General features: G+C 41.6%; 1 protein-coding gene across 1 annotated transcript; it reads left to right on the top strand.

Moving 5' to 3' along the window:
* The first annotated feature begins 12,550 nt into the window (after positions 1 to 12,550).
* pde6b (phosphodiesterase 6B, cGMP-specific, rod, beta) lies at positions 12,551 to 41,787 on the top strand. Its single transcript, XM_060935059.1, has 22 exons — positions 12,551 to 13,021; positions 13,611 to 13,763; positions 14,059 to 14,148; positions 14,528 to 14,668; positions 16,610 to 16,684; positions 16,765 to 16,829; positions 25,181 to 25,247; positions 25,360 to 25,407; positions 32,972 to 33,121; positions 33,235 to 33,378; positions 33,480 to 33,545; positions 33,930 to 34,076; positions 34,662 to 34,769; positions 34,860 to 34,969; positions 35,114 to 35,201; positions 35,296 to 35,396; positions 39,732 to 39,839; positions 39,973 to 40,036; positions 40,115 to 40,189; positions 40,879 to 40,962; positions 41,085 to 41,241; positions 41,735 to 41,787. The coding sequence occupies exons 1-22, from the start codon at positions 12,551 to 12,553 to the stop codon at positions 41,785 to 41,787; spliced, it is 2,565 nt and encodes an 854-aa protein (XP_060791042.1).
* The last annotated feature ends 30,302 nt before the right edge of the window (positions 41,788 to 72,089 follow it).

Below are 72,089 nucleotides of genomic sequence, written 5' to 3'. Positions count from 1 at the left end.
ATCGAGGTAGACAAAGACGTACAGGTTAATCATGTCCCTTAAGACGTCGTTGATTAGGGCCTGAAAAACAGCTGGTGCGTTGGTGAGTCCAAAGGGCATCACCTGGTATTCGTAGTGCCCAGACGGGGTGTTAAAGACAGTCTTCCACTCGTCTCCCTGTCGGATATGGATGAGGTGGTATGCGTTCCGTAGGTCCAACTTGGTGAAGACGGTGGCGCCTTGGAGCAGGTCGAAAGCAGTGGACATCAGCGGAAGGGGATATCGGTTGCGCACAGTGATCTTGTTCAGGCCCCTGTAGTCAATACATGGTCGAAGCCCCCCATCCTTCTTGCCGACAAAGAAGAAGCCGGCACCAGCAGGTGAGGTGGAGGGTCGAATGAACCCAGAGACCAGGGCGTCTTTGAGGTATTCCTCCATAGCCTTGCGTTCTGGCTGAGAGAGGGAAAACAGTCTGCCACGAGGAGGGGTAGTCCCAGGGAGCAAGTCGATGGCACAGTCGTAGGCCCGGTGCGGAGGAAGAACGGCGGCCCTGCTCTTGCTGAATACCTCCTTGAGATCCCAGTACTCTGTGGGAACTTGAGATAACTCGGTGAGATCAGGGGGCTCGGCAGCAGACACAGGAGAGCTAGAGAGCAGACAAGAGGCATGGCATGCAGGGCCCCATTCCACAACCTGGCTTGTTACCCAGTCTATGCGAGGGTTGTGGTGAGTAAGCCAAGGAAGGCCTAGAATAACTGGGAACTCAGGTGAAGGAATCAGGTGCAGGGATATTTCTTCCTTGTGACCTTGAGACTGGAGGAAGACTGGAGAAGTAACTTGAGTGACTCTTCCATCACCTAACGCTTGGCCATCGAGGGCAGACACAGACAGAGGGACTTCAAGAGGTGCAGTAGGTATATTGATGCTTTGGGCGAAGTGAATATCCATAAAGTTCCCAGCCGCCCCTGAGTCTATCAAAGCTTGACAAGAGTGGACAGACTCACCCCAGGAGATGGAGACCGGGATGTAGATTCCTTGGCCAGGGAGTCCGGGAGAGAGGGTAGGCCCCGTCACAACCCTCCCTCGGCTGGACGGGGCGGTCCTTTTCCCAAGAGTTCGGGACATGATGCTCGGAAGTGACCAGGCTTGCCACAGTAGATGCAGCACTTGTCCCTCCTTCTGCGCTCCCTCTCAGATGCGGAGAGGCAAGTACGACCCACTTGCATGGGTTCTGGACAGTCACTGAAGGAGGTAGATGGTCTCCAGGTAGAGGTAGGGAGGCTGGGGGGGCTCAAGGCTTGGTGGCGTTCTCTCATCCTGTTGTCCAGACGAATAGCATGTGAGATGAGGGTTTCGAGGTCACTTGGGCATCCAATAGAGGCCAGACCGTCCTTGATGGGGTCAGACAGACCATGGTGGAAGGCTGACACCAGGGCAGTCTCGTTCCATCCACTTACTGCTGCGAGTGTTCGGAACGAGATGGCGTAATCTGCGACGCTTCCTCCTTGCCGGATGGACATGAGCTTTCGGGCTGCGTCGGTACTGATGTCTGCCTGATCGAAGACCCGAAGCATCTCTTCAGAAAACAGCTGGAAATCAAAGCACTCAGGTCCCTGTCTTTGCCAGATAGCCCAGGCTCGCGCCTTACCAGCTAATAAGGTGATCACAAAGGCAATCTTGCAGCGATCCGTAGTGTAGGTGGTAGGCTGAAGCTCAAAGGTGAGTTGACACTGGGTAAGGAACTCTCGGCACTCACTGTGCTTGCCGTCATACCTCTGTGGTGCAGGAAGGCTGGGTTCGCGAGGTGAAGAAGGCAGCATGGCAGGAGGCACTGGAGCAGGAGTGGGAGCTGGATCAGGAGCAGGAACTGGATCAGGAGCAGGAGATGCAGGCAGAGATGTCAGCTGTGCCAGGGTTTTCCCAATTTGCTGAAGCAGTTCCTCGTGGCGAGCAAGGGCCTCACGTTGGCTGGTGAGCGTACATCCATGAGCGCCCATGGTCGCTCCAAAGCGTGTCAAAGCTGCCATAATTCCCTGAAGGTTGGCCGGGTAGACAGTTGAAGCAGCCTCTGCTGAGTCGGTCAGGACGGAGTCTTTCTGTTAGGGTTTTGCTGGGATTCGAACCTGGTTCATTGGTGTGATGATCCAGCAAACCCCCACTAGGCCACCAGGGGAATGACTCAAATGCAGAGGCGTGAGGCGGAAGTAGAAAAAGTAACAAAAGGTTTATTTATACTATGTACACTATATACAATCCAGGGCAAAACAAAAAAAAACAAAAACAAAGAGTATAATTCAAAAAGAAAAAGGCAAAAATGCAAAAGCTCAGAAGATCCACAAAACACAGTACAAAGGAAACTGGAGATAAACATAACAGCACAAAGACTCCGTGACAAGAGGACTGAACTCAGGGGTATAAATACACAAACTAATTAAGGACACAGGTGAAGATAATTAGGACTAACAGGCAATTAACAAAAAAAAACACAAAACACAGGAACAGTGGCGGCCTCTAGAGGCCAAAATAAATATGACACGAAAAGGAAATAACAGCGGCCTCTAGAGGCCAAAACAGTCCAAGTCCTAACAAAATGTATCATTTAAAGAGAACAATTAGGTGATTTTAAATTTCATGACAGCAACACATCTCAAAAAAGTTGGGACAGAGGCAATAAGAGGCTGGAAAAGTTAAAGGTACAAAAAAGGAACAGCTGGAGGACCAAATTGCAACTCATTAGGTCATTTGGCAATAGGTCATTAACATAACTGGGTATAAAAAGAGCATCTTGGAGTGGCAGCGGCTCTCAGAAGTAAAGATGGGAAGAGGATCACCAATCCCCCTAATTCTGCGCTGACAAATACTGGAGCAATATCAGAAAGGAGTTCGACAGTGTAAAATTGCAGAGTTTGAACATATCATCATCTACAGTGCATAATATCATCAAAAGATTCAGAGAATCTGGAAGAATCTCTGTGCGTAAGGGTCAAGGCCGGAAAACCATACTGGGTGCCCGTGATCTTCGGGCCCTTAGATGGCACTGCATCACATACAGGCATGCTTCTGTATTGGAAATCACAAGATGGGCTCAGGAATATTTCCAGAGAACATTATCTGTGAACACAATTCACCGTGCCATCCGCCGTTGCCAACTAAATCTCTATAGTTCAAAGAAGAAGCCGCATCTAAACATGATCCAGAAGCGCAGACGTCTTCTCTGGCCCAAGGCTCATTTAAAATGGACTGTGGCAAAGTGGAAAACTGTTCTGTGGTCAGACGAATCAAAATTTGAAGTTCTTTATGGAAATCAGGGACGCCGTGTCATTCGGACTAAAGAGGAGAAGGACGACCCAAGTTGTTATCAGCGCTCAGTTCAGAAGCCTGCATCTCTGATGGTATGGGGTTGCATTAGTGCATGTGGCATGGGCAGCTTACACATCTGGAAAGACACCATCAATGCTGAAAGGTATATTCAGGTTCTAGAGCAGGGGTGTCCAAACTGATCCATAAAGGGCCATGTGGCTGCAGGTTTTCATTCCAGCCATGCAGCAGCACACCTGATTTGGCTTATTCAATCAACTGACACACCCACCCTTTAATCAGGGGTGGGTGTGGCTGCAAGTATTTGACTGTGTGAAGACAGTTCAGTTGATTGAATGAGCCAAGTCAGGTGTGCTGCTGCATGGCTGGAATGAAAACCTGCAGCCACACGGCCCTTTATGGATCAGTTTGGACACCCCTGTTCTAGAGCAACATATGCTCCCATCCAGACGATGTCTCTTTCAGGGAAGACCTTGCATTTTCCAACATGACAATGCCAAACCACATACTGCATCAATTACAGCATCATGGCTGCGTAGAAGAAGGGTCCGGGTACTGAACTGGCCAGCCTGCAGTCCAGATCTTTCACCCATAGAAAACATTTGGTGCATCATAAAACGGAAGATACGACAAAAAAGACCTAAAACAGTTGAGCAACTAGAATCCTACATTAGACAAGAATGGGTTAACATTCCTATCCCTAAACTTGAGCAACTTGTCTCCTCAGTCCCCAGACGTTTACAGACTGTTGTAAAGAGAAAAGGGGATGTCTCACAGTGGTAAACATGGCCTTGTCCCAACTTTTTTAAGATGTGTTGTCATGAAATTTAAAATCACCTAATTTTTCTCTTTAAATGATACATTTTCTCAGTTTAAACATTTGATATGTAATCTATATTCTATTCTGAATAAAATATGGAATTTTGAAACTTCCACATCATTGCATTCCGTTTTTATTTACAATTTGTACTTTGTCCCAACTTTTTTGGAATCGGGGTTGTATTATTACATTCCGGCCATTACTCTACATTTATTCACAAGCTGTTTTTTGTAATTTATATGCTTTCATAATTTAGTGATATATAATACACATTATATACACTCTTTTTAAAATGAAAGTCATCATTTGAACTCATATGCATAGTAAACAGAAAAATAATACAAGCTTTCAAAAAAGAGAAAAAATGTCTATTTTAACATTTTATTATTTTAACATAAGAGAATTTTCTCCTTTTGTAAGAAGGCAGTATATGATTTATCTTCTCTTATATTAGAAGACAGTATTTTATTCCTCGAAATAATCCAGTAAGAATCTTGCCCAAACTTATCAATAGCAGCCACGCAAAACAAAAATGGATAACAAATATCGCTAATTCCAAACTGTTGTCGGGGAGAAACTGCATTCTTATAACCTGAACAGACGTGATGTACATTCTGCTGTATATCCAGTCTTATTGCTGTTAATAAAATAATAATAATAATAATAATAATAATAATTATTATTATTATTATTATTATTATTATTATTATTATTATTATTATTATACTGACTGCCTTTTTAAACATCATAAAGCCACAGCATTGTACTGAGTAGTAATACCTATTTTAAAGTTTTTTTTTTCTTGGCTTCATCAGTCAAAGATTATTTCCGTTTTTTTATGTTTGACACTATATTTATATTCAATTCTAGGCCATCTGTGCTGAAACTCTCAGCTGATTGCTCCCTGTACAATTATGTAATTTCCCACAATTAAATATTAAGTGGCCAAGATTCTGTCAACACACCTGAGCAGCATTATGATTCGATCCCTGATCAGTGTCCTTAAAGGAACAGATTAGCAAAAAATTGAAATTTACATACCCAAGACACATTTGGTGTCTGACGTTTGCATTTGTAGTTTTGCACTAGCATGCACTACGAACAGTTAGGCAGAATTATGGGAAGGGGCTTTTCTGTATATCCAGAATCTGTGTATTAGACGATGCTTTGTTTAAATCGGTTAGGCATAAGATCATTCAGGTCTCCATCTACACGGAGATCAACGATACTGTCTATTTTCAGACAAGCTTGTACAGGATTAGCACAGTCATTTTTAGAGTCCTACTTAGTTTAGTTTTAATCTGTTTGCTGTATTTAGACATGTAGGGAGAAATGTTGAGTGCAGAGACTCAGTTTAGTCAATGTTCATGTATTTGTTTTATACGCATGATACAATTGCGGGCGGCACGGTGGTGTAGTGGTTAGCGCTGTCGCCTCACAGCAAGAAGGTCCAGGTTCGAGCCCCGTGGCCAGCGAGGGCCTTTCTGTGCGGAGATTGCATGTTCTCCCCGTGTCCGCATGGGTTTCCTCCGGGTGCTCTGGTTTCGCCCACAGTCCAAAGACATGCAGGTTAGGTTAACTGGTGACTCTAAATTGACCGTAGGTGTGAGTGTGAATGGGTGTCTATGTGTCAGCCCTGTGATGACCTGGCGACTTGTCCAGGGTGTACCCTGCCTTTTGCCCGTAGTCAGCTGGGATAGGCTCCAGCTTGCCTGCGACCCTGTAGAACAGGATAAAGCAGCTAGAGATGATGAGATGAGATGAGATACAATTGTGAGAAAAAGACGTGTTTCTAAAATGGTTTCTAATTTCATAATTCTTGAGTAAGTCATTTAAATTTATACACCAAGATTATTGATGTATAAAAAGACTAAATAAAAATGACTAAGCAGTGAAAGAGAGGCTCCTAAGCACGATGTATGCTAAATGGCAGCTCAGCCATTCACCGCATATCAACTACCACAGACACACACCAGCGCTTCCTCCTTTTATTGGGTGCCAGTACTTTTCTCCCTTTTGAGGAGTCTTATTTTGTCACATTCTTTCAGTTCATTAATGACTGAGTTTCACAAAATGTCCATTTAATTTATGTAATTGAAATAAATAAGCCTTTTAAAGTTCATAGTGTAATCCATATATATAAAATCAATACTCGTATAATGCTGAACTACTTGCTTCTCTTACTTATAAGCAACATTAGCCTTGTAGCTTTGTAAAAGTAAAGAAGCAAACATCAAACACAAAATATTAATGGCATTGAATTACCGGTAAATATGTCTTGTCTAAATCAACTAGATTTAGCATTTAGAGAGTATTATACACATGTATATTTTCTGTTTCTAATCAGTATTTCAATTGGGGGTTCCTCATTATTTGTTTGATCCACTGTGTTTCCAGTAAGTGAGATTATACAGTGCCCTCCACATTTATTGGCACCCCTTGTAAAGGTGAGAAAAAAAATGTACCTTTTGGTGACTGATTTTTCCCATTTAAATTGTACATTTTTGAGTTGATTAGAATGTGTAGTAACTTCCAAACTGTAATCCATGACTTCCTGATTAACTGGGGTACAAATATGAGGTGACACTGAGGCCAAATTCCCTTAGTCATCTATCAACATAGATGATAAGAGAACACACAAACTAAATGAGGGAGCACCTTCATATTGACCTTCATAAGTCATGGTGACCTTCATAGTGATTAAAAAATAGCTACTCACCTGAAAATGTCCATTTCTACTGTTAGGGCAATAATTAAAAAAAAAAAGTGGACACCAACTGGAATGGTTATAAACTTGCCTGAAAGGGGACCCAAGTTTGTTTTGCCCCCATATACACTGAGGAGGAGGGTAAGAGAGGCAAAGGAAAAAATCCTCAAGGATCACTGTTGGTGATTTCCAAGAAAAAGTAAAATCATAGGGTTTCCAAGTCTCCAAAACCACCATCAGGCACCACCTCCATGCTAACAGATTATTTGGAAGGTATGCCAGAAAAAAAGCCTGTTCTCTCAGTTTACCACAAACGTAAGTGCCTGAAGTTTGCGAAACTACAACTTTGAATGGAACCATGCTCTGTGGTCTGATGTGACAAAAATGGAGCTTTTTTGGCAATAGTCAGTCAAGGTGGGCTTGGTGTCAAAAAAGAAGGATGGTTATAATGAAAAGAACCCGATCCCAACTGTAAAATATGGTGGGAGTTCTGTGATGTTTTGGGGCCGTTTTTCCTCCAAAGGCCCTGGAAACCTTGTTGGGTACATGGCATCATGGACTCCATGAAATACCAGGATGTTTTAAATCAAACTCTGACTGCCTCTGCTAGGAAATTAAAGCTGGGTCATCATTGGATCTTCCAGCAGGACAATGATTTGAAGTGTATGTCCAAATCAATACAAAAATGGTTAGCTGACCACAGAATCAAGCTTCTGCCGTGGCCATCTCAGTCCCCTGACCTGAACCCCACTGAAAACCTGTAGGGTGAGCTGAAGAGGAGAGAGCACAAGAGAGGGCTTTGGACAGTGGATGATCTGGAGAGATTGTGTAAAGAGGAATGGTCTCAGATGCCCTGCTCTGTATCTCCAATCTTATAAAGTGTTATAGGAGAAGATGCTGTTTTACTGGCAAAGGGAGGTTGTACAAAGGGATGCCAATAATTGTGGCATATGTGTCTTTGTTGAAAATAATTATTTCTTGATGAGGGATTTTTTTTCCTGAATAAATGTATTTCAATTAAAGGTTGGATTTTTCGCATTTTTTCACTGTGAGATGAAGCTACATCACCAAAAGGTGGATATTTTCTGACCCTTTTTTACTAATCTTTACAAGGGGTGCAAATAGTCATGGAAGGCACTGTGTAATCTTAATTCCCTCTTACATGCCTCCTATTAGTGTGCATCCACAACAGTCCTATTTGGTCTGTTTGGCCTCTTCTGTGCTGGCTAATCCCAATACACACTGGGCCATTTGATTGGGCCTGGACTTCAGACAGCTTGTCCCAACTCACATGATTCAGAGCTAAGCGCTTTGAGGCTACTGTTGAGCGAGCACACGTTCCCACGGGCAGGGGCAGTCCTCTAGGGCTGAGGCTTTCACAAAGTTTGCATGTCTGCATCCAAATGCTAAAAGCCATTTGCTCTGGGCCCCTAATGGGTTGAAAGACTCAGGATTTAAAATCAAACTGTTTCTCTTTTCAGTGGAATTCCAATAAGACACAGTGGGCCTCATTTATCAAACTGATAAAACAAATGTATTCAATGTCTTCATAAATCATTCACAGTAGCATTTAAACAAAAAAGTATAATATTTGTCGAAAAAACAGTTCATTGGGACACATGGTTGAGAGCTCCAGAGTTTGTATAAATGAATTTATAAGGAGATTCACTAATGTGAACCATGACTGATTGGCTTCAAACCATATAATTGGTGATGAGTTACTGTGATTTGTATATACAGACTGTGCTGTCAAGTTTAAAATGTCTAATTTAAGAAAGCAGTCCAAAGCATATCCATAAATTAAGATAAATGATACTAGCCATTCAATGAAGACAAGAGTATGGGTACCTGTCTGCAAAAAGGTAGAGAAACTCTGCTAGTATAATTAGAATGTGCAAAGAAAAAAAAAAATGTGTGTGTGTCCGTGTCTGGAGGGGGGTTGTTGGGGGAGTGGAGGCAAATAAAATTCCCTGGTTCTGAGATTCACAGGCGAATGATGTCTTAAAGTACTGACGTACAAAAATATTTCATTCATGACCAATAAGGTTTGCACATACACTTAGCTCAAAAAAATTTGTGCAATGAGGTGTGAGACGAATATGCTTTCCAGTACTGTCTTCTGATTCAAAACACAGCTGCCAGTGTTCACACTAGAACCAAAAGAAGGGAGCATGTTGCCCCATTCGTAAATCCCTACATTGGCTCCCACTGTGTTACACAAGTGTCTCCAAAATCAGCTGCTCCTTCTAGTCTATAAATCACACCTGCTCAAGGAATAGAGACCTGGCAGAACTCTTGAGCCATTAGGAAATAATGAGTTGTGCTGAAGAAGTGGCATGGAGAAGTGGCTTGAAGCATTTATGCTGCTCTAAAAGAAACCATCACTGAGCCAATCAGTGGAATCTCTGCAACCTGCATTCTGCTGCCTCCTCCTGGACATTTCACAAACTGCACTGTGTACAAATTTATTTTCATTACCCTGTTAGAAAGTTTGAAATATTATTTTTTTTTAAAAAAGTTTCAGGTATTTTTCAGTACATAGATTATGTCCATCCATACAGCAGTTCAACAGTACTTAACACATCACTAACATTTGTGCTCCAAATGTCCCAGTCCTGTGTTGGTTGTGAGCTCGCTGACTGACCAACTTCTGAAAGACCTACAAAATGATTGATAAATATATAGATAGATAAATTAATAAATTAATAAATAAATAAATTTATTTATGCATTAGTAAAAATACATGTCAGCAACTTACACCTGTAATAAATACCAATGCATATGGCTGCTTTCATTTTCTGTTAACAAGCTAGTGAACTAAGGTGGGCAAAGCAAACTGACTCCACTAACAGTTTCTAGCTTATCATTATCTACTTAGCAAACTGAAACAAACCTAAAATTGTGTTTTCATTATGTAACATTAATCATAATCTAAATGTATTCTTTATTAGGCTACCCAACTGGACTGGATGACCATTAAGAACAATCCAGGATGTGCAAAACATTGCATGAACTGCTGCACATACTTATACTCACACTTATAGTTTTATGGTATATTTTACAATGCTAATATAATTTTTTTCATTCTTTATTATTATTATTATTATTATTATTATTATTATTATTATTATTATTATTATTATAACCCCAATTCCAAAAAGTTGGGATGTTGTGTAAACTGTAAATAAAAAAAGAATGTGATAATTTGCAAATTATGGAAACCATATATTTCATTGAAAATAGTACAAAGACAACTTATCAAATGTTGAAACAGAAATTTTATTGTTTTTTGAAAAATATATGCTCATTTTAAATTTGATATCAACCACATTTCAAAATAGTTGGGACAGGGGCATGTTTACCACTGTGTTGCATCATCTCTACTTCTAAAAACACTGTAAACATTTGGGAACTGAGGAGACCAATTGCTGTAGTTTTGAAAGAGAAATGTTGTCCCATTCTTGCCTGATATACAATTTCAGTTGCTCAACAGTTTGGCATCTCCTTTGTCATATTTTGTGCTTCATAATGCACCAAATCTTTTAAATGGGAGACAGGTCTGGACTGTAGGCAGGCCACTTTAGCACCTGGACTCTTTTACTGCAGAGCCACACAGTTTTAATATGTGCAGAAAGCAGTTTGGCATTGTCTTGCTGAAAGAAGGAAGGCCTTCCCTGAAAAAGATTTTGTCTGAATGGCAGCATATTGCTCTGAAACGTGTATATATCATTCAGCATTAATGTTGCCTTCCCAGATGTACAAGTTACCCATGCTATGTGCACTAATGCACCCTCATACCATCACAGATGCTGGCTTTTGAACTGTGCACTGATGACAAGCTGGATAGTCCCCCTCCTCTTTAGCCTGGAGGATGTGGTGTCCATGATTTCTAAAAAGAATTTATACTTTTGATTTATCAGATCTCAGAACAATTGTCTACTTCACCTCAGTCCATCATAAAAGAGCTTGGGCCCAGAGAAGGTGGCGGTGTTTCTGGATATTGTTTATGTATGGTTTTAACTTGTATTTGTGGATGCAGTAATGAACTGTTTTTTCACAGACAATGGTTTTCTGAAGTGTTCCTGAACCCATACAGTGATTTCCACAGACAGGTGTCTGCTTTTATTGCAGTGTCACCTGAGGGCCTGAAGATCACAAGCATCCAATGTCAGTTTTCAACCTTGTTTCTTGCATGCAGAGATTTCTCCAGATTCTCTGAATCTTTTAATGATATTATGTACCATAGATGATGTGATCCCCAAATTCTTGGCAATTTTACATTGAGGAATGTTATTCTTAAATTGATGCACTGTTGCCCACGCAGTCTTTCACAGAGCAGTGAACCCCCTCCTCATCTTTACTTCTGAGAGACTCTGCCTCTATGGGATGCTCTTTTTATACCCAATCATGTCACTGACCTGTTGCCAATTAACCAAATTATTTTTTTTTAGCATTACACAACTTTTTCAGTCTTTTGTTGCCCCTGTCCCAACTTTTCTGAAACGTGTTGTTGACATCAAATTCAAAATGAGCAAATATTTTTCAAACAAAAATAAAATTTCTCAATTTCAACATTTGATATGTTGTCTTTATACTATTTTCAAAGAAATATATGGTTTCCATGACTTGCAAATCTTCACATTCTGTTTTTATGTTTCACACAGCGTCCCAACTTTTTTGGAGTTGGAAGAAGAAGAAGAAGAAGAAGAAGAAGAAGAAGAAGAAGAAGAAGAAGAAGCATATTTAAAAATGTGTTAAACCACTGTGTTGTGAAGAAGCACTTTGCGAGTGAAAAATTTTAATAAAGATTCACTTACTTGCTTTGTTTATTAACAGGCTTTGTACTCACTGCAGCTCAATATAGGGAGGTATGAAGTTATTAATGTGTTAATAATCCTCCTGACCTTTTGCTTAAGATGTTTACCAGCTCTCAAAAAGATAGCCTGTTGACTTCAGTTATGAATTTAGGGATTATTGATTATTGACAACTTTTATCTTATATGTACACTCCAGTTATATAACCTGGGACAAATATTGAGCATGAGTCACAAGTAAAACACTTGGTACCTCAAAAACTGAAGCATATTATTTATTTTTCGTGCACCTGGAGAAAAATGCTGTCCATTGTACATTGACAGTTGTGCGTTGACAATGGAGTACATATGGACAAAAATATGGATTTTTCTCATGTTTCTCTTTACTGCTCTCTTGGCGGCAGTTAGGAGAGGACCAGGGTGCTGAGATAATCAGCTAGTGGCTTGTCTGAATAGGGCTTAAGCATGAGGAGTGTGTCTTTAATAAGAACATAAAGAGCTTGCGGTGCAATGGCCTGGGAGAGAAGACGAAAGACAAACCAAACAATTTTAAAATATGGGAGGCTTTTGACACTGTTTTAATTGACAACATCTTCACAGTGATTATTTTTTGTTCACACAGAGAAGATAGACTAGAGAGGATAAAGATACTCTGTTGAGGCAGTGGACCCCAGCTTTGCTGCTGATCACCTGATCAGTTTTGCATGAGCAGATCTTTGTTCACCTTCAACACTATTAGGGAAACACCTTGCTGACGGTTGGTCCGGACACCCCTGCTGCAGGTATCACTGCCAGTCCCTCTTTTTCTCCACAGCTTCATAATTATGAATAGCAAAATATAGCTAATTTTTTTTTAAGTCAAGACCAGATTTGAACCTTGTTTGAACCTCTTGTGGTGCTTACAAAGTGAAGATGAGCATCAAAAAGGAAGATGTGGAGATGTTTCTAGATGGAAACCCAGAGTTTGCAAAGAGGTACTTTGCAAAAAAGCTCAAAACTGGAACTGTGGCATCCCTAATGGGAATTCCAGAGTCCAAAGTGGATTTGGACTCTTTTGAGCTGGTGTGTCAGGTGGAGGAAGGTGCATTATTCTTTGATTTGATCAAAGATATGCAGGAGAACGTCAACATGGAGAAGGTGATCTTCAAAATCCTGAAGCGACTCAGTGCTCTGATCCATGCTGACCGATGCAGTCTTTTCATGTACAGGCAGAGGAATGGCATAGCTGAATTGGCCACTCGGCTGTTTAACATCAATGCTTCATCAAAGATGGAAGACTGTGTGGTTCCACCCGACTCTGAGATTGTTTTCCCTCTTGATATTGGCATAGTTGGGCATGTTGCCCAATCCAAGAAAAATATTAATGTCAAGGATGTTCAAGAGGTAAGATGTATATCTTAAACTTTGATATGCTTTTTTTAAATTACTTTTACAAAGAAACACCATGATGTACTGTTTTGTTTTTATTACATTTTAAATAAAAAAAAAAAAACAGAAGCACCAATGGTCATCATGCTCTAAGGTACAGGTAGTAGATGCATAATTTCGACCTGCTAAATCCTCTTGACATAATCCATTTATTTCAATGATCCATTTGTGTCATGACCCTTTCTGGCTTGAGGATTATTTCATCTGTTGCATTGTATTTTGTGTGTCAGCAAAAGAAAAAAGTTAAATAGCTCAGGTCGATTTTTATATTTTGACCTGTTCAAGCTTAAAAAATATGAAATGCTTTAAAAAAAAAAAAAAGGTTAGTGTAAAAAGATTTCCTCCAGTTTATGTAGTTATTTACCACTATTTGTCATCAGTGTATGTGCATTGACACAGTATTACTACCACACTTTTCACAAAAGACCATATGTTAAACAGTAAACATTTTCCTTGAATTAAACACGCAAGATAAATACTTTCTTTAAGACTTTTAAAAAGTGTTTCATTGATTAAAACAAAAAAAATAATTTATTAATTCCAGAATAGCTACTTCAGTACCTTTGTTGATGAGCTGACAGAATACACCACCCGCAACATCTTGGCTACTCCCATCATGAATGGCAAAGATGTGGTGGCAGTCATCATGGCCGTCAATAAAAATAACGGACCCCATTTCACAGATGAGGATGAAGATGTGAGTGATTTACAGCACAGATAAGCCTAAACCTATATTTTTCTATCTATATAAATGACTTAAGTGTTAATTTGGTTACTTCCTGCCTAAACATGGATTGCTGAAAGTAGTTATCAAAGTAGATTAAGGTTCTACTTTGTGTTACTGAACAGAAGGTTCTGAATTTAAATTCAAGGACTGTCTAAGAACCACTGTTACGCCTTTAACAAGGCCTTTAATATTCAATTTTCGATTTGTATGCATTGATTGAATTCTGCCTCAATGTCAAAGTAAAGTCTTCATTTTTCACTCACAGCTTTTTTTAAAGTATCTAAAAGTTGGAACGTTGAACTTGAAGATTTATCACCTGAGCTATCTGCACAATTGCGAGACACGTAAAGGCCAGGTGAGTATGTCTTGTATGTTCTCAGACTCTCTCAGCTAGGTCTGGGCAATTTAACAACATAATATTGACATTTTCTGAGATATCATGGGCATCATAATATCTTTTATGGACATGTTTTGTGTATTTTATTAAATCACAATTACATATACTGGAAGCAGGAAGCATGTGTTTTGACAATGAAGTTTTATATTGTTTTAAATCTTTATAATTTTGTATTATAATTTTTAAACATTAAAACATTTTTAAAAATCACCTTTTATAGACATTAAAGGATGATTACCAAGAAAGCTTTTCACAGATTCACTGTTTCACACATCATGAATCATAGAAATGTCTTCACGTATTGTGATATGAGATTTTTGTGATGTTTTGTATACAGCTGCTTTTGTGGTCTGCTAACAAAGTGTTTGAAGAGCTCACGGATATTGAGCGTCAGTTCCACAAAGCTTTGTACACAGTGCGGGCATACCTCAACTGTGATCGCTACTCTGTCGGTCTGCTGGACATGACCAAGGAAAAGGTGCATCCAAATCAAAAGTGGTGTCTGACATAAACTATATGAGAAGGGAGCTATGAAATAACTGAAGTTCGGAAGAAAGACCACATCTAAAGTGCTACCTTCTTCCTTGTTAACTTCATATAAATTCCCTTCTCTCCTTTCCACCACTAGTAATGAATTATGTGTACCCACCAACCCACCTCCCTGCCTCATCCCTACTGTTGAAGAACTCCTACTCAAAAGTCTTTAATTGGAGGTCTAGCTATCTACAGAGAGCTCCAGACCATGTTCTCACAATTCTGCCTACTTTTTACATTTAGGCTACATCCACACGACAATGGCAACGAGATGTTATTTAAAAATATATCGCGTCCAAATGGGCAACGATCAGTAAAATATCAGCTCCATATGGCAACGCAACGCTTGCTGAAAACGATGCAATACACATGCCACACCTCTAGGGGCGCTGTAAGACAGTCCCTTCGGAGACACCAGAACAATAGAAGAAGTAAGGACGCATGCGCATAAACTATTATGCGCGAGACTTCATATTAGCCACAAAGTCAGGAAAATCTGTTCGTAAAATTACATTATAATGACCAAATACAATGAAAAGTATTTTTCCAGTCTCACCTGTGAAAGGTAATCCCATGTGATCTCGTTTGGACGGCAAACCTGTTGGTACAGTTAAACGCAGCTAATCTTTATTCTCTGCTTTGACCTATCCAATATGGCGGCGAGGATGACGTATGATTCTACGCGGAAGGCGGCGTCTTTAATGGTCCAGAATAAATTGAATACTACACGTTGATGGATTAATTTGTTGTTTCTCACCTGTGAAAGGTAACCCCATGTGATCTCGTTTGGACGGTAAACCTGTTGGTGCAGTTAAAGGCAGCACATGAATCTTTATTCTCCGCTTTGACCTATCCAATATGGCGGCGAGGATGACGTATGATTCTACGCGGAAGATGGCGTCTTTAATGGTCCGGAATAAATTTAATACTACACATTGATGGATTAATTTGCTCCTCTACGCCCTTTTTGAGGAATGTATTGTCGGACTTAAACTAACATCTGAAGAGGTGAGATCGCTCCTTTTTTTCCCTATTTTTGCTGGCGGGATTGACTCTGCCCTAAGGGCAGAGTCTCTCTCTCTCTCTCTCTCTCTCTCTCTCTCTCTCACTTTGCACCATTACACAATAAATATTCACAATGAAAATATTTTGTAAGCGCGTTTCATGAACCAAGTTATAGGATTTGTTGACAACTCGCATCGCATCGCAATGAGAAGATCATTGGCACTACTGGTGTTAAGAATCAGACCATTTCATAAATGAATATTTTGCTGTAGAGCTGCAGTGTTTGTACAATTGCATGTTTTTGCTTCACTATTACTGTCACTATTCTGCTTCTTGCATTACTACTGTGAACTAACACTGAACATAATAATAATAATAATAATAATAATAATAATAATAATAATAATAATAATATCCAAGCTCGTGTTTCACTCTCACTAGTGCTCTGTAAGGCTTTTTCCTGGTGATATCCTGGTGATATTCGTTACACTTCTACCCGGCGTGAAGCACTCACAGTCATGTGGTTGTGACGTCATCGTAAACAAATCCGTTCTACTCATCCAGACGACTTCACAATGGCAACGTTGCCAGATCTTTCCACTCTGGAACCCGTTCTCAAAAAGATTGCGTTTTGGGCACCCAAAACGCCGGTGCCGTGTGGACGCCAGGTCTAAACGATAAGCAATTGTATTGGAGTCACCTGAATCCGTTGCCATGTGGACAGGGCATTAGTTGAGGACATGATCTGCACTCACAAACTACTATTTCTCACATGTCAGACTGCCCTGTTACCAAAATTGAAGTTGACATACATTTATACATAATGGTTCAACATATGGCTTGGGTCTGAATCTTCTTTCTCACATGTGATCTTGGACAGGAATTCTTTGATGTCTGGCCTGTGTTGATGGGAGAACAACCACCATACACTGGTCCCGTTACTCCAGATGGGAGGGTAGGTGATTTAACGACTCTGATGTTTGACTTCTGGTTTTATTAATTAACATGGAGGCTCATGTGTTTATGCTCATGCAGGAAATCAACTTTTATAAAGTCATTGACTACATTTTACATGGAAAAGAGGAGATCAAAGTCATACCGTAAGTTCTGCCTTTATTTACTTGCATGTAAAAGGATGATTAAGATCACATTACATTACACCTTCACTGAAATAAGTAAGATATTGATTATTTTCCTATTCTTCATGTGCACATGACGTCACACTTATTTTCCAAAACGGAAGTCTGCCGTGTTGGATTATAACAACAACCAAGATAGCAGCACTTCACATGTGAGCTGCTGCAATGCTTCATGATTTTCTTTTGATTTCACTGCCTTTGAAGACAGACAATACCTACTTTGTGTGCGGTATATACAGTAATCTCATTATCTCTAGCCGCTTTATCCTTCTACAGGGTCGCAGGCAAGCTGGAGCCTATCCCAGCTGACTACGGGCGAAAGGCGGGGTACACCCTGGACAAGTCGCCAGGTCATCACAGGGCTGACACATAAACACAGACAACCATTCACACTCACATTCACACCTACGGTCAATTTAGAGTCACCAGTTAACCTAACCTGCATGTCTTTGGACTGTGGGGGAAACCGGAGCACCCGGAGGAAACCCACGCGGACACGGGGAGAACATGCAAACTCCACACAGAAAGGCCCTCGCCGGCCACGGGGCTCGAACCCAGGACCTTCTTGCTGTGAGGCGACAGCGCTAACCACTACACCACCGTGCCACCCATATACAGTAATTGCAGTAATAATGCTACTCGTGACAAAGAGAAACAGTTCTTCAGAATTCCCAAAATAATTAAAAACAGCAACAAAACAGATGAAGAACTGTCCAGAAAACGTCATGTGCTGTGGTTCAAAAACATAAATTGTAAGGACTTAACTGAGAAAAAAGTTAATTACATCCATGTGTGTGGTGACCACTTTATATCTGGTAAAAGTTCATTGCTAATTAAAGTTATGTTTTTTGCTGATTAAATTGAACTTTTGAGCGGTGTTTCTTGAGATCGTTGAGAATGGTTTACATGGGCATGAACAAGCACCCTGTCATCTTTTAACTGTTTGGTGAGAAGACTACCAACCCAACCAGACACAAAGAAATTGTAGGCATCTAGGCTCTTATAAGCCTTCATTTGTGCATTGGTTGTCTATGAGGTTTGTAGAACAAGATAGTTCACAATATCAAGGTATTCAATTGCTGATAAAGAGGCTAAATCCTCTGTGTGAGGATGTCTTTAAAATATATGGGTCAAAGTCACAAATTTAAACTTTTTCTCTGAATCTTGACTTGACAGAGGACTCCAGAGAATCATAATATTTCAAGAAAGTCAGAGATGCATCACAGTTACTGTTTGCATGAGACGGCATTTTGGATTTGTATATCACCTAACATGGCAGCAGATGCATACATCACACTATTTTGTCATGTTGTTACACATGAAGAATAGCAGTACATCCCAGAGTGGGTTATTCATCTCATACCACAGTGATTTGCAAATTATTAAAATATCATACTTTTTATACATTGATACTATGCATCTCAAACAATTAGAATATCATGAAAAAGTACTTTTTTCATGAATTAATTTGAAAAGGTAAACCTTCATATATTCTATATTCATTACATTACATTACATTACATTGCATTTAGCAGACACTCTTATCCAGAGTGATGAACAACAAGTGCAAAAGTCAGGTACACAAAGTGCTGAATTTCTAAACAAGAAAGTTCAAGTGCCAACTGAACAACTGACAATAATATTTAGTGTAATATTTTGTTGATGTACCAACACTCAGAAAACAGCCAAGGAACCAAACCAACCATATGAAGTACAACTAAATAGAGAACTCAAATGGCTAAGCCCAGGCTAGACAGTACACAGCCTGGGTTGGTCTAGACCAAAGCGCAGTTACACAATGGGCAGGGAAGCAGGGGAGAGGTGCAGCCTGAAGAAGTGAGTCTTCAGTCTGTGCTTGAAGGTGGTCAAAGAGTCAACAGTTTTGACTTCAATGGGAAGGTCATTCCACCAACGAGGAACCAGGACAGACAGCAATCTTGAGTGGACTGGGCAGGAGCACAGAGGAGGAGCGGCCAGGTGACCAATAGTAGCGGAGCATAGGGATCTGGGTGGCGTGTAGGGACAGATCAGACTCTGGAGGTATGCTGGCCTTAACCCCTTGACAGCCTGGTAAGCTAGCACCAATGTCTTAAATTTAACAAGGGCTGCAATAGGTAGTCAGTGCAGGCCAACAAGCAGAGGGGTGACATAGGAAGAATGAGGGAGGTTGTAAGCTAGGCACGTTGCAGCATTCTGAATGAACTGCAGGGGTCTGATGGCAGATGCTGGAAGGCCAGCAAGGAAAGAGTCACAGTAGTTCAAGCAGGAGAGGATCAGTGCTTGGACTAAGAGCTGAGTAGAGTAGGTGGTGAGAAAAGGGTGGATCCTTCAGATGTTGTAGAAAAGGAATCTACATGTCCGGGTCACTGCAGTGATGTTTGCTGAGGAGGAGAGTTTGTCATTGAACACTGCACCTAGGTTCTTTGCACTGAGTGAAGGTGACCTAGAGATGTCCCCAAGGGACATGACGATGTCCAGGGGTGGAGAGGATGGAATAGGAATGTAGATTACCTTTGTCTTGGCAGATGTGGTGAAGGAGTTGCAGATTGTCATGATCTTTTCCTCAAAAAAGACTGCAAAGTTCTCTGCAGCGATGGAGGACTGAGATGCAGCTGGTGGAGATTTGAGGAAAGAAGAGAAAATAGAAAACAGTTGATGAGGGTTGGAGATGGAGGTATGAATTTTGGGGTGATAAAACTCAATCTTGGCTAATTTGAGCAAAGCTGCAAACTCAGCAAGGAGGGACTGGTAGTGAGAGAGGTCAGCAGGGGCCCTGGATTTTCTCCACTTCATCTGCTGCACATAGACCAATTCTGTAGGAATGAAGTGTTTCAGATATCCAGGGACTGTGAGGGGAAGATCTTGCTGTCTTGGTGACAAGAGGAGAAAATGTGTCAAGTGATGAGGAGAGCAAAGAAGATGCATCAGATTCAGTGAGGAGATTGGATAAGGATTCAAGTGGGGGAGGGAAGCAGTGACAGAGGAGGCAAGAGAGGAGGGAGAGAGGGAGGAGAGTTAACGACGGACTGTAACAGTGAGGGTAGGGGGGCATGGGACAATGGGTGGAGAGGAAGAGGGAGGGAGAGTGAAATGAAGTGGTGGTCAGACAGATGGAGAGGGGTAACTGTGGGATCTGAGGCAGAGCAGTTTCTGAGGAAGACCAGGTTGAGAAGGTTGCAAGCTTTATGGGTTGGAGGAGAGTGCAGCAGGGAGAGATCAAAGGAGTGTAGTAGTGGAAGGAAGGCAACAGAGTGGGAGGCTTCTAAGTGGAGGTTGAAGTCTCCTAGGATCATCAGTGGGGTGCCATCTCCTGGGAAGGAGTTGAGTGGGATGTCCAGTTCATCAAAGAAACATCCCACAGGGCCAGGAGGGCAATAAACAACAATGACAAAAAGGTTAACAGGAGAAGAAACTGAAACTGAGTGAAATTCAAAGGAGGAGATGAAGAGGTAGGAGAGTGGAAGAGGTGAGAACTTCCAGGATTGAGAGATCAACAAACCAGTGCCACCACCACGATGACCAAACGGGCAAGGGGTGTGAGAGAAGGAGAAGGAGTTGGAGAGGGCTGCAGGTGTTGTGGTGTTGTCAGGTGAAATCCAGGTCTCAGTCAGTGCAAGGATGTGGAGGGACAGGAGGGAAGCATGGGCAGAAATAAAGTCAGTCTTCCGTGTGGCAGATTGGCAGTTCCATAGTCCAGCAGTGATCCAGAAGGTGTCAGTGGAGGTAGCTGAAGGGTAGATGAGGCTGGAGAGGTATTGTCCTCGCAGGGGGCCATGGCGACGGAAGCACCTTTTGTGGGTGAGACCACATAGAAATGGTGTTGAGACACATTATGAACAGGTTATGGGAGTGGTAGGAGAGGGGGAGAGATTTTGGGAAGAAGCTCGAAACAATACTCAAAGCCCAGCTAATTAGCAAATGAAAAAACAGCTGATGACTTGCACAATCAAAACTGATGGGTGAATCCTGTCTAGTAACAAAGATGTAAACACAAGGTAATGGAGTAGCAGCAGATAAACAGTGTATTCAACAGATACAAGCAGCAGAAAAGCACACAGTATTCCAATCAGGAAAACAACTGGCAAAACACAGAAAACTTAGCCTGCTCTAGAAGTAATCCATAGCTCCAGTAGCCAATGACAAATGCATGTAAAGTGAAATATTTCAAGCCTTTTTTGTTTTCATTTGGATAAGTATGGCTGATAGCTCATGAAAATCAGAAATCCAGTATCTCAAATTATTAGAATATTTCCTAAGATCAATCAAAAAGGATTTACAATCCAGAAATGTCCAACTTCTGAAAAGTATGTTCACTTATACACTCAATACTTGGTTGGGGCTCCTTTACCATGAATTACTGCATAGATGCGGTGTGACATGGAGGCGATCAGCCTGTGGTACTACTGAGGTGTTATTGAAGCCTTCAGCTCGTCTGTATTTTTGGGTCAGGTATTTCTCATCTTCCTCTTGACAATAACCCACAGGTTCTCTGTGGGGTTCAGGTCAGGCGACTTGGCTGGCCAATCAAGCACAGTAATATCATGGTCTGCAAAGCATTTGGTAGTAGTTTTGGCACTGTGGGCAGGTGCTAAGTCCTGCTTGAAAAGGAAATCAACATCTCCATAAAGCTTGTCAGCAGACAGAAGTATGAAGTGCTCTAAAATCTCCTGGGAGACAGCTGCATTGATTTTGGACTTGATAAAACACATTGGACTAACACCAGCAGATGACATGCATCCCAAATCATTATAGACTGTAGAAACTTCACACTGGACTTCAAACACCTTGGATTCTGTGCCTCTCCGCTATTCCTCCAGGCCCGAGGACCTTGATTTCCAAATGAAATGCAAAATTTACTTTCAACTGAAAGAGGACTTTGGACCACAGCTCAACAATCCAGTTCTCTCTCTCCTTAGCCCAGGTCAGACGCTTCTGATGTTGTCAAGGGTGGCCTGATATTAGGAATACAACAGTTGTAGCCACTTTCCTGAAGATGTCTGTGCATGGTATTTCTTGATGCACTGACATCAGCCTCAGTTTACTTTTTGTGAAGCTCTCCCAAGTTCTTGAATGAACTTTTCTTGACAATCCTCTCAAGCCTGCAGTCATCCCTGTTGCTCGTGTACCTTTTCCAGCCAGACTTTTCAGTAATGACCTTCTGTGGCTTACCCTCCTTGTGGAGGGTGTCGATTATTGTCTTCTGGACAACCGTCAAGTCAGCAGTCTTCCCCATGATTGTGGTTGCGTGCTCTGAACTGGACCAAGAGATACACAGTATTTATATTTGTTTTACTCAAAGCTGAAATTAAATATTAAAACATTTTGAGGTGGGGTTTTTTTGCACTGTAGACCATAATTATCAATAATTAAAATATAAAAAACACTTGAAACATTTTAATTTATGTGTAATGAGTCTAGAACATATTGAATTTTCATTTTCTTAAAGGTAGATTGCCTTTCAGATTTTTCAAGTTTAGGCCATAAAAAGAATTCTCCCTGACACCCAATTATTTTCGTTTAGTGGACTGAAAGCTACTGAATTCGAATCAAACGCTTCCAATTTTATTATTATTTTTTAAATAGAACAGTTAATGAATTTAGGGCCACGTGGCCCTAAATTCACCACTATTTTTTCTTGCTTCACCATGACCCAGTTCAAGATACTACATCATGCATCACGTGGTGGGCTTTCCCCATTCACGCAAGGCATTGTGGGATACAAATTTGAAACAGGAGAGGAAAATGGAAGATGTGAATGAAATGTAAAAAACTGACTACAGTAACACAAAGCAAGAAGAAAAGACATTATACTGCGAAGGAAAGGAAACGCAGGACCAAACTAATAAATGTCAGTGAGCACCTCGGTGTGACCAGCTGTTCGTTTAGCAACAGAATGATGTAAAAGTCAAGGTAAACCTGTAGATGGCAGTAATGCAACACTAGATGCCAGCTGCCGTAAAACCCAAAAGAAGAAAGAAAAGAAGAAGTAGCACATAAACCTGCACATGCGCACACCAGACTTCTTCTGTCTGCTTGACTGTGCGAAGCGAGCGATTTCATGCACATTATTTGCTCGGGAATCCCCTCAAATTAAATAACTTCCCAGCCACAGAATGGCTTTTTTTTTTTTTTGAGATATTGCAGAAATAAATATATATCACAATGACCAAATTTCAGAGGGAACTAAATTTCACTGATTTTGTGAAATTGAAAGGCCTTATAGAATTAAATAACTGATGGAAAATACTGAACTTTCATGATATTCTAATTGTTTGAGATGCACTAGTAGTTACCTTTAATGTTGTGAAATGTCCATGAGACATGTTAGTTCCTGTTATCACTTACATTATAGCAGCTATAAACAGTTGTTTCTGCACCAGCCTCTCTTTTTTTCTTTTTCTTAAAGCTAATAAGACAAAAAATAGCAATTTGTCATGCTGCAGACAAAGCACCTTTGTCCTGAAGACTTTCCTGTTCTTTTACATCTTTATGGTTACAAAGTGCTGACACTAGAGAGTTATTCCATAAATGCTAAATAATTAGCTCCTTACAGAAGACTTCACCATATCAACAATTACACGTTTTTTAATTGGTTTATGTAGAGTGTCTGCTATATATTAATATACAGTGGTTATAAAAAGTGTACACTCATAAAAATTATAGGTTTTTCTGATGTAAAAAAAATGAGACCACAATAAATCTTTGTAACCTTTTACAGGGTGGGAAAAGATAAAACTTTTCCCACCTTTAATGTGACCTATAACCTGTACAACTCAATTGAAAAACAAACAAATCTTTTTTGGGGGGGAACAAAATAAATAAACAAACAAATAAATAAACATATAATAAGCTGGTTGCATAAGTGTGCACACCCTTAAACTAATACTTTGTTGAAGCACCTTTTGATTTAATTACAGCATTCAGTCTTTTTGGGTCGGAGTTTATCAGCCTGCCACATCTAGACTTGGCAATATTTACACACTCTTCCTTGCAAAAGCACTCCAAATCTGTCAGATTGTGAAGGCATCTCTTGTGCACAGCACTCTTCAGGTCACCCCACAGATATTCAATTGGATTTAGGTCTGGGCTCTGGCTGGGCCATTCCAAAACTTTTTTGGGGGTCATTCTCATGCTGAAAGATGAAATTCCTCTTCATCTTCAGCTTTCTAGTAGACACCTGAAGGTTTTGGGCTAAAATTGACTGGTATTTAGAACTGTTCATAATTCCCTCCACCTTGACTAAAGTCTCTGTTCCAGCTGAAGAAAAACAACCCCAAAACATGATGCTGCCACCACCATGCTTCACTGTGGGTATGGTGTTCTTTTGGTGATGTGCAGTGTTGTTTTTGTGCCAAACATACCTTTTGGAATTGTGGCCAAAAAGTTCAACCTTGGTTTCATCAGACCATAACATTTTCCCATATGCTTTTGGGAGATTTTTTTTTTTACAAAATTTAGCCAGGCCTGGATGTTTTTTTTTAATAACCCTACCTTGTAGTCCAGACATATGGAGAATACGGGAGATTGTCACATGTAGTACACAACCAATACTTGCCAGAAATTCCTGCAGCTCCTTCAGTGTTGCTGTAGGCCTCTTGGCAGCCTCCCTGACCAGTTTTCATCTTGTCTTTTCATCAATTTTGGAGGGCCGTCCAGTTCTTTGTAATGTCACTGTTGTACTATATTTTCTCCATTTCTTGATGACTGTCTTCACTGTGCTCCATGGTATATCTAATGCCGTGGAAATTTTTTTGTACCCTTCTCCTGACTGATGCCTTTCAACAATGAGATCCCTTTGATGCTTTGTAAGCTCTATGTGAACCATGGCTTTTGCTGGAGGATGCAACTGAGTAAATGTCTGAAATTTATTTGGGGTTAGTCAGTCATTTTAATTGATGGCAGGTGTGTACCCAAAAAGACTGAATGCTGTAATTAAATCAAAAGGTGCTTCAACAAAGTATTAGTTTAAGGGTGTGCACACATATGCAACCAGCTTATTGTACATTTTTATTTTTTTAAATGTTTTCCCCCCTAACAGATTTGTTTGTTTGTTTTTTCAGTTGAATTGGACAGGTCATAGGTCACATTAAAGGTGGGGAAAGTTTTGAAATTATTTATCGTGGTCTCATTTTTTTTACATCAGAAAAACCTATCATTTTAACGGGCTGCATACACTTTTTATATCCACTGTAAATGTGTGATTTGTAGCTGTATTATGGTCAGAGCTGCTATTATAAAAATTTATGAACACCTTCTGAGTTGAGAATTCAATAGCACTGTTTTGTTTGATTAAAAACTGACTATTGTTATAGAAATCCACCTGCAGACCACTGGGCACTGGCTAGTGGCCTACCAACCTACGTTGCAGAAAGTGGCTTTGTATGTGTAACCCTTTTGAATTTTTTCGCAATAATATAAAATTAAAACAGTAAATATATAACACAAGAAAGCCACACTTTTACATCTTGTTTTATTTCCTTTACTGTTTTAGATCTGCAATATCATGAATGCACCAGCAGAGGACATGTTCAAATTTCAGGTAGACATCCATTTCGCTTTTAAAATCGTGAAATCAGGCTCTCAAGTGTGACAGATACCTTAAAAAAAAAAGCATAAATGGCTGCACTATGGGTGGGATGGATGGTCTTTCTGTTTCCTCTATAAATTGGAGCAATACTAACCAATTACAATTGACTTTTACCTTGTGGATATAGAATAAGGCACTTAGCAATTTCCTCTTCTGTTGTTGAAGCATGGGAAAACCCTCCACATGGTGAAATTTTGACATCTTCCCAAAAACTACAGGCTTTTCTGAATGTGTGTCTTTTTTAATTAATCTCAATATGATGTAAAGTTCTAGCATTATAAAATCCGGTTAAAAACTCAGTGAAAACTTAGAAAATAACATTCAAATATTTAATTTCATCTACAGTGCAGGAGCATTACAGGCATTTAGACAACTGGTATTTAATTAAACACTAATCGTAGCTATCTAACAACTTGATCATTTTGTGGGGAAACTAGACATAGCTAACAAGGTTTTAGGCAGACTTCTTTAGGCAGACTGACTTATCATAACACTTGTTAAACTGGCTACTCATCCTGCATTATCATTTCAGGAAGACATGTTAGAAAGTAAATGCAAACATTTTCAAGTCATTTACTGCTCTTTTGAGCTGTTGGGCTCCTAAGTGATACAACAGAAAATTCCTTCATCCCTTTATCAGGAGACTGAGATTGAATCCCACTGATTCTATGGCCATATATATAAATTTAAAAAAAAATTATATATATATATATATATATATATATATATATATATATATATATATATATGAACACAGTGGTGCTTGAAAGTTTATGAACCCTTTAGAATTTTCTATATTTCTGCAGCGGCGTATAAAGAGCTGGGCTGAGGGTATGGCGACCTTCTCCTCTTGGCTGGGGAACAGTGGTGGTTGGTAACCTAGTGAGCACTGGAACAGAGAGAGACCTGTGGCAGAGGAAGGGAGAGTGTTATGTGCATATTCGATCCAGGGTAGGTACCTGCTCCAAGAATTGGCATCCCTGAACGCCATGCACCTGAGTGCAACCTCCAAAGCCTGGTTAGCCCATTCTGCCTGACCGTTGGTCTGTGGGTGGAAGCCTGAGGAGAGACTACAGGTGGCCCCGATGAGTTTGCAGAAGGATCTCCAGAACTGTGCAGTGAACTGAGGACCCCGGTCAGAAACGATGTCAGTGGGCAGTTCCTGTAGATGGAAAACGTGGTGGACAAGTAGTTCTGTGGTCTATTTGGCTGAGGGGAGCTTGGGCAGAGAAATGAAATGGATGGTCTTAGAAAAATGGTCAATAACAGTGAGGATACATGTGTTGCCACCTGAGTTGGGGAGTCCTGTGATGAAGTCCAGGGCGATGTGAGACCAAGGTCAATGCAGAGTCTGGAGGGGTCTTAGCAAGCCGGCAGGGGGTCAATTGGCTGTCTTGTTCCGGGAGCATGTGTCGCAGGCTGCCACGAACTCCTGGACATCCTCCTTGATGGATGGCCACCAAAAGCGCTGCTGGAAGAGTGCCAGGGTTCAGGCAGCTCCCAGATGACAGGCCAGCTTGGAGCCATGACCCCACTGCAACACCTGGGTTCACACAGGATGGGGAACAAACAGATGGCTGGGAGGAGTGTTGTTGGGCTTACCTTCACCGGGGTCCTGCTCCAGGGCCTTCTGCATGAGCGTCTCAACCTCTAGAATGGCAGCCCCCACCAGGCAGCATGGAGGAAGGATGGTCTCGGGCAGCTTGGACTCCTCTTGGTAGGAAGAGAACATCCTGGACAGGGTGTCGGGTTTGCCGTTCTTGGAGCCTGGGCGGTAGGAGAGCGTGAAGTTGAACCAGGAGAAGAAGAGAGACTAATGGGCTTGACGGGAATTCAGGCGTTTGGTGGACTTGAGGTACTCCAGATTCTTATGGTCGGTCCAGACTAGGAAGGGGAGCTCCAACCCCTCGAGCCAGTGCCTCCACTCCTCCAAGGCTAGTTTAACAGCCAGTAGTTCTCGGTCGCTGATGTCGTAATTCCGTTCAGCTGGGGATAGCTGGCAGGAGAAGAAGGAGCATGGGTGGACCTTGTCGTCACTGGCCCTCTGGGATAGTATAGCTCTGACCCCTGACTAGGAAGCATCGACCTTGACAATAAACTGCTTGGTAGGATCGGATATGGTGAGAACGGGTGCTGTGGTAAACCTGTGCTTGAGTGTGGAAAAGGCTTTCTCTGCTTTCTCTGCTTCCTCCCCCCACTTGAATTTGGTCTTGGTCGAGGTCAGGGCTGAGAGAGGTCTGGCCACCGTGCTGAAGTTGTGAATGAAGTGCCTGTCGAAGTCGGCAAATCCTAGGAAGCGCTGGAGCTCTCATCTCAAAGATGGGGTGGGACAGTCAGTCAAAGACTGTCTCCAGCTTGAGGGGGTCCATTTGAATCTTCGCTGGATTGATGATGAAACCCAGGAACGAGACAGAGCTTTGGTGGAACTCGCTTTTCTCTGCCTTAACGAACAGTTTATTTTCTAGCAGGCGTTGGAGGACCTGCTGGATGTGACCCCAATGTTCCTCCAGGGAGCAAGAGAAAATCAAGATGTCATCCAGGTATACAAAGACAAAGGAGTTAATGAAGTTCCTTAAGACGTCATTAACTAGTGCCTGGAATACCACAGGCACGTTGGTCAGGCCGAAATGGACTACGAGGTAGTCATAGTGGCCTGTGGTGGTGTTGAAGGCCATCTTCCACTCGTCCCCTTCCCTGATCCTAACTAGGTGATAGGCATTGCGTAAGTCCAGTTTAGTGAACACCTTAGCTCCCTGGAGTAGTTCGAAGGCTGTGGTCATGAGCGGTAGTGGGTAGCGGTTCTTGACTATGATGGCGTTGAGATCTCGATAGTCAATGCAGGGACGGAGTGACTTGTCCTAATTTTTGATGAAGAAGAACCCTGCCCCTGCTGGAGAGGAGGAAGGGCAGATGATCCCAGCTGCCAGTGACTCCATGATGTACTTCTCCATGGCCTGTCGTTCAGCAGGTGAGAGAGAGTAGAGACGTCCCTTGGGTGATGCTGTCCTGGGCAGGAGGTAGATCCCGCAATCATAAGGCCTGTGAGGAGGGAGGGACACTGCTCAGGTTTTACTGAAAACTGGCTTGAGGTCCAGATATTCCGGAGGCACGTGAGAGAGGTCAGGAACCTCACTGGCTGAGGGCTGTGGTGGTTTGGCAGGAGGCAGAGTGGAGTTCAGGCAGGAGGCCAGGCAGGAAGGACTCCAGCCTAAGATGGTGTGATTAGTCCAGTTTAAGTGGGGGTTGTGCTGCATCAACCAGGGTGGTCCAAGAATAACGGGAACGTGAGGGTTGTTCATGACGTGAAGTTGTATAGTTTTGGAGTGATTGCCTGAAATCCTTAGGGTGAGTGGGGCGGTGAGGTGAGTGATGGTGGTCAAGCCAGTGCCATTGAGTATCAGGACAGTGAGAGGGAACTCGAGGGTGAGTAACGGGATTCCGAGATCCTTGGTGATGGCAGAGCAGATCAGGTTCCTGTCAGCCCCCGAGTTGATGAGTGCCTGAAGATGGTGATGCCGATCGTTGTGCATGATAATGGGGAGCAATGGTCGGTCAGCAGGGGACTGGTTCCGAGCATTGCCCACCAGGGCCCCTTGATTAACTGGTGGGCTCGTCCTTTTTTAGCAGGCAGGCTCGGCAGATGTGTCCTTGCTGACCGCAGTAGAAGCAGGCCCCCATGTTTCACCAGTGCAGTCGTTCCTCCGCTGACACCCATACCCGATCTACCTGCATGGGTTCGACGGATGAGGCGGGAGGTGGGGAGAAGTTGCAGCTGAGGCGGCTCTTCTCTCTCCTACGTTGTAGGACCTGAGCATCGATACGATTGGTGAGGTCCATGAGAGTGGCAAGGTCTGACGGCAGTTCCCGAGATACCATTTCGTCCTTGATGACGTTGGACAAGCCATGTACTGTAGGAACGCGTCGACCTGGTTATTCTCATTCCAGTCGCATGACGCCGCCAATGTCTGGAACTCGATGGCATAGTCTGAGGTAGATCAGGGCCCCTGCCGCAGCTCCATGAGCTCCCTAGCCGCTTCCCGACAGGACAGAGAATGATCGAATGTTTGCCTCATTTCCTCAAAGAAGTCCTTTAAGATGGAACAAAAGGATGCGTCGGCGTGCCAGACCACTGTTCCCCATTCCCTGGCCTTGCTGGTGAGGAGCCTGATGACATAAGCTACCCAGGAGCGTTCTGTGGGGAAAGACATGGGTTGTAGCTCCAAGATCAATGAACACTGAGACAGAAAAGATCTGCAGGTACCTGGTTCCCCACTGTAGGCTGAGGTGAAGGAAGTCTCGGTTTGTGGCAAGCGGCGGTTGCAGGAAGTGAAGAAAGAGGCAGCTGGGTGGGGTAGGCATGGCTTGGGAGTGCTGGAGTTGTGTGGCTAGAAGGTTGAGTGAGTTGGACAGGGTGGCCAGGTTCTGGTGATCTGCTTGAGTTCCTGTTGGTGGGTCTGGAGGAGGGCTCCTTGCTGCTGCATAGCCGTTCTCAGATGGTTCTGTTCTGCTGGATCCATGTTGTGGTGAGTAGGATCCAAGAGTAGAACACAGACCAGTAAATCCAATAATAAAATAGATTTCATACGAGTAAAAAATAAAACAAAAATAATCCAGAAAAAGCTAGGGACAAAAAAAATGAGGCAGACAAGGACAAAAAACGCTAGCATAAAAAAATTGCCCAGACAAAAAACTTGAGACAAAAACGTAGCACGACAAAACAAGAAAAAAGACAAAAATGTAGCGCAAAAAACTGCAGCAAGAAATTATCTGGATTATTATCCGGAAATTATAAGGATCCGGATTAGCGCTGAACTGGGAGATAATAAATCTCTGGAGTGGAAGTCCGGGGTGGAGCATGACAGTCCCACAGGGTCGCAGGCAAGCTGGAGCCTATCCCAGCTGACTATGGGCGAGAGGCGGGTTACACCCTGGACAAGTCGCCAGGTCATCGCAGGGTTGACACAAAGACAAACAACCATTCACACCTACGGTCAATTTCGAGCCACCAATTAACCTAACCTGCATGTCTTTGGACTGTGGGGGAAAACGGAGCACCTGGAGGAAACCCACACAGACACGGGGAAAACATGCAAACTCCACACAGAAAGGCCCCCGTTGGCCACTGGGCTCAAACCCAGGACCTTCTTGCTGTGAGGCAACAGCGCTAACTACTACACCACCATGCGCACGCACACACGCACGCACACACGGTTGCAAAAATAAGTATACAGTAAGGATTATTACAGTATTATAATAATGGTGCTAGGTTTCATTTAATACTAATGTTTTGTGCAAACATTTTGTTTTTCATTACTGTATACCCACTTTTGCAGCCCCGTGTGTGTGTGTTTGTGTATATATATATATATATATATATATATATATATATATATATATAATAAATATAATAAATATATATATATATATATATATATATATATATATATATATATATATATATACACACACTGAGTGCAGAATTATTAGGCAAGTTGTATTTTTGAGGATTAGTTTTATTATTGAACAACAACTATGTTCTCAATCAACCAAAAAGACTCATAAATATCAAAGCTGAATATGTATGGAAGTTAGAGTGGGGCGTTTTTAGTTTTGGCCATTTTAGGGGAATATGTATGTGTTCAGGTAACTTTCACTGTGCAGAATTATTAGGCAACTTAATAAAAAACAAATATGTAGCCATTTCACTTGTTTATTTTCACCAGGTACACTGATATGACAACTCCAGATTTGCAAATAAACATATCTGACATTCAAACACAAAACAAAAACAAATCAGTGACCAATATAGCCACCCTTCTTCATGAGGACACTCAAAAGCCTTCCATCCATAGATTCTGCCAATTTCTTTATCTGTTCACGACCAACATTGTGTGCAGCAGCAACCACGGCCTCCCAGATGCTGTTCAGAGAGGTGTACTGTTTTCCCTCTTTGTAGACCTCATGTTTTATAATGGACCACAGGTTCTCTATGGGGTTTAGGTCAGGTGAACAAGGGGGCCATGTCATTATTTTTTCACCTTTCAGACCTTTACTGGCTAGCCACGCAGTGGAGTATTTGGACGCATGAGATGGAGCATTATCCTGCATGAAAATCATGTTCTTCTTGAAAGATGCTGACTTTTTCCTATACCACTGTTTGAAGAAGGTTTCTTCCAGGAACTGGCAGTAGGTCTGGGAGTTGAGTTTGAGTCCATCCTCAACTCGAAAAGGTCCAACAAGCTCGTCTTTGATGATACCAGCCCATAGCAGTACTCCACCTCCACCTTGCTGGCATCTGAGTCGGAGTGGAGCTCTGTGCCCATTACTGATCCAGCCACAGGCCCATCCATCTGGCCCATCAAGAGTCACTCTCATCTCATCAGACCACAGCACCTTAGAAAAATCAGTCTTAAGATATTTCTTGGCCCAGTCTTGACGTTTTATCTTGTGTGCCTTACTCAGTGGTGGTCGTTTTTCAGCCTTCCTTACCTTGGCCATGTCCCTCAGTATTGCACACCTTGTACTCTTTGACACTCCAGGAATGTTGCAACTCTGGAATATGGCAGAACTGGATGCTAATGGCTGCTTGTTAGCTTCACGCTTGATTTTCCGCAGATCATGTGCAGTTATTTTGCGCCTTTTTTTTTCCACACGCTTCTTTCGACCCTGTTGACTATTTGCAATGAAACGCTTGATTGTTCAGTGATCACGTTTCAACATCTTCGCAATTTCAAGAGTGCTGCATCCATCTGCAAGACATCTCACAATTTTAGACTTTTCAAAGTCTGTCAGATCTCTCTTCTGACCCATTTTGCCAGAGGAAAAGAGGTTGCCTAATAATTATGCACACCTGATATAGGGTGTTGATGTCATTAGACCACACCCCCTCTCATTACACAGATGCACAGCACCTGATATACTTAATTGGTAGTAGGCTTTCAAGCCTAAACAGCTTGGAGTGGGACAACATGCATTAAAAGGATGTTGTGGTCAAAATACTCACTTGCCTAATAATTCTGCACTCAGTGTATATATATATATATATATATATATATATATATATATATATATATATATATAAAACACAATTAGGGCTTTTCCAAGTGTTCAGCTGCTCTGTGACATAACATGAGCAGCATTTTGACAATGCAGTGACTTCACATGTCTCAGAGGAAGCACATGCTAGCCTTAACTCTCTCAGTTAGTAGTTGTCATGTGATCAGGGAGAGCTAGATAGTTGGTGGGAATTGGCAAATTGACCAAATTGGTAGTGTCATGGCCTTGACACTGTCACTTGGTAGTGCCAGAATTCAGTGACATCTGACTGTTTTTTTCTAGACCTCCCAACACATACCTGAAATCCATATTAACTCTTACAGTCACAGATTGGTTGTTGCCATGCAGTTGGTGAGACTCAGCTAGTGGACAGGAATTAGAAAAGGCTAAACTGGAAGAAAAACTAGTTAATATATCAACTCTCCAACACCAAGCATGCACTTGTATCTCTGTGGCATAGAACAAAGCACTTGATGACAGTGGCTGGACTATTAAAAATGTGCTGTCTCTGCCGATCGTCAACAAAAAGGAAGAAATTGTGGGAGTGGCAACATTTTATAACAGGAAAGATGGCAAGCCATTCGATGAGCAAGATGAACAACTAATGGAGGTAGATTTTTTTTCTTTTTTAATCTGGGAAAACCAGCACAAAATTAGTAACTAACTGCTTGTTTGCTACATAATCATGAGTCTTGGATTTAGTGAACATTGTTGATTTTAAAGGCTTTGACCCAATTTCTGGGCTGGTCGGCGCTCAACACAGACACCTATGACAAGATGAATAAACTGGAGAACAGGAAAGACATCGCCCAGGACATGGTGCTGTACCACGTCAAGTGTCGAGATGATGAGATTCAGAATATCCTTGTAAGTCTTAGGTGCACAGTATTGACTAACAAATAATGACATAATCCAGGTAAATGGACTGTGATATTACAGTGAATTTTCTGTTGTTGTTTTCACAATAGAAAACCAGGGAGTATTTTGGGAAAGAACCAAAGGACTGTGAAGAGGACGAACTTTTGCAGATCCTGGTATATTGTCTAACTTAACAAACATTCTTAAAAATACAATATAATCTTGGTAAAAATATCTCCCCCAGCCCAACATACTGCATTTGCATAACAACACCTGAAAGGCTATTGAATTTTATGGTGCAATATGCCTGTCCTTTTAGATTCACCAGTCAGACTTTTACTCCAGTGATATATATATATATATATATATATATTTTTTTTTTTTTTTTTTTTTGAGACATCAACCAGTTGGCACACTCAAATTCCCTGAAAAGGATTTAATCCTTTTTTTTTTTTTTTAAAGTTTAACACTTTAGTCTGTCGTTTTTAGTAAAAATTAGATCTATTTATATCTATATAGACCTAACTGTTTTCTTATATATTTCATATCTCTTTATGTAGAAAAAAGAACTTCCAGGGAAAAATAAATTTGAAATATATGAATTCCGGTTTTCCGACTTTGACTGCACAGAACTGGAATTGGTGATGTGTGGTATCCAAATGTACTATGAAGTTGGTGTTGTGAAGAAGTTTCAGGTCCCTCAGGAGGTCAGTATTCATGGCAATTACCAGTGCAGTTAAATTTTTCTTTTGTTAATTAGCGAATATGAGGAAATTTATGATATTAAAGAGAAGATATTTTATTGCCAAAATTCCAACATTACAGTGTAATTAAAAATAACAGCTCTTCTATGTTTGAGACATTCACTGCTTTATGATGTGATATCTCAATTTAATTGTGGCAGCATACAGTCTGGCTTCATACAATTCTGCCTCCAGTGCTCCAGTGAAGGCTAATGACATCCTCATCACAAGAGTTTAGCCAAGCTTTATTTCATCTGTATTACTGATGATAATACATCTAATCTTGAGAGCAATGCTAGTTAGTTAGTTCATACTAAGAATGGTATGGTTACAATGTGTACATCGTGTGAACCATGTTTTAAATATCATCACAAAAAGGACTCTGGCCAGCACTTTTTCTGAAAAGAAAAAAAAATCCCCTCTAAGATACAACTTAATACATCGAACTTTAACGTTTACTTAAACAGTTTCTCTGTCCAGACAAAAAAAAATCAGTTAAAAATGTGATATCTCAGGATTCAAATTACATTACAACATTTTCTATATTAGGTACTAGTACGGTTCATGTATTCTGTGAGCAAGGGCTACAGAAAAATCACCTATCACAACTGGCGCCATGGCTTCAATGTTGGACAAACCATGTTCACATTACTAACGGTATGAAACTCTTTAAGCAACAATTTATTCTAAATTTGAGACTTGATACTCTGGGATCTATAATGAGGGTTTAATTATGTGTGGAGTCAGACAGGGCAGCTGAAGCGATACTACACAGATTTGGAGGTCATGGCCATGATCACTGCTGGATTCCTTCATGATATTGACCACAGAGGCACCAATAATCTCTATCAAGTGAAGTAAGTCGCTCTCATGAACCATGGCAGAATATGAGAATGAAGTACATGTATACAAATAACTCAAGCTTAAGTTATACATGGAATAAACCACATCTGTTACAATTTCACAGTGTTTCAGTTGTGTTGTTTTTAATATGTTTTTAGATCCCAAAATCCACTAGCAAAGCTTCATGGTTCATCCATTCTGGAGAGGCATCATTTAGAGTTTGGCAAATTTTTACTTGGAGATGAGGTAAAAAAAAAAAAAAGGCTCAACAAAAATAGTTACAAAATCTTTCAGACCACTGTACAAAATGACTGATTTGGACATTCCCCTTTGTTTGCAGTCTTTAAACATTTTCCAAAACTTGAACAGAAGACAGATTGAGCATGTTTTCCACCTAATTGACATCGCCATTATTGCAACTGACCTTGCCTTGTATTTCAAGTGAGTAACCATTTACTTCATCAGCAGGATTTTTTTTACACTCATTAAATTGTAATTACAGTGCCTTGCAAAAGTATTCATCCCCCTTGGTGTTTGTCCTGTTTTGTTGCATTACAAGCTGGAATTAAAATGGATTTTTGGGGGGTTAGCACCATTTGATTTACACAACATACCTACCACTTTAAAGGTGCACATTGTTTTTTTTATTGTGACACAAACTAATTAAGATGAAAAAAACAGAAATCTGGAGTGTGCATAAGTATCCCCCCATACTAAAGTCAATACTTTATAGAGCCACCTTTTGCTACAATTACAGCTGCAAGTCTCTTGGGGTATGTCTCTATTAGCTTAGCACATCTAGCCACTGGGATTTTTGCCCATTCCTCAAGGCAAAACTGCTCCAACTCCTTCAAGTTAGATGGGTTGTGTTGGTGTACAGCACTCTTCAAGTTATGCCACAGATTCTCAATTGGGTTGAGATCTGGGCTTTGACTAGGCTATTCCAAGAAATTTCAATGTTTCCCTTTAAACCACTCCAGTGTAGCTTTAGCAGTATGTTTAGGGTCATTGTTCTGCTAGACTGTGAACCTTCATCCCAGTCTCAAACCTCTGGCTGACTCAAACAGGTTTTCCTCTAGAATTGCCCTGTATTTAGTGCCATCCATCTTTCCTTCAGTCCTGACCAGCTTTCCTATCCCTGCAGATGAAAAACATCCCCACAACATGATGCTGCCACCACCATGCTTCATTGTAGGGATGGTGTTCTCAGGGTGTTGGGTTTGTGCCACACATGGCATTTCCCATGATGGCCAAAAAGTTCAATTTTTGTCTCATTTGACCAGAGACTCTTCTTCCATGTGTTTGGGGAGTCTGCCACATACTGTTGGGCAAACTCCAAAAGTGATTTTTTTAAGCAATGACTTTTTTTTCTGGCCACTCTTCCATAAAGCCCCACTCTGTGGAGTGTATGGCATAAAGTGGTCCTATAGACAGATACTCCCATCTCCACTGTGGATCTTTGCAGCTCCCTCAGCATTATTGTTGGTGTCTTTGTTGCATCTCTGATTAATGCCTTCCTTGCCCGGTCTGTGAGTTTTGGTGGGTGGCCTTCTATTGTCAGGTTTGTAGTAGTGCTATATTCTTTCCATTTTGCTATAATGGATTTAATGGTGCTCCCTGGGATATTCAAAGTTGGGGATATTTTTTCTGACCCAACCCTGATCTATACTTCTCCACAACTTTGTTTCTGACCTGTTTAGAGTGCTCCTTAGTTTTCATGTTGCTTGCTTAGTAGTGTTGCAGAGTCAGGGTCCTTCCAGAACAAGTTGATTTATACAGACATCATGTGACAGATCATGTGACACTTTGATTGCACACAGGTGGATCTTCTCATCTCATTATCTCTAGCCACTTTATCCTGTTCTACAGGGTCGCAGGCAAGCTGGAGCCTATCCCAGCTGACTACGGGTGAAAGGCGGGGTACACCCTGGACAAGTCGCCAGGTCATCACAGGGCTGACACATAGACACAGACAACCATTCACACTCATACCTACGGTCAATTTAGAGTCACCAGTTAACCTAACCTGCATGTCTTTGGACTGTGGGGGAAACCGGAGCACCCGGAGGAAACCCACGCGGACACGGGGAGAATATGCAAACTCCGCACAAAAAGGCCCTCACCGGCCACAGGGCTCGAACCCGGACCTTCTTGCTGTGAGGCGACAGCGCTAACCACTACACCACCGTGCCGCCCCAGGTGGATCTTAATCAACTAATTATGTGACTTATGAAGTGAATTGGTTGGACCAGCTCTTATTTACAGGTTCCATAGGAAAGGGGGTGAATACTTATGCACACTCCAGATTTCTGTTTTTTCATCTTAATTATTGTTTGTCACAATAAAAAAAACAATGTGCACCTTTAAAGTGGTAGGCATGTTGTGGAAAAGCATACTATTGTTCTTAAGTTTTTATTATTATTATTATTATTAATTTTCACCCGTTTTTTGGATCCACTACTCCTCCTAGGGCTTTCGAGATAGAGACACCATTCCAACACTGAAATGTCGGGCCCGATCTGGAATGGTGTGTTTGTTCAAATGGTTGCACTACCCCTTGTCGTTCGTTCGGTATTCCCGTTTTTCGGCAAAATTCCGTGCCATTCAAACGAATGGGTAGAACTTTGGAGTGATGATGTCATAAGGAGCTCCCCCACTCTAGAAGTTAGAGCGGGAGCAGCAGAAAAAAAATTAAAGCTGCGATTTTACAGCCAAAATCCATGTTTTAAACCCTGTAAAACCTCTGAATTAAATTGAGAAACATATAAAAGGGTGGAGAGGAGCAGTGAAATCTCCCTTCAAAATGATGTGAAAGAGTGTGACGGGCTGAGCCGCGACGCTGACAGAGCACGCAGGCAGCCATTTGCCGGCATTTTTAAATCACTGCTGCCCTGTTGCTACATTCTTCATCTGTATAATCTTTGTCTAGTCTCAAAAAGTAAAATAATTCACACTGGCTGTTAAAAACTTCATTTATTGCTTAAAACTTTTATTACAACTCTGGTAGCAATTCACTCACCAGGCATTCAAAATGTTCTTCCGTGTCTCGTTTGGGGAAACAGATGGACTGTTCCACTGGAGGGTAAAATAGAGGGGTTTTCCGGGTTCTTTGTGGGGCAGCCCATTGTGATGGGGGTGTTTTGGGGTAATGACTTAAAAGCCATTTGGAGGGTTCAATAAGGTATTTTTGTGCATGTCAGTTATTGTATGTATTTTTGTGTTATGTTTTCTTATTTGATTTATTATTTGGTAATAATTATGTTGTTTAGTTAATTGATTATTTTTGACAGTGAGGCTATCCAGTGGGTGGGGCTACAGTTAGCAATGCTCTGTATTAGGCCCAAGAGCCTCAGTAGGTGAGGGTTGGCGGTGAAGTGAACGTGTCTTGTTAATTGAAGTTGTTCTTGATAGTACTGTAGTTCAGGGTCTGAGGACTTAGCCTGGCTATTTATGCTTGTTTATTTTCGTTTTGTACAGTTTTTGTATATTTTTTCATGCATGCTTGACACTGTAAATATTTGCACATTTGGTAAAAAAAGAGAAAAAGAAAAAAATAAACGAAGCCTTTTCGTTGAAAACTATTTGGTCTTCTCCGTCTTCTCCGCTGCTGGGGCTATCCTGCCACAAAGAGACTTTGAGCCAGAGAAGGAGTGAGAGCTGTTGACCAAAGCCATTTAAAACAAGGATTTCAGAGCGTGAAAACACATTCTCATATCTTAACCCTTTACTGTTGCTGGCAACATTTGAGCAAGCACACTCCAGCAGTTTCTGCAGAGGAAATGCAGTCTGGTTCCAGCTTGTAATGCAATAAAACAGGACAAACACCAAGGGGGATGAATACTTTTACAAAGCACTGTATGGTGTATATAAGGAATGAAAAGTCTCCATGTCGTGGTTTTACAAGAAAATAATCAACGACAGGTGTACTGAAATGGAGTTTTTGCTCCAACCCAAAAGTGGATTACTTTCCTATAACAGCATGTCATGAAGTGTTTTATATATAGGAGCAATTTGCCATCCATCCATCATCTATACCGCTTATCTGTCAGGGTCACGGGGGAAGCTGGAGCCAATCTCAGCTGACTTTGGGTGAGAGGTGGGGTTCACCCTGGGCAGGTCACCAATCTATCGCAAGGCTAACACAGAGGCAAACAACCATTCACACTCACCTTCACACCATGGGCAATTTAGAATAGCCAGTTTGTCTGATCCTCATGTCTTTGGACTGTGGGAGGAAACCACAGCACCAGGAGGAAACCCACACAAGCATGGGGAGAACATGCAGACTCCACATAGAAAGGCAATTTGAAGAATAACATTATTTTAAAAATTAATTTATAGTTACATTTAATGTTGTGGAACACCACAGCAAGTTAGGTCTGTAAAAATGGATCTTATCATATTACTGAGAAACTGCAAAGCAAAAAGTCCTCTGTCCTGAAAACTTTCCCATGTTGGAAAACATAAAGAAATGCTGATGTATTCAAACCACATTAATATAAACCTATGATTTGCAGATACGCTACTGTCAGAGCTGCTATTTAAAAAAAAAATCAAACAAAAGAGCTTTTTAGCTCCAGCAGTTATGGAAATGTTCCAATGATGAAATGGTAATGTTTAGTTTTCATGTTCCTCCTAATTATGTCTTGAAGGGATGCTCATGTGCACCTTTTAGGTTGGAAATGTGTATTTATAATATTTCCGATTTCTACACATGAAGGCATATGATTCATTAAAAACCTGGCTCTTCCAAAATTAGCTTTCTATTGTTAACAGGAAGAGGACAATGTTCCAGAAAATTGTGGATCTTTCTGAGACATATGAGGACGAGAAGAAATGGGTCGATTTCTTGTCTCTGGAAACGACAAGGAAGGAAATTGTAATGTGAGCACAAACAATGCAATAGATAAAAAACAAACAAACACATATATATGAATTACTTTATGCTTTACGTACTGCTTCAGTCAGGACATTTTGTTCATTTTTGGATATGGTCTTGCTTACATGGAACCAACAGGGCCATGATGATGACTGCTTGTGATCTGTCAGCCATCACCAAACCATGGGAGGTTCAGAGCAAGGTGAGTCTGTCTGGATGGAGTGATCTCATCAAAACAAAGTTCTGGAGTTCTGATGGATAACTTTTTGTGCCTACCCAGGTGGCACTCTCTGTAGCAGCTGAATTCTGGGAGCAGGGTGACTTAGAGAGGACTGTACTTGAGCAACAACCCATTGTGAGTCTCAGAGGTTTGGCACATAGTCCGAGTAGCATTCCTTAGATGATCCTATTTCCTAGGCCCCAAATCATAATGATGAGTAATGTTTGGGTATCAAAATTATTATTTAAAATGAATTAAGATTTGAGGGCTTTAGTAGTCACTTCCTTCAATTTGCACTGTTTTATTAGGCAGTATTTAATTGAAAAGGAACATTGGTATGAACCATAGGGTGCTTGAATGTATTTTCTCCCATGGTGCAGTTAAGGTAAGAACACAAATATTGCACTTAGATAGACACCAGAACAACTGCGCCATCTGAGTGAGGTGGTCTTGGTCTGGTTCCAAGTGAACTCTAGTTTGGTAAAGTGAACCAAACGTGTTTGAGTTGCGGGTGACATTTTTAAGTAGATATGAGCTGCTAAACTGATCTGTGAGGCACAAAGCCAAAGCACCAAGGTGTAGTGCTACAGAAATCCCATGTGTTCTAGAGATTTGGACTGACAAACACAAAGAGAAAATAAACACTGGATGTTGTCATATTTCTAACCAGTGAATAAAGGAGTTTTATATATATGTTATCAGTCCTACGTGCTATTTTTTTTTGGGGGGGGAGGGTTAGTATAATGATGTGCATTATGTTAAATGCTCAAGTGAAAAATGTCAATACTTGGCATATAAATGACACTTATCCTTTCTATTTTCAGCCCATGATGGACAGGAACAAAGCTGCAGAACTGCCCAAGCTTCAGTGCGGTTTTATAGACTTTGTCTGCACTTTCGTTTACAAGGTATTAATTAGGAGACATCTGTAATTAAATCTCAACTGCTAAAGTTGAATTATATTCTAGTTTAAAATACCAAAAAGGCAAATGAGGCAAACAAATGTATTACATTAACATATTCTCTGCAGGAGTTCTCACGGTTCCACAAAGCCATCCAACCCATGTATGATGGCATCCAGAACAACCGGAAAGAGTGGAAGGCTTTACAGGAGGCATATGAGGCGAAGCTGAAGGCAGCTGAAGAAGCAGCCAAGGCGAAAGCAGAAGCAGAAGCAGCCAAAAAAGGTTTGGCAAAGATATTACATAAGCAGTAGGCTCACAAAATGTTTGCTTCATTTGTTCTTGAAAGTGAAGATGAGGTGGCAAACTAGGCTACACAGTTGTCATGTAGTATTTAAGAGAAGCAGTAAAAAGATTTGTTTAGGTGATAAGTAAAAAAAATAACCTTTCTGGGTGAAGCTTCCTTGTGGTGTCAGTTGAGAGAAAGAGAGTGTGTGCAAAGTTTCATTAGCAATGTTGTGAACATTTTACAATATAATAGTTTTGGTTTGTTGAACACTTCTTGGTCACTGCATCATGTCAACTATGTTATTTCATAGTGTTAATGTCTTCATTATTATTCTAAAATAGGACAAAATAGTACAAAAAGAAGATCTTCTATGAGCAGGGATGTACAAACTTTTGACTGGTATTACATATAAAATATACTATGTGACAGGGCACGTAGAAGAGATTATACGTGGTGCTGCTTTTGTAAATGTTTCATTTGCTTCAACAGCTGCCGCTAATAACCCATCATCATCGGGGTCCAAGACCTGCTCAATCTGCTAGAACTGAATGTCTGTTTGAGAAGGCAAGATACTTTAGGGATTCAACACAGCCACTGAAATGGATGGCACATGGTGAGAGTGGCCTCACCCCAGAACAGAGGGACGCTGGGAAACACTGAGAGGGACAACGCATCACATGCTTCCAGTATGCCACTAGACCAACTGGGGCCTGACAACAATTTTCTGTAGACACAAACCAAGGTGACCAAGTTCACTTCTGGTTTGTACCATCGCTGCGCTGTAGATTTTGGTTAAATCCATTCTTCTTGTGTTTGTCACATGATCACTGAGTCTTGTATGTTCCTGAGGCAAATCCAGAAGTGGAGTGTGTCTATTGTGAAGATTAGGTATCAAATATGATAGCAATGAAGTAATACTTGTTGTTTTTTAAAGTACATATACCAATTCTTACTAGTGCTTGTGGAAACAAGTCTGTAACATGACCTGTGTTCCAGTCTTACGAGTCACATGCTTTAAAGATTCCTGTGTCATTGGGTATCATTTTAACTGAAAGGCAACCTTGGCAGGCATCAAGTTTGGGTTGCATCAAACATCATTACTGAAAGCATATGAGGATGGATCCCAAAATAGCTGTAGCTGCTGCTGAATGATGTATGTAAAATACAACATAAAGTATGTTGGTAATGTGTTGGGCCACCTAGAACAGCTTTAATTCCTCTTGGCACAGATTGTACAAGTCTCTGGAACTGTACTGGAGTGATGAATGCTGTTCTTCTAAACGATATACCCAAAAGATTTTTGGTATTTTGATGATGGTAGTGAAAAGTGCTGTATTAAAGTCAGCTTTACACTGTTACGATTTTGGGCCTGATTTTGCTGTCACAGATAAAAGTCACACATCATAAAAGACTTTATTTGGTCATGAGTTGAGACTGTTGGTCTTAGAATGCATAATGTAACATGCTCATTGACAGCTGATTTAGTGCCACTGGAACAAAAGTCAGCTGATGACAAAATTCTGGTAGTGTGAGAAATGTTTTATTAAATGATCCTGGGAGAGACCATGCCCTTCAGAAAATGCTTTATTATACAATAAAGGGGATGAGTCAGAAGAACTTTCAATTGATTTGCAGCAGCATTTCCATTTAAGTGAACTAGTGGACTCAAACCATGCCTGCACTTTTTCCCTTTAATTTGTTACCCGTATGTAAGTTTCTGGTCCAAAACACAACTAAGCTAATCTTAAAGGGAAGTGTTTTATTAGATGATCCTGGGAGAGATCAAGCCCTTCAGAAAATGTTTTATTGTACGATAAAGGGGATGAGCCAAAATAACTTTCAGTTGATTTGCAGTGGTACTTCCATTTAAGTGGACTAGTGGACTCAAATCAAATCTTTTTCCCTTTAATTTGTTACCTGTCTGCAAGTTTCTGGTCCTAAACACAACTAGGCTAGTCTTTGTTTAATAACATAGCTAATTAGCAAACCTAATAACCACCAATTAAGACATTTGAACACAAAAATAAATGTTAGTTACAAATTATGCAATTCACTTATATATCCAAACTGTATTCCTCATCAGAGTGACAGTTTGGTATTTGTTGCACTATTTTATGGTGCTCTGGTCTGACAAACAGAATTATGGGATTACCTACACCAAGAAGGAGATACAAATGTAGTTATTTCCTTAAACTTTTACCAGCACAAAGAACTCAGAAAGGAGCAATTAAATGCTGCTAAAATTGTTGCCTGCCTAGGTAGCTGCCTTCCAGTGGAACACAATCGTCTCAAGACCCACAGAGTTCAGAAAAATATAGATGAAATGTATATTTAATGACCAAAAATTGGATCTAAGTGGGTAGTGACGAACAAATGCACTCGTAGTGTGTGCTTGTTGATCAGTATACATCATTAGAATCATTTTTTAGTATCACCCTAGTATGGCTTTTGAATTTGTGCAATTGTACTTTAATGTAGTACTTTATATGAATTTCCATCATGGCATTACATCAACTGCTACCATACGTGTGCTTTTTCATACGTGTGAGTTTACACTTGTGACATACACGGATGGAAGGAGTACTAGTGCCAGTGGCCTTCATACCTCTACATCTCATATATAATAAAATGTCTTCTCAGCCAGCATCTAATGACATTAAACCTACAGATGTCATGGCTGTGTGATATCATAAAGAGTATTTAAGTAGGAGTACAGTGTCTCAAATTTTGTGCGATGTTTAAGGAGGAGGAAGTGTCTTTCCTATGAACATCTACAAAAATTTGTCGACATCGACATCTTTATAATGTAAATAAACAAATAGACTATTTCAGGTTTAGTGAAAAAAGATGACATTATGGTATAATGGTATATTATGACAATTATTTCAGCTAGTGTATTTTATGTAAATGGAAAACATCCACTTTCAAATTGAAGACAAAAGTTCAGAAAAGGTCGAGAATTGAATGTGATAAATTAGGGGTCCATGCACTGAAGGTGCTCTTTTGTTTTAATTAGGATTTTTGGTTGGTTGTGTTGCTTTTATGGGCACTGTCACATATTCAGTGTTTAGTCCATTTGAATGGAACCCTGGTGTGTTCTCCCTCTTAGTACAGTTCATTAGGTAGGTGAGAACACAGCAATCACACTTAGTTCCGAGTGAGTTATTTTGCCTTGTGCCCAGCATTAACAGGATAGGCTCTGGATCCACAGTGACCAAGACAAAGCGCTTACTGAAGATGAATGAACACGGCTCAGTGTTCTTTGTGCTCAGGTGATTTTTGTGACTTCTATACACACTTGGTAAACCTTTGTTAATGGTTTTTTTTCAGAGCCACATTTCAGATCAATGAATTTTTTCTAATGAGTATGTAGTATTATGGGTAGCATGAAACTAAATCAATCTAATCCAAATAGCAAATGAATGGGGGAAAAACCCACTGTAATTCAGATTCAGCAAACAGACAGATAGATGTGAAGGCACCCTAAACATTTCTCTGTAAAGCTATCTCTGTATGTAATGAGAAATAAAGTATGCATTTTTATGAACTTGCAAAGTTTTTATTTTTAATATCTGATTGATTAACCTTATGAAGTATATGGAGCTATGAATGGTTCTTCATTTCCACACTTTGCACTTATTGATAGCATAAAATTATATGAAACATTTTGCTTTTTTTAATCATGTAAATACAGTATAATAAGATTTCTAAATCTTTTGATACTAAAAGGTTAAAATTCAGTTGCTCTCTGAGATTTTGTTGGTGGCAATATTTTTAATATTTTATCTCCAGCAACTCTTTAATTAGCATGGCATGTCACAGCCATTTATGAACAGTGAGTCATGTCTAATAAATCCTCTTATCCAATACAAGCTATCAGCAGTTTCCAGTCCACTCAGTGCTCACCTGTCAAGGTTATATTAGTATGCAGCTCATCTCATAATAAAGATATAGACAACAGTTCACAGTTGATACTGCAGCTGCTATGGTCACATATTTTATATTTTAGTTATGATGCTGATTCATTGCAATGGCCTGAATTTTGCATTATTTTGACACATTATATAACATTTGTACAGATTTAAATCAATGAAACATGACTGGTATTTGTTGTGAAAAAAAATCAGATTCAGTAATTTTTTTTATCAGCAGGAAAGTGGTAGTGAAGTGAACTAGTTTGCTAAAACCTGCAGCAATTGTCTTGCACAAACTCAGCACTTTTTTGTATTGGCCTGTGACCTGAATCCTGGGATTTATGCTAACCCATGTCTGGATTACTTAGCTGCTCTCCCTCTTTAAATCTTAGCGTTGTGGTGCTAAAGGGCAACAGTGATAGCTGTGCAAGTACAGAACCAGTCAAATCTGTGGACACACCTTCTAATTCAATGGTTTTTCTTTACTTTTATTAATTAAAAAGACACTTAATGTCTTAAAGTAATGATGGACTGCCGTTTCTCTTTACTTAGTTGAGCAGTTCTTGACATAACATGGATTACTACAGTTGTGGAATAGGGCTATGTACTGTATTTTTATTTACTATTTACTGTTTGATCTCAAACACATTAAGAAGGCATGAAATTCAACTAATTAAATTTTGACAAGGCACACCTGTTAATTGAAAAGCATTAAAGGTGACTACCTCATGAAGCTAGTTAAGATCATGCCAGTAATGTGCAAAGTGTCATCAAGGTAAACTGTGGCTTTGTTAAAGAATCTAAAATATGAAACACACTTTTTTTAATACACATTTTTGTTTGCCACATAATTCCAGATGTTATTTCATAATTTTGATGTTTTCAGTATTGTTCTCTCTCTCTATTTGGTATATCACTACAGTGACTTGGCCACTCTGGTGGCTTTCTCTTCCAACCATCAACCATCAAGGAAATTACAGTAGTGGTTTCCTTTTCCCTTCTACTGGATTATTATAGAGGTTTTCTCCTCTTAACCATTATCATACATTCACACCTATGGGCAATTTAGAGTAGCCAGTTAACATAACTGCATGTCTTTGAACTGTGGGGGAAACCAGAGCACTCAGGCTACATCCACACGACAACGGCAACGAGATTTTTTTTTAAAAATATCGCGTCCACATGGGCAACGGATCAGTTACATTTCAGGTCCATATGGCAATGCAACGCTTGCTGAAAATGATGCAATACACATGCCACACCTCTAGGTGCGCTGTAAGACGGTCCCATCGGAGACACCAGAACAATAGAAGTAGACGCATGCGCATAACTGCGCATGCGCACAGTGACTATCCCTGTCACTTTCACATGCACACACTTTCTCACTCCCTATCCTATGGATATAGTCCCTTTAAATCACGTGCTCGTTTTTTGAATGGAGACGCGGAAAGAGGAATGAACGGCCCTTTTTGAGGAATGTATTGTCGGACTTAAACCAACATCTGAAGAGGTGAGATCGCTCCTTTTTTTTCCCTATTTTTGCTGGCGGGATTGACTCTGCCCTAAGGGCTATTCTCTCTCTCTCTCTCTCTCTCTCACACACTTTGTACCATTACACAATAAATATTCACAGTGAAAATATTTTGTAAGTGCGTTTCATGAACCAAGTTATAGGATTTGTTGACAACTCGCATCGAGTTCGTTACACTTCTACCCGGCGTGAAGCACATGTGGTTGTGACCTCATCGTAAACAAATCCGTTCTACTCATCCAGACAACTTCGCAATGGCGCCGTTGCCAGATTTTTCCACTCTGGAACCCGTTCTCAAAAGATTTCGTTTTGGGACACCCAAAACACCGGTGCCGTGTGGACACCAGGCCGAAACGATAAACAATTTTATCAGATTCACCTGAATCCATTGCCGTGTGGACAGGGCCTCAGAGGAAACCCATGCAAACACGTTGAGAACATGAAAACTCCAGACAGAAAGGCCCCCATAGGCTGTGAGGTTTGAATCCTGAACCTTCTTGCTGTGAGGTGATGGTGCTAACCACTGCACCACCATGTCGCCTCTAGTATTGTTCTACAATGCATAAAATAGTCAAAACACAGAAAAATCTATGAATGAGTAGGTGTGTCCAAACATTTGACTGGTGCTGTATGTTCTACAGTCATTCTGCCACAGAAAAATAACAGTGTTCAAAAAAAATCAGTGAAAGCCCAATCTTCCCATGACATTTAACAAGTCAAGTCAAGTTTATTTGTATAGCACTTTTAACAATAGATGTTGTCACAAAGCAGCTTTACAGAATTTGAATGACTTAAAACATGAGCTAATTTTATCCTTAATCTATCCCCAATGAGCAAGCCTGTGGCGATGGTAGCAAGGAAAAACTTCCTCAGATGACATGAGGAACCAGACTCAAAAGGGAACCCATCCTCATTTGGGCAACAACAGACAACATTAACAGTTTTAACATGAAGTCAGTTTTGTTGATGTTATAACTCTTCATTGATGGAAACTTGAGTGCAAAACTGTTCATGACAACTGCAGTCCTAAAGTTAACAAGTCAACTGTAGTCCTCAGCCATTAAAGCATTACTGTAAGTGTCCAGAGCATCTTCCAAGTGTGACTTTCAACTGTCCATATGGGGCTGTCCTCCACAGGAGTGATGTGATGAGACTCCAACCAGACATAGGGCATCAGGATGGATCAGGCAGGTCCGAGGAGCAGAAGAGGTCAGCATCTCAATCTCAGGATTGACCTGTAACTCAGAGGGACAGATTGGGGGGGGGGGGGGGGGGGGAACACAGGTTGTTAGGTATGCCCAATATGACCTGAATAAGTAGGAACAGTATACATTTTGTGCTGAGTACAAGCAGGGACTCCGGCAAAACTAACTATGACAGCATAACTAAAAGGGGAGAGCCAGAAGGGAACACAGACATGAGGGAGTCCCAGGACATAAAGCAGCCAGCCACTACACCATCAACAAACTCGAGTGAGCAAGCGAGTGGGGGACTGACAGCATCCATACATCCCAGTTTACCAAAACACTCTATGTCTGAGGACCTTCCAGATCTACTCCTTTACCTCATAAACACTATTAACAAAAGGCTTGACTAAACAGATATGTTTTCAGCCTAGACTTAAATGCTGAGACTGTGTCTGATTCCCAAACACTACTTAGAAGGCTGTTCCATAACTGTGCGGCTTTGTAAGAAAAGGCTCTGCCCCCTTATGTAGCCTTCACTATATGAGGTACTAACAGATAGCCTGCACCTTTTGATCTAATTAGGTGTGGTGGGTCATAAAGGACCAGAAGTTCACTCAGGTAGTGTGGTGCGAGACCATTCAGTGCTTTAAAGGTCAATAGTAGTATTTTATAATCAATACGAAATTTGATTGGGAGCCAATGCAGTGTGGATAAGACACAGTTATGACTATAACTTCTGACTGCAACTGTATGGGAGTGATGGTCAAGTGTTCACAAACTCTTGGCCATACAGTGTATTTTATTTTATGTTTTACCTTACTCTGAACGTAGTATAGTTATAATGGGGGTTTGATTATAGTATGTTAAATTTCATGAAGTTACAAGGGCTGGATTTGCATTGGGATTAGGGTCATCAAGGTAAATGGTAGCTACAGTAAGTTAAAGAATCTAAAATATATTTGTTTTTTAACACTTTTTTGTTTACCCCATAATTCCATATACACCGATCAGCCATAAAATTAAAAACACTGACAGGTAAAGTGAATTACATTGATTATGTTGCTACAGTGATATCTATCAAGGAGTGGGATATATTGAGCAGCAAGAGAACAGTCAGTTCTCAAAATTGATGTGTTGAAAGCAGCAAAAATGGGTAAGCGTAAGGATCTGAACAACTCTATCAAGGGCCAAATTGTGATGGCTAGATGACTGGGTTTGAGCATCTCCAAAATTACAAATCTTGTGGGGTGTTCCTGGTATGCAGTGGTTAGTACCTACAGTACCAAAAGTGGTTCAAGGAAGGACAACCGGTGAACTTACGACAAGGTCATGGGTGTTGAAAGCTCAATGATTCACATGGGCATGAAGGCTAGCCCATATGGTCCAATCCCACAGAAGAGCTACTGTAGCACAAACAGCTGAAAAAGTTAATGCTGCCTGTAGCAGATACTGATGTGGGTGGAGCACAGGAGCATGGCAGGCAAGGGTTGATGTTCACACATATACTTTATTTGTTATTTTTTTGAGCTTTTCAGCTTTTCCTTCTCCCATGCGCACATGCACACACGCACGCACACACACACACACACACACACACACACACACACACACACATCTGTGTTCTGGTTGGGCAAGCGCTCTTCTCTGCTATCCCCCTCCTTTTATGCTCCATCCCTGTAACAAACACACACACACACATTAATTAACATCAGGTGTAATGACTTAGCCACTTACCTTCCCTGACCCCACCCTCCATTCACAAACTGCCGCTTGGCCATGCCCCCGTTGCCACATACCCCCACCACCCGACTCAGGCCGGGGAGCTATCCGGCTTGCAGCAGACTCCCCTCCCACCTGATGGGACAGGAAGTCCACCACTACCATCTGCACCCCCGGCCTGTGGACCACCTCAAACTTAAACGGCTGGAGGGTGAGATACCAATGGGTGATCCACGCTTTGGCATCCTTCATGCGGTGGAGCCACTGGGGGGCGCATGGTCCGAACAGAGGGTGAAAGGGTGCCCCAGCAGGTAGTATCAGAGGGTGAGGACCACCCACTTGATGGCAGGACACTCTTTTTCGATGGTGCTACACTTGCTTTCTCGCATCGAGAGTTTATGGCTGATGTATAGCACGGGGCGCTCCTCACCTTCCACGTTCTGGGACAAAACGGCCCCCAGCCCTCTGTCCGATGTGTCAGTCTGTAAAATAATGGGGAGAGAGAAGTCAGGGGAGTGTAAAAGTGGCCCCCACACAGTGCAGCTTTTACCTTAGAGAAAGCCTGTTGGTACTGCTCTGTCCACTGGACCAGATCTGGAGCCCCCTTTTTAGTGAGATCAGTTAACAGGCTGGTGACATCCAAATCATTAGGTATAAATCTACAATAATAGCCAGCCCTAGGAACTGTCTCACCCCCTTTTTTGTCTTGGGCCTCGGGCAGGCCACAATCACTGCAGTCTTGTTAATTTGGGGATGCACTTGCCCATGACCCAAGTGGAACCCCAGATACCATACTTCCACCCACCCAATTGCACACTTCTTCAGGTTAGCTGTGAGACCCGCATGCCTCAGTGGCTTTAGAAATGCCCTCAGATGTTCCAGGTGCCACAGCCAATCATGGCTATAGATTATTATGTTGTCTAGGTATGCGGCTGCGTAGGCAGCGTGAGGGTGGAGGCTCTTGTCCATGAGCTGCTGGAACATAGCGGGTGCCCCAGATAACCCAAAAGGGAGTGTGACAAATTGGTGTAATCCAAACGGTGTGGAAAAGGTTGTTTTTTCCCAGGATAGAGAAGTCAAGGGGATCTGCCAATATCCCTTCGTTAGATCCAGTGTCTAATAAAAGCAAGCAGTGCCTAACTGATCAAGCAACTCATCAATGCAAGGCATTGGGTATGCGTCAAATTTAGACACCACATTGACTTTTCTATAGTCCACACAGAACCGGACCGACCCATCGGTCTTGGGAACCAGGACCACTGGGCTGCTCCAGTCACTGTGGGACTCCTCAATTATACCCATTTAGAGCATGGCCTTGAGTTCATCCCAAACCACCTTTTTTGTGTGTTCGAGCAAGCGGTAAGGGTGGCTATGCACTTCCACCCCCGGGAGCATCTCAATGTGGTGTCCAATGAGGTGGGTATGACCAGGAAGGGGTGAGAACACGTTGGAAAATTCCTTTTGCAACTTGGCCACCTCCATGAATTGGGCCGGTGAGAGGTGGTCTCCACAAGGGACTGGAGTGGTTCAAGATGTTACTTTTTTTACTTCTGGCCCCAGCTCCACCTTCTCCGGGCCTACTGATGCCAATGCCACAGGGACCCCCTCATTCCAATGTTTTAACAGGTTGAGGTGGTAAATTTGCAATGCCCCACCCCATCTGTTTGCCTCATCTCATAGTCAACATCCCCAACTCACCATGTGACCTGGAAGGGCTCTTGCCAATTGGCAATTAATTTGGAGGTCAATGTGGGCAATAATACAAGCACTTTGTCTCCCGGTGTGAACTCTCTAAGGCGCTTGCCCATCATACAGCTGGATTTGATGTTCTTGTGCCTGCCGCAAATTCTCCTGGGTTAAGTGTGTGAGTGTGTGGAGTTTTGCACGCAGGTCGAGAACATATTGAATTTCATTCTTGCTAGGCGAAGATCCCTCCTCCCAGCTTTCCCATAGCATGTCCAAAATGCCACGTGGCTTATGCCCATATAATAATTCAAACAGTGAAAAACCTGTAGAGGCTTGCAGGGCTTCTCGTACTGCAAATAACAGGGGCTCAAGCCATTTATACCAATTACGTGCATCCTCACTTACAAATTTCCGAATTATGTTTTTGAGGGTTTGATTAAAACAGTCCACTAAGCCATCCGTTTGTGGGTGATAGACACTGGTGCGGATAGACTTAATCCCCAATAACCCATAAAGTTTGTGTAGTGTGCATGACATAAATGTAGTGTCTTGGTCTGTCAGGATTTCTTTCGGAATCCCAACCCGGGAGATAATACGGAAGAGTGCTTCTGCAATACTGCATGCTGAGATATTGTGGAGAGGCACTGCTTCTGGATATCGCATTATATACTGTAGTTCACCAGAACTAAAATAAAGCGATACCCCAGTGCTGACTGATCTAATGGCCCAATGAGATCCATACCAATTCTCTCAAATGGGGTCTCGATTAGAGGGAGAGGGCACAAAGGTGCTCTTGGAGTGGCTGCAGGATTTACTAATTGGCATTCGCGGCACACCACACACCACCAACAGACATCCCCGTGAATCCCTGGCCAATAGAACCAGGCCATTATTCGGGCTAGTGTTTTATCTTGCCCTAAGTGTCCAGCCATGGGATTAAAGTGAGCTGCATGGAATACGAGTTCCCTACGGCTCTTTGGGATCAACAACTGAGTTAATTGTTCACCAGTTGGAGTGTCCTGCGTCACTCGGTACAACCTATCTTTAATAATAGCGAAATACGGGAAGGCCGGTGTTGCGCTTGGCTGAAGAGTTTGACCATCGATTACTCTCACTTGGTCAAACGCATACCACAGAGTCTCATCTTGCAACTGCTCTAATAGGAAATCCTCAAGGGAATCCCCGAGAGAGGGAGGAGGAGCGGGCTGCTCCTCACTCCTTATGTCACTCTGACTTGGTGCTGAAGTAGACAGCTCTGTGACAGCTTCTCCAGTCAATGCCACACCAGGATCTTCCCGTGACTTATTAGTGTAGTACCCACTATGTGTTAAATCTTCCAACAGCTTTTAAAACCCTGGCCAATCAGTTCCCAAAATCAGCGAGTGGGTGAGACAAGAATTAACCACTGCCTTTATTCTATGCATTTGGCCCTGGAATAGAATATGGACAGACACTAGAGGGTAATTGTGAATATCCCCATGCACACACAACACCTTCACCACTTTTGCTCTCCCCAATGCCTCACCTTGCACCATGCTTTGGTGAACTGAGGTCTAGTTACAACCAGAATCCACCAACGCGTGATATGTATCCTCTCGAACACTTACTGGTATGCGATACATTCCGGCCCAATCAGGGTGGTCTCTGGTGCGTCGGGGATCCAGATCACAGCTCCCACCTCCCTTGTGGAGCTCCGACTCTGGAAATGCTCTGACTCCCCGCTGCGCCAGCACACCGGCCCAGGCTTTCCCTCTGCCCCGGCATTATGGGCATCACTCACCTGAGGAGGAGATGACACAGACATAGAACAGGGAGATGGGCAGACACCACAGGTGTGGCAGGCCAGCTGGGGAGGAGCCGGCCATTGCCTCTGCTGTGGGGGAATGGGGTGGGGAGGGGAAAGGGAGACAGAGGGGGGAAAGGAGAGAGAGAGGAGAAGCGAGGAGAGATGCCTCATCTGCCTGCTGTCGGAACTGCCTCCAGATGGTCCTCTGCCAACTCGATGGCTTGCTCTAGCGACGCCGGGTGATGACACTGGACCCATTCTGCCATTCCTTCCGGAAGTTGAGAGATGAACTGTTCCAGTGCCACCAGATCAATGATCTCATTGGCGTCATGGCCTTCTGCCCTCAGCCACCACCAGCAGGCATCCCAGAGTTGCTGGCCGAATGCAAATGGCTGACTGACCTCCTTCAATGCCAGCGTCTGAAAGCACTGACAATGTTGTTCTAGGGAGCAGCCAACACGCTGCAGGATGGCTTTCTTCACATCAGTGTACACCAGTCAGCTGTCAGCAGGGAGCTGCTATGCTGCGAGCTGCACCTTGCCAGTCAGGAGCAGGAGGAGGTGCACTGCGCGCTGCTCGAGTGGCCACCCCTACGTCTCGGCAGCTTGTTCAAAGAGGGCGAGGAACTCTTCCGGATCGTCCTGCGGGCCCATCTTCGTGAGAGTGCCTGCTGCAGGGATGATTGACGCCTCTGCTGATGCGAGCAGATGCCAGAACGCCTGGTGATCTTCCTGCTGGGCCAGCATCAAGGCTTCAAAGCATTGCTGTTGTTCCTTCTGGAGAGCGATCAGCGCTTGATGTTGATTCTGCTGGGCGGTAGCGAGGGCATGGATGAGCTCTTCGAATGGAGAGGACTCCATGGGGTGGTTCCCTTCTGTACTCCCGGGTTTCAGCATCACTGTAGCAGGTCCTGATGTGGGTGGAGCACAGAAGCATGGCAGGCGAGGGTTGATGTTCACACATATACTTCTCATCTCATCTCATCTCATCTCATTATCTGTAGCCGCTTTATCCTGTTCTACAGGGTCACAGGCAAGCTGGAGCCTATCCCAGCTGACTACGAGCAAAAGGCGGGGTACACCCTGGACAAGTCGCCAGGTCATCACAGGGCTGACACATAGACACAGACAACCATTCACACTCACATTCACACCTACGGTCAATTTAGAGTCACCAGTTAACCTAACCTGCATGTCTTTGGACTGTGGGGGAAACCGGAGCACCCAGAGGAAACCCACGCGGACACGGGGAGAACATGCAAACTCCACACAGAAAGGTCCTCGCCAGCCACGGGGCTCGAACCCGGACCTTCTTGCTGTGAAGCGACAGTGCTAACCACTACACCACCATGCCGCCCCACATATACTTTATTTTTGTTATTTTCTTGAGCTTTTCTGCTTTTTCTTCCCCCATGCACGTGCGCACACACAGATCTGTGTTCTGGTCAGGTGGGCGCTCTTCTCTGCTCTCCCCCTCCTTTTATGCTCCATCCCTGTAAAACACACACACACACACACACACACACACACACACATTAATTGACATCAGGTGTAATGATTTAGCCACTTACCTTCTCCGACCCTGCCCTCCACTCACAAACTGCCGCTTGGCCATGCCCCCATTGCCACACTGTCTAAAACAGAAAGGTGACTGCATTAACTTTTTCAGCAGTTTGTGATACAGTAGCTCTTCTGTGGGATTGGACCATATGAGCTGGCTTTGGCCCTTGTGAAAGTCACTCAGATCCTTATGCTTGCCCATTTTTCCTGCTTCCAACACATCAACTTCGAGAACTGACTGTTCTCTTGCTGCCAAATATATCTCACCCCTTAACAGATGCCATTGTAACATAATCATTGTAATTCACTGTACCTGTCAGTGTTTTTAATTTTATAGCTGATTGATGTATGTTCCATATGTTATTTCATAGTTTTGATGTCTTCAGTATTGTTCTACTTTGTAGAAAATAGTCAAAATACAAATAAAATCTATGAATGAGTAGGTGTGTAAAAATTTTTGACTAGTAATGTATCTTTACAGCTTCTATGTTTCATAAATGGGTTAAGAATATGACTGTGATTATTTATTATAAAATTAAATGACCAGATGATATACATCATCTTTGGACATAAAAGGGTAATAATTTAATATTATATTATTTAACATATAAAAAGTTTTTTTTTAATTTAGATTTAGTATTTAGTTATTTATTGATTAAAAAAAAAGCAGCCTTGGAGATATTTTTGATGCAGGGAACAAAGCAAAGTTCAGAATCCAGTGGCACACCCAGATTTAAAATACATGGATACAAATCATCATATTTCACAGAAGTTGCCTCTGTCTTTTCTTACAATCTTAATTTAGCTATTATTTAACTGTGAAGCATTTTGTGACTTCCAGTGAGATAACTCATCTCATTATCTCTAGCCGCTTTATCCTGTTTTACAGGGTCGCAGGCAAGCTGGAGCCTATCCCAGCTGACTACGGGCGAAAGGCGGGGTACACCCTGGACAAGTCGCCAGGTCATCACAGGGCTGACACATAGACACAGACAACCATTCAAACTCACATTCACACCTACGGTCAATTTAGAGTCACCAGTTAACCTAACCTGCATGTCTTTGGACTGTGGGGGAAACCAGAGCACCCGGAGGAAACCCATGCGGACATGGGGAGAACATGCAAACTCCACATAGAAAGGCCCTCGCCGGCCACGGGGCTCAAACCCGGACCTTCTTGCTGTGAGGCGACAGCACTAACCACTACACCACCGTGCCGCCCCCAGTGAGATAACTATGAAAGCTAATTCTGTGCTTTCTCATAACTTTGCCAAGGGGCAACATCTCATCTCATCTCATCTCATTATCTCTAGCCGCTTTATCCTTCTACAGGGTCGCAGGCAAGCTGGAGCCTATCCCAGCTGACTACGGGCGAAAGGCGGGGTACACCCTGGACAAGTCGCCAGGTCATCACAGGGCTGACACATAGACACAGACAACCATTCACACTCACATTCACACCTACGGTCAATTTAGAGTCACCAGTTAACCTAACCTGCATGTCTTTGGACTGTGGGGGAAACCGGAGCACCCGGAGGAAACCCACGCGGACACGGGGAGAACATGCAAACTCCACACAGAAAGGCCCTCGCCGGCCCCGGGGCTCGAACCCAGGACCTTCTTGCTGTGAGGCGACAGCGCTAACCACTACACCACCGAAGGGGCAACATGTAATAGGAAAAAGATAGAGGCCCTGTGATGGATTCCTTTTCAGCGAATGCACGATTTCACACACTGACATAAAACTGATTTATAGACAAGTACATTTAAACCATTTAGCAATGACCCTGAGAAATATTCAGTTTTGTGTCTCAGTGTGTAATGACACAAGCTGTGTTGAAATCAAATCAAATAAAAAATGACTGCATGTAATATTTGCATAAGAGCGATTGATTAATCAGAAATCTTTAAAAAATAATGCCTATACCATATATGACCCAGAGGCTGGTAAACACTTCATTATTTCTTGATGTGCTAAAGATTAGTGCATGTATTCATTCATCATTATGAAAGCATAAATATATGCTTATTAGTGAACCTTATAGAAAAGTGTTACCATAACTAGTTTACACAGCTCTGGAAACCGCTAAAAGGAATTTAACTACACCATTTAGATACTGTATATCTCTGTATATAAAAATAATTTTTTGTAGAAATGCCCTTAGTGTTTCTTAATATCTGCTTTGTCTTTTTTGGTCCTAGTTTCCTAGCCCATCAGTAGGGATTTATGTGTCAACTACAGTGCCTGCCACAAAATAGGTGAGGGGAAAAAATCGAATGAAAAATCCAAAAAATTAGAAAAATCCGAAATTTTATTGAAATTAATTTATTCAGAAAAAAACAAATCCCTTATTAAGAACTAATTATTTTCAACAAAAACACATGTGCCACTATTATTGAAACCCCTGGAAATGATAGTGAACACAATGTAACTGGGCAGCATGGTGGTGTAGTGGTTAGCACTGTCGCCTCACAGCAAGAAGGTCCTGGGTTCGAGCCCAGTGGCTGATGAGGGCCTTTCTGTGTGGAGTTCACATATTCTCCCTGTGTCTGTGTGGGTTTCCTCCTGGTGCTCCGGTTTCCCCCACAGTCCAAAGACATGCAGGTTAGGCTAATTTGTGGCTCTAAATTGACCGTAGGTGTGAATGTGAGTGTGAATGGTTGTTTCTCTCTGTGTCAGCCCTGCAATGACCTGGCAACTTGTCCAGGGTGTACCCCGCCTCTCACCCATAGTCAACTCCATAGACTCCAGCTTGCCTGCGACCCTGTACAGGATAATGGATGTAAGGGATGGATGGATGGATGGATAATGTAACTGAAGCATGTTTCCCATTTAAATTGTACATTTTTGAGTTGACTGGAGTGTATAGAAACTTTCAAGCTGTAATCCATGACTTCTTGAGTAACAGAGGTACAAATATGAGGTGACACTGAGGCCAAATTCCCTTAGTCATCCATCAATGTGGGAAAGATAAGAGAACACACCAACCAAATGTGGGAAATGCGTTGATGTTCATAATTCAAGGAATCGTTATATTAAAATAGCTACTTGCCTGAAAATGTCAATTTCTACTGTTGGGGCAATAATAAAAAAGTGGACATCAAATGGAACTGTTACAAACTTGCCTGGAGAAGGACTCAAGATTATTTTGTCCCCATGAACAGTGAGCATGATGGTAAGAGAGGCAAAAAGAAAAAAAATCCTCAAGGATCACTGTTGCTGAATTATAAGAAAAAGTTAAATCTTGGGGTTTCCAACTCTCCAAAACCACCATCAGATGCCACCTCCATGCCAACAGATTATTTGAAAGGTATACCAGAAAAAAGACTTTTCTGTCAGTTAACCACAAATGTAAACGCCTGACGTTTGCAAAATGCTACTACAACTTTGACTGGAACTGTGTTCTATGGTCTGATGTAACAAAAATGGAGCTTTTTGGCAATAAACACTCAAGGTGGGTTTGGTGTAAAAAGAAGGATGGCTATAATGAAAAAAAAAGATCCCAACTGTAAAATATGGTGGAAGTTCTGTGATGTTTTGGGGCCATTCTTCTCCCAAAGTCCCTGGAAACCTTATTAGGGTACATGGCATCATGGACTCCATGAAATACCCAAATGTTTTAAATCAAAATCTGGCTGCTTCTGCCAGGAAATTAAAATTGGGTTGTCACTGGATCTTCCAGCAGGACAATGATCCAAAGCATCTGTCCAAATCAACATAAAAATGGTTCTCAGTCCCCTGACCTGAATCCCATTGAAAACCTGTGGGGTGAGCTGAAGAGGAGAGAGCACAAGAGAGGGCCTCCGACTCTGGATGATCTGGAGAGATTGTGTAAAGAGGAATGGTCTCAGATGCCCTGCACGATGTTCTTCAACCTTATAAAATGCTATAGGAGAAGACTCAGTGCTGTTTTACTGGCAAAGGGACATTGTACAAAGTATTAAATGCCAGAGTGACAAATAATTGTGCCGTGTTTTTGTTGAAAACAATTATTTCTTGATGAGGGATTTGTTTTTCTCTGAATACATTTATTTCAATTAAAGGTTGGATTTTTCTCATTTTTTTCAGTGTGAGATGAAACTTCAGGGTGTGCTGTTTGGGGAAAATAATCAGCATCGGGGTGGTTTGTCACACCACCCCAATATTGATTATTTTCCAGTAAGAGAACAACCTGGAGTGTTTTATTCTTTAATTAACTCATGTTTGCTCAAAGACCATGTTTTATGAACACAAAGTATGAAAAGCATATTTTGGATGATTTGTTTTCTTGAAAAGTAAAAATAATATAACTATTCTTACAACTCCTTTTAGAGGTGTGACATTATAGATCAAAGATGATTCACTTCAGAGTGGTGTCAGAGTTGGCTATGGAGATAACTGGTATAGTTAGTGGCCAAAATTACATGCTGGCAGTAACTATATTAGTATTAGTGTATATAATAAATGACAAAGTTTGTTTGTTTGTCTTGAGCTAACATCACCATTTCTTGACAGAGTTTCACCAAATTTGGCAAGTAGGTACAGGAGATAGCCACAATTTGGCAAAACTCAGAAATTCCATATTTGGGCCCCAGGGGGTCCCCAGTGGGCCCCTGGGTGGTGGATACTTGGATTTTTGTTTGTCTTGGGTTAACATCACCATTTCTCAATGGCTCTTTACCAAATTTGACATGGAAGTCTGGGGGCAGCCCAGAATTTTGAAAACCCAGGCAATGCTGGGTAACCTGCTAGTATTTATATAATAAGCAGCAAAGTTTGTTTGTTTGTCTTGAACTAATGTCATCACTTCTCAAGGGATTTTCACCAAATTTGGCAAGTAGGCCTGGGGATGACCCGGAATTTTGCAGATATAAACAAAATTCATGTACGGACCCCAGGCAGGTCCCTGGGGGGCACAACATCCATCCACCCACCCCCTCCCTTGATGCCTTTCATGTTACATTTATCAACACAAACTCTCAACAGATCTTCACTAAACTTGGCACATACTAGTGCATCTCAAAAAATTAGAATATTGTGAAAAAGTTCAATATTTTCCATCAGTTATTTAAGAAAGTGAAAATGTTATATATTATAGACTCATTACACATAAACTAAAATGTTTCAAGCATTTTTCTATTTTAATTTTAATCAGTATGGCATACAGTACAAAAACATTAAAAAAAAATCTCAAAATATTAGAATATTTCATTTCAAGTTTGAGTTAAACAGTATGAACACAGTGTATCTCTCGGTCTAGTTCAGTACACACAACCACAATCATGGGGAAGACTGCTGACTTGACTGTTGTCCAGAAGATGATCACTGATGCCTTCCACAAGGAGAGTAAGCCACAAAAGGTCATTGCTGAAAAGGATGGCTGGAAAAGGTGCACAAGCAACAGGGATGGCCGCAGTCTTGAGAGGATTGTCAAGAAAAGTTGATTCAAGAACTTGGGAGAGCTTCACAAGGAGTGGACTGAGGCTGGTGTCAGTGTATCAAGACCCATCACGAACAGACATCTTCAAGAAAGGGAATACAACTTTCGCATTCCTAATATTAAGCTACTCCTGAGCCAGAGACAATGTCAGAAGTGTCTTATCTGGGCTAAGGAGAGAAAGAAATGGACTGTTGCTCAGTGGTCCAAAGTCCTCTTTTCAGATGAAAGTACATTTTGCATTTTATTTGGAAATCATGGTTCTAGAGTCTGGAGGAAGAGTGGAGAGGCACAGAATCCAAGGTGTTTGAAGCCCAGTGTGAAGTTTCCACAGTCTGTGATGATTTGGGGTGCCATGTCATCTGCTGGTGTTGGTCCACTGTATTTTATCAAGTCCAAAGTCAACACAGCCATCTACCAGGAGATTTTAGAGCACTTCATGCTTCCATCTGCTGACGAGCTTTTTGGAGATGCTGATTTCCTTTTCCAGCAGGACTTAGCACCTACCCACAGTGCCAAAACTACTACCAAATGGTTTGCTGACCATGATATTACTGTGCTTGATTGGCCAGCCAACTTGCCTGACCTGAACCCCATAGAGAATCTATGGGGTATTGTCAAGAGAGAGACACTGACCCAAAAATACAGATATGCTGAAGGCCACTATCAAAGCAACCTGGGCTTCAATAACATCTCAGCAGTGCCACAGACTGATCACCTCCATGCCACACCGCATTGATACAGTAATTCATGGTAAAGGAGCCCCAACCAAGTAATGAGTGTATAAATGAATATACTTTTCAGAAGTTGGACATTTCTGTATTGTAAATCCTTTTTTTGATTGATCTTATGGAATATTCTAATAATTTGAGATACTGGATTTCTGATTTTCATGAGCTATAAGCCATAATCATCAAAATTAAAACAAAAAAGGCTTTAAATATTTCACTTTACATGTAATGAATATAGAATATATGAAAGTTTACCTTTTTGAATTAAATTATGAAAAAAGGAACTTTTTCATGGTATTCTAATTTTTTGAGATGCACTAGTAGGTACAAGAGATAGACACAATTTGGCAGAACTCAGAAATTCCATATTTGGGCCCCAGGGGGTCCCTAGTGGGCCCCTGGGTGGTGGATGTTTATCTTGGGGTAACATTAACATTTCTCGATGGATCTTCACCAAATTTGACATGGAAGTCTGGGGGCGACCCAGAATTTTGCAAAACCCGAGCAATGCCCAGGTAACCTGCTAGTGTTGCATAAAACAATAAAGACCTTTATTTTGCACAATTTTAACCAAATATATTAAGAATCTACCTGCTATCAAGTGTACCAAGACATCATTTTATCTTATGTGCTCCTATAGATTTATCCCTTTTTGTGTTGTTAAAAAAAAGGTCCAGATTGACTCATTCGCCCTGTTTAAACAGATTTAACAATATTGCAGCCAATAAGACCCCTCAATATGCCAGATTTGGTTGTTTACACTGAGCCAAACAAAGCCAGCATAAAGCTGGACCAGTGCATTTTTACATAGCATACCAAGTCCCAGGACTAGAGGTGTGACATGTAACAAAACAGAGTGTCAGTGTCTAGGGTGACATATAACACACTACATATCAGAAATACAAATACCCTGGAGCATACCAAGGTTGCTTTCAAAACAATAATGGCGGGCGAACTGAGTGTTGAGGTGGTTTGGCTAGCTGTGCACATTTATACCACTCTTCAAATGCAAGCAAAGTTGATGAGCATCGTGCTTTTGCAATGAGATATATGTTAAAGGAGAAATTGAAGATAAGTGGGAACCAATTCACGGCAGAAAAGGGAGCAAACCTTGGACACCATAGACGGAGACTTTTGAATTAATTCTGGTCTCAGAAAGAAGAACGTCAATATCAAAAACATCACATCCCTGTCCCATCATGCTGGCTTGTGCCTTTTATACAACCATTGATTCCGGTTCTATTACTAGCAATCGTTCTGGCTTAGAGGCGAAGCAAAAAATGATCCCTTTCCCCCTATTCCATATTCGGACCTTTTACACTGAACAAGGAGGCAGGGGAAAAAGCGCAACATTCCTACCTTAGACAGTGGAAAAAGGGCCATTATGTAATCCAATAAATTACATATTTAGTTTAAAAAATATCATGCAAAAAAAGACATGCAAAGAAGGTCAAAGAAAATCATTACAATATTATTTTTCTGTGTGCTAATTGGTCTTGATACCAGAAGCAAGGTTAGAAGAGTAAATTCTACTTTGTGCATAAATAATATCGAGGATATAAAAAATGTAATGCTTCTAATGAGTATTAAGTAGGGCTGTCAATCGATTAAAATATTTAATCACAATTAATCGCATTATTGTTCATAGTTAACTCACGATCAATCACAAATTAATTGCACATTTTTTAGCTGTAAGGAATATTTTTCAAGGTTTTGGGGAGTGGGACTGGACAAATATGCTTGCTTTATGCAAATGTATGTGGCAAGGTCAGGAAGGATAAAGCTGGACACAGCAAAATTTATTTTTGTGGGTATTTTATTCCCCCACTGCATTTAAAAAATAAAGCAGCATTAACTTTATAATTTTGAGGGTTTAGCACAATTCAGTGTAAACAAAATTGTATAGAGCAGCATCTACAATTATCGACACCTTAACAATCTTTTGGCCATTGCAAAAGTAGAAAAGACTTTCAATACGTGAATTGTCCATAAATAATTACTCAAACTTCCACTGGAAAAAAAATGAGTTGATTCCCAATTACTTAGCATATCAGATTACGTGACACCTCTGTCCACAGTTATCAACATCATTCCACAATTATCGATACCCAGATGATTATTTTTTTTAAATAATCAGTATGTGGTATTAAGTTAACAAAACGTAGTTTTTATTAAATTTTTTTTTCCATAGCCATATTTAGTACAGGGGCAGCACGGTGGTGTAGTGGTTAGCGCTGTCACCTCACAGCAAGAAGGTCTGGGTTCGAGCCCCGTGGCTGGCGAGGGTCTTTCTGTGCAGAGTTTGCATGTTCTCCCCGTGTCCGCGTGGGTTTCCTCCGGGTGTTCCGGTTTCCCCCATAGTCCAAAGACATGCAGGTTAGGTTAACTGGTGACTCTAAATTGACCGTAGGTGTGAATGTGAGTGTGAATGGTTGTCTGTGTCTATGTGTCAGCCCTGTGATGACCTGGCGACTTGTCCAGGGTGTACCCTGCCTTTCGCCCGTAGTCAGCTGGGATAGGCTCCAGCTTGCCTACGACCCTGTAGAACAGGATAAAAGCGGCTAGAGATAATGAGATGAGATATTTAGTACAAAATATCTTTTATATAAATATATTGATGCCAGTGCTTATGTAAATGAGGAAATAATTCTGTCTGTAAACAAATGAACTGATAATGTTTAACCTGTGTCAGAAAATCTTTTTGTTCCACTTTCTAATTTTTTTTAGATCACATTTTGTTAAATCATTCGGTGTTGTTTGTATTAATTTCTGTTTTACCAATAAATGTTAACAGGCAATTGACATTGTAACCACATGAAAATCCAGGTCAAAGGTCACATGCTGTTCCTCGAACCAAAACTTTATATTTTTACATCTAAAAATATAAAATGTCGACTGATATGGTAAGATGTGGTAGATATTTACAACAAACTGCAAAAAAAAAAATTCTGAATGGAATAGAAAAATCTGAATATTTCAAGCATGTAATTTTTATATGCTAGGAATTTAATTCTGGTCTAATTCTATTTATTGCAATAGGATTCCAAATACTCTATAAACATTCCATTCTATTATGAATCAGAAAAAAAGATTATAAATCACAGCACTTTTTAAAAAAATACTTGATCTACTTCAACAGTGTTACACAAAGATCAATACATAACAGTTGTAAACATCACTTAATTCCACAGGGTGTCGATAATGGTGGACACCGGTGAAAGTGATCACTATTATCGAAACATCACGTGACTTTTCAAACACGTGTTTAGATACAAAATGACGACTGTCAAATGAAAGCGTAAGAAACAAAGGTTTCAACAAGGATATCATGAAATATTGGTGAATTTGATAAGTAAAAACATGTCCATGATCTTTCCACCATGCTTACCTGTGATGATAACGTCCGGGTTTTTCTCAACTTGCTAAAAAAATTCCATCTCAGGTAACGAGCTGTGTCATCAGACGACAAGATCAAAGGGTGAGGGGGGTCTTCCGGTTAATTAATTAACCAATAATAACTGTTGCAACTGAAACTCATCTTCATAAAATAGTTTTTATTGGTAAAGCTGAAAAGCTGTCAATACTTATGGACTGTCAATAATTGTAGCCACCGCTCTAGTGTCTTCCTCGAGTTCTGTACTTAACTTCCAGCACCAAACTATGCAATAAAATAAACAAACGAGGTGATGTGGACTCTGAACAACAGTATCTATCTTTAAATAAAGAAAATAAAAATACAAAACCCAAATAAATTAATTTGTTAAGCCACACAGCTCATAAAGATGTTTTCCAGTTGTCATGGAAAAATGGCAAACACCAACACCAGTCTTGTCCTTTTGAAAGAGAAAGGTTTATTGCAGAAACGGACAAGTGATGAGGGTTCGGCACACCCCTCACACCATCCCTTTGTTCTCAAATCTATATATACTCTTTACTCGATAAAAAGGAGACATTACATCTATTGCATTACATCATTGCAACTGCATGCCCTGATCACGTGCCAGGAGCGTGATCAGCTCTAAAGCTGATTGGATCTTGTCTTGTATGCACATCTGCTACGTACGTCTGCTACACAAGTAAGGAGCATGATAAGATAAACATATTTCAGTGCAGAATGTTCTGTCGTTTGTCCTTGAAGAGACAACGCTCAGTGAAAAGGAAAATAACAAAACAGTATGACACTAAAATTTACTCTACAATTCCCCCTATCATCATGTAAATGATAACACAACATTAAGTCTATAATACTGTCATACAGGGGCGGCACGGTGGTGTAGTGGTTAGCGCTGTCGCCTCACAGCAAGAAGGTCCTGGGTTCGAGCCCCGGGGCCGGAGAGGGCCTTTTTGTGTGGAGTTTGCATGTTCTCCCCGTGTCCGCGTGGGTTTCCTCTGGGTGCTCCGGTTTCCCCCACAGTCCAAAGACATGCAGGTTAGGTTAACTGGTGACTCTAAATTGACCGTAGGTGTAAGTGTGAATGGTTGTCTGTGTCTATGTGTCAGCCCTGTGATGACCTGGCGACTTGTCCAGGGTGTACCCCGCCTTTCGCCCGTAGTCAGCTGGGATAGGCTCCAGCTTGCCTGCGACCCTGTAGAAGGATAAAGCGGCTAGAGATAATGAGATGAGATGAGACTGTCATACAGGGTTCACCTACTGGTTACTGTCCAGTCTGTGGCAATAGTCAGTCAATGAACTACATGGTATTGGGTGTTTTCTATAGAAGTCTCTACACCTAAGGCACTTAGTCCCGTCACCTAAATCAGCTAGGTATTGTACGCTAGTGTACATGTAGTCAGAATGTATTCTTTCAGCTACCACCATGTGATTGGTATTATCAGTCAATATATCATGAACTCAGTTAACAGTTTGATCTCTTTCTATCTTTCTTTTCCAGCTGAGAAGTCTGCCATCTGCAGTACCTGTGGTGTTAGACACTGCTCTTGTAAAACATGTATTAATCTCTGTCACTGGACAAATTACCAAATACTACTTATACCATGTATGAGGTTCACAATTAGGTACAGAATGAAGAATGTGTCGGCATGCACAGTCTGTCATGTGGCTGTGTGTGTCGATATGTCGTTGCTCGTGTTCGTTGGTCCCCCTAAGGACCTCTTGATAGCAGAGTGTCCACTCACGGTGTGACGAGGCCCCCTGAAGGTATTAAGACAGTATTAAGAATGCTGTCTTAATCTCCTTCCTGTACTAGGGCCTCCTTGTGCTGCTTGTCTGTTGGTTCAGGTACTCTTCTGCAGTGGCTGGCATGTACCCACGTGGCTCTGTTGTCCACCTTTACAGCTGATTGTGTGGTGAGCAGCACTTGGGATGGTCCTGTCCACCTGGGCTTGTTCCACTTTATCCTTCTAAAGTCCTTTATCACCACCCAGTCACCAGGTTTCAGGTCATGCAGTGGTCCCAGCGCCAGGACTGGTAAGGCTGATCTCACCTGTTTGTGAATATTATTCAGAGCAGAAAAGAGGGTTGCACACATACAAGACATTTTTGACAAAAATTTTGGAAGTAATTAGAGAATCCTTTGTTACTGCTGCTATCATTCCCCCTTTTGACACATGGTCTTTCCCATGTGTCAACTTAGCATAATATGTAAACATGTATTTGGGGAGACAAGGTCATCCGTCTGAGCTTGCCCAGGCCCCATCTTTAATATTACACCCTTCTTTCCGCCACACGGCCTTTTCCTCTGCTGTGGCCCACTGCTGGAGGTCAGAAACCTGTAAAGGAGGTGTAGAAGGGTTAGTTGAAAGCATTAATGAAGTTGGGGTCCTTGTGGCTGCCTGTTTTGCTGCTGCGTCAGCTGGTGCGTTACCTAGAGAGACTGGATCAGATTTGTTAGTATGTGCATCACACTTGCATATAGCAAGAACAGATGGGAGTAGGACAGCATCCAGAAGGTCAGAAACAAGCTTGTGGTGGGCTATTTGTGTGCCTGAGCTGGTCAGAAAATTTCTGTTTCCAGATTGTGCCAAAGTCATGTACTACACCAAAGGCATATCTGCTGTCTGTATCGATAGTGGCTGATTTACCTGTTGCATGTTTACATGCTTCTGTCAAGGCATATAGCTCTGCTGCTTGAGCTGACAAGTGACTAGGTAATGCTCCCGCTGTGATTAATTCTTTGTCTGAAACTACAGCATAGCTCACTTGATTTTTACCTGTTTCTGAGTGTTGTGATGATGACTCATCCAGATACAAAATCATGTATGGATTCGTGAGTGGTTCATCCTTGAGGTCCAACCTAGGGGAACATAATTGGTTAGTAAGTGCCACGCAGTCATGTGGTTCACCGTCCTCCTCTGTAGGGAGCAAAGTAGTGGGGTTAAGGACAGTACAGCGTTTTACTGTTATGTTTGGCATGTCACAAACGTGTAAAGGTGTAAGGCTTGCCATCAAATGTAAATGCAAGCCAGTATTGACTGTCTTTGTGTACTGGAATGCTGAAGAATGCGTTCGCTAGGTCCACTACTGAAAACCATCTAATATTGGGTGGCACTTGACCTAGAATAGTGTAGGGGTTTGGAACATCTGGTGCACGCTGTCTGACAGCTGCATTCACTGCTTGTAAGTCTTGTACAAAACGCCACTCATCAGTTTTGGGAGGTTTTCTGGCTTTCTTTACAGGAAATATAGGAGTGCGCACTGGTGAGTCCGGGCAAGGGACAATTACTCCTGCAACAGAGACTCAAAGACAGGCCTAACACCTTCTACGGCCTCTGGCTTTAGTGGGTAGTGTCTTTCTAGGTCTAAAATCTGACTTGGGAGTTATCACAACTGGTTCTGCATGCTTCATTAAACCCACATCGTGTTTACCTGTGGCCCAGAGCTCTGGTAGAATCTTTACCAGCCTAGGTTGGACTTGGGCTGGGGAGATGTCTCCTGAAACGCTTGCAAAAGCCCCCACTAAGCGCGTGGAGAGCTCTACACTGCGCTGTACATTTACTAGCATCGAGAGAGATTGTTTAAAGACATCCTTTTCTGGATTATAAAATACAGAAGGATCTGTTGTACTAACCCAATCAGAGTTTTCTTATTCACACATCCTCGAAGCCAATGTCCCACCTCCTTCCATGGGACTGCCTTTGGCTTGGCTAAAGAAATGTAGAGTGTGGATGATGGGACATCAAACAGCTCTTTTTGGCAGCACCTAGGGAATTTGGTTATGCCCTCCAATTGAATCCAGGCACAAATGTCTGTGCAGCACTATAATTCAACAGAACACACACAATATTCTTTTGACCAGTATAAATCCCTAAGGCGAATACATTCTTGCTCGCAGGTGTCTTTAAACCATACTCTCTCATATGCAGCATCCTTTCCATCATGCAAGTGGGCCATGCAGTGAAGGTCCATATGCTCCATCTAGTCAACATCATGTGCTACAATTCTGTCATGTGCTTGCTGCACAAGGTATTGAGTTACATTAGTTAAAGTGTCTGGACAGCATCCACTCATATACATAAACAGGGAGTTTTTGTTCATGTAAAACACAGGTCAAAACGGTATTTAGGGCCCGAGCATCGAACAGTGTGAAGACCCTATGGTTTTTCGAAGGATTATTATTATTAGGGCCCGAGCACCGTTCGGTGTGAGACCCTATTGTTTTTCGAAGGATTATTATTATTATTAGGGCCCGAGCACCGTTCGGTGCAAGACCTTATTGTTTTTCGAAGGATTATTATTATTCTGCCATGTTTGGCCTTATTTGAGGCATTTCCCATGCACGAAAACTCATGAAATTTGACACACACATCAGTCATTGTCCTCGCTGTTCAGCCACAGACTTTTGGCCCTGAGCATGGCCCAGGGACTTCATAGCGCCCCTTTTTCCATTTCCCATTGAAATGAATGGGTAGAACTTTGGAATGATGATGTCATAAGGCCATTTGGAGTGAAATTACACATGGTCATTTTTAACGTACTCCTCCTAGACGGTTCATCAAATTCATGTCAAACTTGGCAAACATGATGCCAAGATATTGCTGACGTTGAATTGCTAAGGGATTTTTGATAAAACCCCGATTCCAAAAAAGTTGGGACAGAGTACAAATTGTAAATAAAAACGGAATGCAATAATTTACAAATCTCAAAAACTGATATTGTATTCACAATAGAACATAGACAACATATCAAATGTCGAAAGTGAGACATTCTGAAATTTCATGCCAAATATTGGCTCATTTGAAATTTCATGACAGCAGCACATCTCAAAATAGTTGGGACAGGGGCAATAAGAGGTTGGAAAAGTTAAAGGTACAAAAAAGGAACAGCTGGAGGACCAAATTGCAGCTCATTAGGTCAATTGGCAATAGGTCATTAACATGACTGGGTATAAAAAGAGCATCTTGGAGTGGCAGCAGCTCTCAGAAGTAAAGATGGGATGAGGATCACCAATCCCCCTAATTCTGCTCCGACAAATAGTGGAGCAGTATCAGAAAGGAGTTCAACAGTGTAAAATTGCAAAGAGTTTGAACATATCATCATCTACAGTGCATAATATCATCAAAAGATTCAGAGAATCTGGAAGAATCTTCGTGCATAAGGGTCAAGGCCGGAAAACCATACTGGGTGCCCGTGATCTTCGGGCCCTTAGACAGCACTGCATCACATACAGGCATGCTTCTGTATTGGAAATCACAAAATGGGCTCAGGAATATTTCCAGAGAACATTATCTGTGAACACAATTCACCGTGCCATCCGCTGTTGCCAGCTAAAACTCTATAGTTCAAAGAAGAAGCCGTATCTAAACATGATCCAGAAGCGCAGACATCTTCTCTGGGCCAAGGCTCATTTAAAATGGACTGTGGCAAAGTGGAAAACTGTTCTGTGGTCAGACGAATCAAAATTTGAAGTTCTTTATGGAAATCAGGGACGCCGTGTCATTCGGACTAAAGAGGAGAAGGACGACCCGAGTTGTTATCAGCGCTCAGTTCAGAAGCCTGCATCTCTGATGGTATGGGGTTGCATTAGTATGTGTGGCATGGGCAGCTTACACATCTGGAAAGACACCATCAATGCTGAAAGGTATATCCAGGTTCTAGAGCAACATATGCTCCCATCCAGATGACGTCTCTTTCAGGGAAGACCTTGCATTTTCCAACATGGCAATGCCAAACCACATACTGCATCAATTACAGCATCATGGCTGCGTAGAAGAAGGGTCCGGGTACTGAACTGGCCAGCCTGCAATCCAGATCTTTCACCCATAGAAAACATTTGGCACATCATAAAACGGAAGATACGACAAAAAAGACCCAAGACAGTTGAGCAACTAGAATCCTACATTTGACAAGAATGGGTTAACATTCCTATCCCTAAACTTGAGCAATTTGTCTCCTCAGTCCCCAGATGTTTACAGACTGTTGTAAAGAGAAAAGAGGATGTCTCACAGTGGTAAACATGGCCTTGTCCCAACTTTTTTGAGATGTGTTGTTGTCATGAAATTTAAAATTGTAATTCAAAATTACAATTTGTACTTTGTCCCAACTTTTTTGGAATCGGGGTTGTATGTTATAATATGTTGAAATATTATAACATATAATATGCCAAGATATTACTGAATGTTGAACTTGATATCTTGTAATATGATTCTGATACTCTTTAGCCATTATGGGCCTGTCTGGTATAGCGCCACCAACTGGCCAAGGAAAGAATAGGGTTTTGAATATGTGTGTTTTGACACATGATGAATTTTAACATGCTCCTCCTAGACGGTTCATGAGATTCATGTGAAATTTGTTATACGTGATGCCAAGATGTCGCTGATATTAAATTGCAAAGGGATTTTTGATATCTTGTAATATGTTGAAATGGCCTTATGATTTTAATATCTTGCCACATAAACAGGAAGCGTGTCAGAAAGCCACAGTGCATTGACTGTATGGTCAGACACTTCGTACTTCAATAGATATTATGATTATTATGATAACCTGACGCCCAATGGGCCTGCCTGTTATACCGCCACCATCTGGCCAAGCAGAAAATGTGCCAGAAATTGGCAATGCTTTAACTGATTGATCTGACACTTTACAAAATATTGTGTATTATGATTGTGATGATATTCACATGTGTAATTCAGATGCCTAGCACAGCGCCACCATCTGGCCAAGCAGGAAATGGGGAAAAATGTTCAATTCATTGATGGATTGATCTGAAACTTTACAAAATATTGGATATCATGAGTCTAATGATATAACATATACAATTCTGTGCACACTCATACACACACTCACAGTCATATGCATATTTATGCATACACACACTCTCACAAGTATGCACTCACACGCACCATCTATGAGCACACTCTCTCTCTTTCATACACACACACACTTTCTCTCTCCCCCTGACAAACACACACACACACACACACACACACACACACACACACACACACACAATAATAGCGGAGCTCCAGCGGAGCACCATACCTAAGAAAAAATGGTAAACCCATCGAGTCGATTTTTTGTGGTTTGTCCGTGTACGTGTACCACCAGTCATACATACCGCCTAGTGGTCAGTGTTAGTAATTACCAGCCATACACACCGCCTAGTGGCCAGTGTTAGTAATTACCAGTCATACACACCGCCTAGTGGCCAGTGCTAGCCTGTAAAGAAATAAAACAAAAGAGACTGGCTAGGATATAAGAAAATTCTACAACCCAGAAACAGATGGGAGCTCCGCTTTTAGGCAGTGCCTAAATCTATATATTAGTGACCTGCCATCATTGTGCATTTTGTTGCAGACATATGAAAACTCTGCATGTACACACACACACACACACACACACACACTGCAGACACAGGAAAGCTAAGATGACTTAAGATTACAGTGTGAGATAGAGATAAGGAGGAGACACATGTATAGTTTTGTACATATATAAATGTACATTTTCACACCGCAGAAACACACACACACACTTACAGTCTTTGTCTGTCTATCTCTCATCCGTCAAGCAGTCATGGCATTTGCAACATGCACATCACCTTTGAACATTTGATGAATATATGACATGTGACTGTTTTGTTGGGTGGCGGGATGTCCTGGGTTGTGGAACCACACGTGTGAGGGCCCGTCAAGGCCGCTAGTGGCTTTAATTGTTACTGTAATGCCTTCTGGGGATGATGTAAGAACCAAGCCAAACTTGCACATTAAATCTCACCCTAGTAAATTTACTGGGCAGGAAGATCTCATCTCATCTCATTATCTCTAGCCGCTTTATCCTTCTACAGGGTCGCAGGCAAGCTGGAGCCTATCCCAGCTGACTACGGGCGAAAGGCGGGGTACACCCTGGACAAGTCGC

The sequence above is a fragment of the Neoarius graeffei genome, chromosome 12 (genome assembly GCF_027579695.1).
Source record: "Neoarius graeffei isolate fNeoGra1 chromosome 12, fNeoGra1.pri, whole genome shotgun sequence".
In the NCBI taxonomy this organism is placed as follows: Eukaryota; Metazoa; Chordata; class Actinopteri; order Siluriformes; family Ariidae; genus Neoarius; species Neoarius graeffei.
Note: the sequence above shows the minus strand (reverse complement) of the source record. Positions and strands in the feature narration are given on the sequence as shown.

Excerpts from the sequence above, each read along its gene's own strand:
- pde6b (XM_060935059.1), top strand. The coding sequence starts at position 12,551 with ATGAGCATCAAAAAGGAAGATGTGGAGATGTTTCTAGATGGAAACCCA. Across the intron at positions 14,669-16,609 it reads TGGACATGACCAAGGAAAAG|GAATTCTTTGATGTCTGGCC; the intron begins GTGCATCCAAAT and ends GATCTTGGACAG. Across the intron at positions 39,840-39,972 it reads ACAAGGAAGGAAATTGTAAT|GGCCATGATGATGACTGCTT; the intron begins GTGAGCACAAAC and ends TGGAACCAACAG.